The following is a 62,943-nucleotide window of genomic DNA, read 5'->3' on the forward strand; positions in this document are numbered from 1 at the left end:
CAGAGCTGCTGCCACCGAGTGGAAATAACATCTAGAAAGACTCTTTTTCAAGGACTCTTTGTGCCAGCTAGGGTCCAAGGACCAGGCAAAGGAGGTCAGAACCTCCCCGTACGTACGCCATGCGGGTGATTGTCTCCATGGCTTGGCGAAGGACGGAAACAGAGAAAGGGCCGAGTTTGAGGAAGCCTGGTCAAGTGTCTCTGGCAGCATTATTGGAAGCTTACACGTCTGAGACTCTTGGCCCTCAAATCCTTTAATCTGGCAGCCCCCTTTTCCTCCATTCAGATCCCTAGAAGCAGAAGGTCCAGTCACCGGGCAAAGAGAAGACCTTCTTGATTGTAGTCTTCAATAACTGAGACCTTCTGTAATCTTGACTTTTCAATGCTGACAAAAATTGTGTATTTCTTTATTTGTACCAATGTATCTGCAAAACCTCTATACTAATAAGAAATGTCACAACTTGAATGACTTTCTTCAAAACAAGGCTATACAGACAATCACACTTACGGTATATACAGTATGCAAAGTACAGGGAAACACCCAAAATCCTGTCTTGGTTTCCTCTCTTATCGATCCGCTCCAGGCATCACTCAAAGTCTTCCTGCAAAATCAGAAAAACAAATAAAATTAGCCATCAGTAAACATGGGAAAAACAGGAATCTGCCTAAGTCATTTGGTATACACTGTCTAGACAGGGGGGGCAACTGCCAAGAGACTGCAATCTACTCACATTGTTAAAAACTGGCATTCGGAGCTTCAGGTCAAAGTTGTTGAGCTTTTTTAGGAACGAGCTTGTGATCTACCACAGACGTCCGGTGATCACGATCTACCTGTTGTTGGATGTGCCTGAGCTACACCATAGAAATCAAATCCTAGGTATCCACAAACGCTTCCATTAACAACTACGGTATTTGCCCTTCCAATTTACCTGTACATCCCTCATGCCGCACCTAGTCTGACGTCCTCTGTTTTTTTCACTTGCTCATTCTTCTGTATGGAACATGGAAGGTATAAATTTATGTCTGAGTTTTCTCTTGTTCGGGGTTGGTCCTCCGCTGAGCAGGGACCCTGTTACAACAGATCTTTTCTTTGCAATAAACGATTAGGCTTAATAGCCACCTTGCTTTCATATTAATTGGTTTTGTCTCTGTTTGTTACTCCTGATCGGTAAGAGTCTCAAAACGCACGCTACACGGTGTTCCTTTCCTCTACAAGAATTGGACTAGATAAAAGGGAATTTCCTCTTTTAACAGTCCCAAACGGTTGACTTGACAATGCAACTCAATATAATATTTATACACAAGGGCACAATTAAAGATGAAAAAGGACCAATCTTTTTTTTTAAAAAAAAAGCATTTAACACTGGCAAATCTAACGAATGCAATTTTTAAAAATCAGTCCGAAAAATATTCAGCCAGTTGTTCAATTGGAAACCCTCCTGTGGTTTCCTGAAGTCGTATTCAGCAGCATTGCTGCTTGCAACTATGGATCTAGATTCAGGTAGGTAGCCGTGTTGGTCTGACGCAGTAGAAATATACATGTACAGTACATATATATTTGTCCAGTAGCACCTTAGAGACCAACTAAGGTTGTTCTTGGTATGAGCTTTCGTGTGCATGTGTATCTGAAGAATGTGCATGCACACGGAAGCTCATACCAAGAACAAACTTAGTTGGTCTCTATGGTGCTACTGGACAATTTTTAATATCTTTTTATATATTCCAACTATGGAGGCAGAGCAGAGCCATCAGAGCAGAGCCACTCCATGAATTTGTCCAATCTTATTTTAAAGCCATCCAAGCTAGTGGACACCTGTGCGTCTTGTGGCAGTGAGTTCCATAGCATAACTACCGGTATGGACGTGGCAGTGTTGGTGGGCCTTGGTTTGCGGCTGTGCTACACATAGTGACAAAACGTCTCAGAAGACATCTGTGCTGGAGAAGGCAAGGGCAAGCTGGGGGCTGTGGCCGGCTGATGCTGATGCCACAGATGCAGACACAGGGAGGTGAGAAGGGAGATGGTGCAGCCACATACCCTCCAAAGTTCCTCTGATGAAAATAGGGACGTCCCATTCTATAATGTGCCGTTCACACCCCAAAAAGTCCGTAACCAGATCAGCACTTCTGCGCATGTGCAAAGCGCGACAGATATATTGGTTCTGCTGCCAACGCCCCCCAACATAAATACTGCCTCACCAACTTAAATCCTGGCTACGCTCCAAGGAAGGTGATGGCTCGGCTTGTTGGTGAAGGACCCTGAGTGAGAGACAGGGAAGGGAAGACCTCCCGGGGTGGGAGAAGGAAGCGAAACTCCCAGGTGAGGGCTGGGAGGGCCTACCTCTTTCCTGTGAGACAAGGGTTAAGCAAGGAATAGTATGCAGATGACCAAAAAGAACTTTGTGTGTGTGATGAGACAAGAATCCCATACAGTCATACATCGGTTTAAGTACGCCTCGGTTTGAGTATTTTCAGTTTAAGTACTCCGCTGACCTGTCTGGAACAGATTAATCCACTTTCCATTACTTTCAATGGGAAAGTTCACTTCAGGTTAATTACGCTTCAGGTTAAGTACATACTTCTGGAACCAATTGTGTTTGTAAACCAAGGTACCACTATATCTCTATTCAGACCAGGTCTCTCAAGTTTTCAATTTAGTAATAAGTTGTAATTCAGCAATAATAAGTTTAGTACTGTAATGTTGTAATTGCAGTCGTTAGCAGTCATCAACAGGTTTACCATACCCATTGAGTCCATCGCCCATCTCCTACTACCCCTCGGAGAAGAACCCCACCCCACCCTCCCACTATATACCTAGAAGGGTCTGGTGACTTCTGCTTCAGTGTATTTCAAGAAGTGTGCATGCACATGAAAGCTGAGACCCAGAACAAACGGACTTGGCCTCTAAGGTGCTACTGGACAATTTTTAGAAGAATTTCACACAAGGAGCATTGCTCTACGTCAGGCATCCCCAAACTTCGGCCCTCCCACCATCCCTGACCACTGGTCCTGTTAGCTAGGGATCATGGGAGTTGTAGGTCAAAACATCTGGAGGGCCGCAGTTTGGGGGTGCCTGTTCTACGTGTTACAGCAGGGCTTGAAGAATCATCACGTCGCCCCGCAGATCAAGTAATGCGTAGACTGGTGCGTAGCTAAAGGCTAACGAGGGAATGAGTGCATTGAAAGGAACCCGCTCAGCAGCTGATTGCAAGAGATCCAGGAGGGAGATAAGAGAGCTAGTTCCCTTCCCGGCCCCTCCCAGCCCCTTGCCTAGACCTCAATTGTTGTCTGCAGAGGGAGACATGTGACTGGCTGATTAGATTATCTGTCTGAAAACTGTAAAAATGGGTCCCTTTCCTTTCCTATAGGAGAAGCTGCAGAACTGTGAGTTGAACCCCATAAAAACAGGATTTTTTCCCTTTGCAAGGAAACACAGCAACTTTGAGCTGATCCTAAAATGGAGCTTTCCCCTTTGCAAAAAAAGATGCACAACTCTGAGCTGATACCTCCCCCCACAAAAAAGGGGCTTTTCCCATTTGCAAAAAAAAGCTGCACAACTTTGAGCTGATCCTAAAAAAATGGAGCTTTCCCCCTTTGCAAAAGAAGCTTCCTCAAATATTGAATGAGGGGGGTGGGCAAAGGCACCTAGGCCTCTAGGAGTTGGCTACTTTGCCTAGGACAATTCAAGAAAGCATTTTTTTTCTTGTTTTCTTCCTCTAAAAAAAAACTAGGTGCGTCCTAAGGAGCGAAAAAGATGGTATTTGTTATTCGTCCAACACTTTTCTTAAGCAACAACAACAGCAAGTCATGGTTGCTCATCTGTCTTTTCGCAATCTGAGTCTTTCACCCTCAAGGGTGTGCAGGGACACAGGCATATAGCCTGATCCTCATGCGCAGGAAGAGAGCCTGCTGGAGAAAGGACCGTCCCCCGACTCCCGGGGCTCCCAGGAAGTTCTTCTGTCCTGGGCTGCCTACTGGCTGCAACCTCTGCGCTTACCCAGGGATGTAGTGTGGCTCCGGGGTCATCAGAATCTGGCTAGCCTTGGGGGCAAAAGTTGTAGGCATGACCGTGTCTGCTCTCGGGAACGTGCTGGCTGTGTGGTCTGGAAGGGCAGGAACCCAAGAGGTGGAGCCTGTGCCCAGGGAAACTTGAAGCTGGCCTGCCAGGCAGAGGGACAAAAGCAAGCAACACCTGCCCCCCTCGAGCTTGGGAGGAGGAGGAGGAGGAGGAGGAGGAGGAGGAGGAGGAGGAGGAAGCGAAGCAGGGGGGTCTCCTTGGCCCCTTGGTCTTTGTGTCATTTCAGCTCAGGCGCAGCAACTGCTGAAGGGGAACGGGTGGTGGCACACAGTGGGCAAGGTGCCAGGCAGGCATCCGAGTGCCCACCACCCCAGCCATCTGAGCCCTAGACTCCTCCTATGGCCCTGGGCAGAATGTCCTCTGTTCTCACGCTGATCTTTTTCAAGGGAAAAGTGGCCGTGCCAGGGAGCCCGCCGGCACAACCACCTCTGAACAGCAAATCGCCTGGCTTCATCCCGGCCGAGTGGCAGGATTGGAACCCTGGTCTCTCCCAGGTCCCGGGCCCCAAACTCTGTCTAACCACTACACTCTGGCTTTGTGAGTCAGAGGCAGGAGATGACCCTGTGCTCCATGGACTCCTTCCAGTTTTAGGGACCATTTCCACCCAGGACCAGTCTCAGGGTCATTCCAGGACCTTTGAGGGCACCTCCCTTGGATGCCCCCACCAGCAGACTGGGCTCAGTTGGGCAGCATGCAAACTCAACAGGGACCCTTGGGTGCTGTCTCTCTGGGAGAGCCTCATCACAGTGGATCCTCTGAAGGGCCTGGATCATCTGGAAGGAGGGGCCCACCTTCCCTCTGCAGAGGGTCCCCGGGCCTCTCTCCCTCTTCCCCATGCCCTGCTTGCCCACCTAAGACTCAGCCAGCCAGGAGCCTCAGACCAAGATCTGGGGGGGGGGGCACCACCTGCCACCTGCAATACTTCTCCTTGCCCATTGTTGGGAATAACAACAACAACAACAACAACAACAACAACAACAACAACAACAACAACATCATCATATTTATTTATTTATTTATTTATTTATTTATTTTATTTATATATACATACATACCCCACCCATCTGGCTGGGTTTCCCCAGCCACTCTAGGCAGCTCCCAACAGAATATAAAAAATATTATAAAACATCAAACATTAAAAAATGAAAGGCACAAATACAGGATGGGAGACACCTGGCTTGAGAGCAGTACATGTGAAAAGGATCTAGGAGTCTTGGTAGACCACAAACTTGACATGAGTCAGCAGTGTGATGCAGCAGCTAAAAAAGCCAATGCAATTCTGGGCTGCATCAATAGGAGTATAGCATCTAGATCTAGGGAAGTAATAGTACCACTGTATTCTGCTCTGGTCAGACCTCACCTGGAGTACTGTGTCCAGTTCTGGGCACCACAGTTCAAGAAGGATACTGACAAGCTGGAACGTGTCCAGAGGAGGGAAACCAAAATGGTCAAAGGCCTGGAAATGATGCCTTATGAGGAACTGCTTAGGGAGCTGGGTATGTTTAGCCTGGAGAAGAGAAGGTTAAGGGGTGATATGATAGCCATGTTCAAATATATAAAAGGATGAGCAGAAGGTGAGCTGAGCTTGGGAGACACTAGGTTTTGTGGCTTTGTCTTTTTGGGGCTGTGTGTGAGAAAGTTTTGTGCTTATTTGTTTTCTTACTTGTTTGTGTGTTTGTGCTGGTTTTGGGGGGCTTCTGCCTCTTGGATTTGGGTGACTGTCCAGGCTTGTGTGGGTGTTTGTTTGACCCATCTTTTTGATTTAGAGCAGCAAGTCTCACACATTTATTGGGGGAGACCTAGGTATCTTCTTCTTTCCCCCTTGACTTCAAGCTTTTCAAGATGGCCGGAGAGGGGACAACTGTAGTAACCTGCAATTCTTGTGCAATGTTTGTTTTCATGCCAAAGGATGTTGGCAGCTACACCTGCAACAATTGCAAGTTGGTTGCCCTACTAGAATACAAGGTTACCCTACTGGAAGGCAAGGTGCAGCAACTTCAGGGGCGTGTATCTACGCTCCAGAGAATTAAAGAGCAGGAGCTTTTCTTGGATGCAGCAGAGCACACTGTCTGCACCAAGGAGGAGACAGGGGGCATCCCTGAAGAGGAGGTCAGTTCTTCAACACAGGACCCAGATGTATGGAGGAACGTGACTCATAGAAGCAGAAGGCCCAGGGATCGCTCTGAGTGCTTAGAACTACACAACCGTTTTGAAGTGCTCTCCCTTAACATGGAAGATGAGGAACAGACTCCATTTGAGGATCTCTCCCTCGTCACAGTTGATGAGGAATATGAAGACGAGCAGCAAAGTCAGTCCTCCGGGAATATGCAGGTAACCTTGGAAGGGACAGCACATGGAAGAATCCCAACCAAGCCTATGAAGAGGCGTCTAGTGGTGATAGGGGATTCCCTACTGAGGGGTACAGAAGCAGTGATCTGTGGGCCTGACAAGATGTCTCGAGAGGTGTGCTGTCTACCCGGGGCCAAGATCAAAGATGTAACAGAACGGCTGCAAGGAATCATAAAACCCACCGACAAATATCCCTTCCTTATGGTGCATGTGGGAACCAATGACACTGCAAGCCATAGCTTACAGAAGATCAAAAATGATTATGAGGCTCTGGGCAGGAAGTTGAAGCAATTAGATGCACAAATTGTCATCTCTTCTGTCCTCCCAGTTGAACGACATGGCCCAGGGAGAGAGGGGAAAATAGGGGAAGTGAGCAACTGGCTTCGCAAATGGTGCAAACAGGAACGGTTTGGATTCTTAGATCACAGTCTGCAGTTTCTTGAAGATGGGCTTCTGGCAAGTGATGGGCTGCACCTCACAAAAGTTGGGAGGAATGTTTTTGCCATGAAACTCAAAAACCTCATCAGGAGGGCTTTAAACTGACTTATATGGGGGAGGGAGACAGTGGTCCTGAAGGTAGGAGTCTATCAAGTTCTGAAGATGATCATCCAAATGTCAAGGACCAAATGGAGCAAAAAGCACGCAGACCTAGTGGGGGGAGGAAAATATCCTTAAATAAGAGACATGGGGGAATAATCAATGGTCTTCAATGTCTGTATACTAATGCACAGAGCATGGGAAATAAACAAGATGAACTTCAGCTCTTGGTACAGCAAACTAAATACGACATAATAGGCATCACTGAAACCTGGTGGGATGAGTCTCATGACTGGAATGTAGTAATAGAGGGATACAATCTATTTCAGAGAAATAGACCAAACAGGAAAGGAGGAGGAGTAGCGTTATATGTCAGGGATGTGTATACCTGTGAAGAGATCCAGGATTTAAAACTTCAAAGCCAAGTTGAGAGTATCTGGGTCAAAATTAAGGGAGAGAAAAATAACTGATCTCATTGTGGGAGTTTACTATAGACCCCCAAGCCAAACTGAGGACACAGATGAAGCCTTCCTGGAACAGATGACCAGGCATTCAAAAGGAGGTGAGATAGTAGTAATGGGGGATTTCAACTATCCTGATATTTGTTGGATGTCAAACTCAGCCAAGAGCATAAGGTCGAACAGATTCCTCACTGGCCTTGCAGACACTTTCATTGTCCAGAAAGTGGGAGAAGCAACAAGAGGATCAGCCATTTTAGATCTGGTCCTAACCAATAGTGATGACTTGGTTAGTGGGGTAGATGTGGGAGGATCATTAGGTGGGAGTGATCATGCTCTTCTGGAGTTTATTGTTCAGCAGAAAGGAGCAACCAAGCATACTAAGACTCAAATCCTAGACTTTAAGAAAGCCGACTTCAGAAAACTTAGGGAAACGCTGGGTGAGATCCCATGGACAGAAATACTAAAAGGGAAGGGAGTTCACGGTGGTTGGGAGTTTGTTAAAAGAGAGATATTAAAAGCACAACTTCAGGCAATACCAATGAGACCGAAACATGAAAGGTGCCTAAAGAAGCCAGGGTGGCTATATAGAGAACTTTTAACCGAGTTAAGATTTAAAAGGGATATGTACAAAAAATGGAAAAGGGAGGAAATCACCAGAGAGGAATTCAAACATATAGCCAGCATGTTGTTGTTGTTGTTTAGTCGTTTAGTCGTGTCCGACTCTTCGTGACCCCATGGACCATAGCACGCCAGGCACTCCTGTCCTGCACTGCCTCCCGCAGTTTGGTCAAACTCATGTTCGTAGCTTCGAGAACACTGTCCAACCATCTTGTCCTCTGACGTCCCCTTCTCCTAGTGCCCTCAATCTTTCCCAACATCAGGGTCTTTTCCAAGGATTCTTCTCTTCTCATGAGGTGGCCAAAGTATTGGAGCCTCAGCTTCACGATCTGTCCTTCCAGGGAGCACTCAGGGCTGATTTCCTTAAGAATGGATAGGTTTGATCTTCTAGCAGTCCATGGGACTCTCAAGAGTCTCCTCCAGCACCATAATTCAAAAGCATCAATTCTTCGGCGATCAGCCTTCTTTATGGTCCAGCTCTCACTTCCATACATCACTACTGGGAAAACCATAGCTTTAACTATACGGACCTTTGTCGGCAAGGTGATGTCTCTGCTTTTAAAGATGCTGTCTAGGTTTGTCATTGCTTTTCTCCCAAGAAGCAGGCGTCTTTTAATTTCGTGACTGCTGTCACCATCTGCAGTGATCAAGGAGCCCAAGAAGGTAAAATCTCTCACTGCCTCCTCATAGCCAGCATGTGTAGAGACAAAGTCAGAAAAGCTAAAGCACAGAATGAACTCAGGCTCGCCAGAGAGGTTAAAAGCAACAAAAAGGGCTTTTATGGGTATGTCCGTAGCAAAAGGAAGAACAAGGAAACAGTGGGGTCACTTAGAGGAGAAGATGGTGAAATGCAAACAGGGGACAGAGAAAGGGCAGAACTCCTCAATGCCTTCTTTGCCTCAGTCTTCTCCAAGAAAGAAAACAATGCCCGACCTGAAGAATATGGAGCAGATGATTCAGCAGGGGAAACACAGCCCAGAACAAGTAAGGAGGTAGTACAAGAATACTTGGCTAGTTTAGATGTATTCAAGTCTCCAGGGCCAGATGAACTACATCCAAGAGTATTAAAAGAACTGGCAGAGGTGATTTCAGAACCACTGGCAATAATCTTTGATAATTCCTGGAGAACAGGCGAAGTTCCACCAGAATGGAGGAGGGCAAATGTTGTCCCTATTTTCAAAAAGGGGAAAAGAGAGGACCCAAACAATTACCGCCCAGTAAGCCTGACACCTATCTTGATTTCAGCAAGGCCTTTGACAAGGTGCCCCATGATATTCTTGTAAAGAAGCTGGTAAAATGTGGGCTAGACAATGCTACCATTCAGTGGATTTGTAACTGGCTGACTGACCGAACCCAAAGGGTGCTCATCAATGGCTCCACCTCATCCTGGAGAGTAGTGACTAGTGGGGTGCCACAGGGTTCTGTCTTGGGCCCAGTCTTATTCAACATCTTCATCAATGACTTGGATGATGGGCTTGAGGGCATCCTGAGCAAGTTTGCAGATGACACCAAATTGGGAGCGGTGGCTAATACCCCAGAGGACAGGATCACACTTCAAAATGACCTTAACAGATTAGACAACTGGGCCAAAGCAAACAAGATGAATTTTAACAAGGAGAAATGTAAGGTACTACACTTGGGCAAAAAAATAATGAAAAGCACAAATACAGGATGGGTGACACCTGGCTTGAGAGCTTGTTGTTGTTTAGTCGTTTAGTCGTGTCCGACTCTTCGTGACCCCATGGACCATAGCACGCCAGGCACTCCTGTCTTGCACTGCCTCCCGCAGTTTGGTCAAACTCATGTTCGTAGCTTCGAGAACACTGTCCAACCATCTTGTCCTCTGCCGTCCCCTTCTCCTAGTGCCCTCAATCTTTCCCAACATCAGGGTCTTTTCCAAGGATTCTTCTCTTCTCATGAGGTGGCCAAAGTATTGGAGCCTCAGCTTCACGATCTGTCCTTCCAGGGAGCACTCAGGGCTGATTTCCTTAAGAATGGATAGGTTTGATCTTCTTGCAGTCCATGGGACTCTCAAGAGTCTCCTCCAGCACCATAATTCAAAAGCATCAATTCTTCGGCGATCAGCCTTCTTTATGGTCCAACTCTCACTTCCATACATCACTACTGGGAAAACCATAGCTTTAACTATACGGACCTTTGTCGGCAAGGTGATGTCTCTGCTTTTTAAGATGCTGTCTAGGTTTGTCATTGCTTTTCTCCCAAGAAGCAGGCGTCTTTTAATTTCGTGACTGCTGTCACCATCTGCAGTGATCAAGGAGCCCAAGAAAGTAAAATCTCTCACTGCCTCCATTTCTTCCCCTTCCATTTGCCAGGAGGTGATGGGACCAGTGGCCATGATCTTGGTTTTTTTGATGTTGAGCTTCAGACCATATTTTGCGCTCTCCTCTTTCACCCTCATTAAAAGGTTCTTTAATTCCTCCTCGCTTTCTGCCATCAAGGTTGTGTCATCTGCATATCTGAGGTTGTTGATATTTCTTCCGGCAATCTTCATGGATCAATGCCTTGTCGTGGCGAAGGGGCTTGAATAACTCAGAGAAGCTATGAGCTATGCCATACAGGGCCACCCAAGATGGACAGGTCATAGTGGAGAGTTTTGACTAAACGTGATCCACCTGGAGAAGGAACTGGCAAGCCACTCCAGTATCCCTGCCAAGAAAACTCCATGGACAAAGACAACAGGCTTGAGAGCAGTACATGTGAAAAGGATCTAGGAGTCTTGGTAGACCACAGACTTGACATGAGTCAGCAGTGTGATGCAGCAGCTAAAAAAGCCAATGCAATTCTGGGCTGCATCAATAGGAGTATAGCATCTAGATCAAGGGAAGTAATAGTACCACTGTATTCTGCTCTGGTCAGACCTAACCTGGAGTACTGTGTCCAGTTCTGGGCACCACAGTTCAAGAAGGATACTGACAAACTGGAACGTGTCCAGAAGAGGGCAACCAAAATGGCCAAAGGCCTGGAAACGATGCCTTATGAGGAACGGCTTAGGGAGCTGGGTATGTTTAGCCTGGAGAAGAGAAGGTTAAGGGGTGATATGATAGCCATGTTCAAATATATAAAAGGATGTCATATAGAGGAGGGAGAACGGTTGTTTTCTGCTGCTCCAGAGAAGCGGACACGGAGCAACGGATTCAAACTACAAGAAAGAAAATTCCACCTAAACATTAGGAAGAACTTCCTGACAGTAAGAGCCGTTCGCCAGTGGAATTTGCTACCAAGGAGTGTGGTGGAGTCTCCTTCTTTGGAGGTCTTTAAGCAGAGGCTTGACAGCCATATGTCAAGAATGCTTTGATGGTGTTTCCTGCTTGGCAGGGGGTTGGACTGGATGGCCCTTGGGGTCTCTTCCAACTCTATGATTCTATGAAAAACGTCCCTAAACAGGGTTGCCTTCAGATGTCTACTAAAAGTGATATGGTTTTTTCTTTCCTTGAAATCTGATGGGAGGGTGTCCCACTCTCACAGGCTCTCTGCCTGCTTCCCTGTAATATCGCTTCTCGCAGTGAGGGAACCGCCAGAAGGCCCTTGGCGCTGGACCTCTATGTCTGGGCCAAACGATGGGGGTGGAGACGCTCCTTCAGGTATACTGGGCCAAGGCCATTTGGGGCTTTCAAGGTCAGCACCAACACTTTGAATTCTGCTCGGAAACATCCTGGAAGCCAATGCAGGTCTTTCAGGACCAGTGTTCTGTGGTCTCAGCGGCCGCTCCCAGTCACCAGTCTGGCTGTCGCATTCTGGATTAGTTGTAGTTTCCGGGTCACCTTCGAAGGTGATTGAAGGGTGCAGAGCAGAGAGGGCTCCCAGCTCACGGCACAATTCCTAGGCTCAATTCCTACTCTGGCCCTGGGCTGCCCTGTTATGTTCAGTGACGATTACTCTGAGGTCAGCATGCCTAGTGGTAGGATTGCTGATTTATTGCTTAGTTAACTGGTTCAAGAATCATTCTGGGAAGGGGAGAAGGGAAAGGTTCTTTTAGGGTGGAGCTTCTGCACACTCCTTTGTAGAAAGAAGGTGAGGGACAGGATCTCTCCAGGAGCATCGACCACTCAGACTCTTTCAGAAGGACTTGACTTTAAAACACAGTAATGCAATCTTTCAAAAGTGCCTCAGGTTCACAAGGCACTCTTTCAGTCAACTAAACGACTGAAAACTGCAGCTCTAGATCATGGAATCATAGAGCTGGAAGGGAGAACTAAGAGTTCTAATATATTTAAAGATACGTAATTATGGGGAAACCTGGAAAGAGATATAAAGGAATATAGAAATTTCGGGTGGTGGGCTGGCAGTCTCTGCCTCTCAGGCTGGCCAACCTCGCAGGGCTGTTGTGAGAGAGAAAAAGGGAAAGATCAGGGCGATGTGCTGGCAGTCTCTGCCTCTAAGCCTGGCCTACCTGGCAGGGCTGTTGTGATGATAAATACAGGAAAAGATCAGGGCGATGTGCTGGCAGTCTCTGCTTCTCAGCCTGGCCTACCTGGCAGGGCTGTTGTGATAATAAATATAGGAAAAGATCAGGGCGATGTGCTGGCAGTCTCTGCTTCTCAGCCTGGCCTACCTGGCAGGGCTGTTGTGATAATAAATATAGGAAAAGATCAGGGCGATGTGCTGGCAGTCTCTGCTTCTCAGCCTGGCCTACCTGGCAGGGCTGTTGTGATAATAAATATAGGAAAAGATCAGGGCGATGTGCTGGCAGTCTCTGCCTCTCAGCCTGGCCTACCTGGCAGGGCTGTTGTGATGATAAATATAGGGGAAAAATCTCTGCCTCTCAGCCTGGCCTCCCTCACAGGGCTGTTGTGATGATAAACATAGGAAAAGATCAGGGCGATGTGCTGGCAGTCTCTGCTTCTCAGCCTGGCCAAACTCGCAGGGCTGTTGTGATGATAAATATAGGAAAAGATCTCTGCTTCTCAGCCTGGCCTACCTGGCAGGGCTGATGTGATGATAAATATAGGAAAAGATCTCTGCTTCTCAGCCTGGCCTACCTGGCAGGGCTGATGTGATGATGAATATAGGAAAAGATCTCTGCTTCTCAGCTTGGCCTACCTGGCAGGGCTGTTGTGAGAGAAAAAAAGGGAAAGATCAGGGCAATGTGTTGGCAGTCTCTGCCTCTCAGCCTGGCCTCCTTTGCAGGGCTGTTGTGATGATAAATATAGGAAAAGATCAGGGCAATGTGCTGACAGTCTCTGCCTCTCAGCCTGGCCTCCCTTGCAGGGCTGTTGTGATGATAAATATAGGAAAAGATCAGGGCGATGTGCTTGCAGTCTCTGCCTCTCAGCCTGGCCAACCTTGAAGGGCTGTTGTGATGATAAATATAGGAAAAGATCTCTGCTTCTCAGCCTGGCCTACCTGGCAGGGCTGTTGTGAGAGAGAAAAAGGGAAAGATCAGGGCAATGTGCTGGCAGTCTCTGCCTCTCTGCCTCCACAACCACAACAAGCAAGTATGTCAGGCATAGGCAAACTCGGCCCTCCATATCTTTTGGGACTACAATTCCCATCATCCCTGAGAACTGGTCCTGTTTGCTAGGGATGATGGGAAGTCATAAACATCGGGAGGGCCGAGTTTGCCAATGCCTGTACTGTACCTGTACTACTTGTATTCTATAGGAGGAATGGAGAACAGGCACTACGTCTCCCAGAAGGCAATGGGAGAGCCGGCTCCTCCTCCTCCTCCCTTTCTCCCCCCGCCCGTTTCGATTCCTCCCTATTGGCCGGCTCCTACGACCCCGTATCTGGGCAAAGGCCGGGCCCTGTCGGCCAATGGGAGCCGAGAGTGGGGCGCGGGGGGCGTGGCCGGGCGGAGAGACGTTGGAGTTGGCGGTTGGCGGTTACTTCAAGATGGCGAGTAAGGCCCGTCTCTTTAGCTCAGGAGGGGATTTGAGTTCATGAACAATGTGAGTATAAGATATCCAAGAGAAATCAGCAGCAGATTGAATATAAATGCATCGTGAGGAAAAGCAGTTTGCCATAGAAGGAACAGTATCCTGTAGGCAAGTAATCTGTATCTGAAGAAGTGTGCCTTCACACCAAAGCTTAGTTGGTCTCTAAGGTGCTACTGGACAATTTATTATTATTATTTGTTATATATTTTGACTGCGTCAGACCAACACAGCTACCTACCTGAATCATGTCCTATTTTGTTTTCCATGCAGTCGTTATCTGCATATACTGTTCCTTTCTCTCATTATTCGCCTAGACTGTCCTCTTCCCTGAGAGCCATTGGAAGAAGGTAAAACGCGGATCTACACGGATCCTCATGGATCCTCCACTTTTTTAAAAACAACTCCAACAAATCCAGTGTCATATCACATCTGGAAGCCACGACTACCGACTGGACTATAAAAAACGTGGATCCAAAACTTTGCTGCCCTGCAGCACCACAAAAACGTGGTTCCGAGGCACGGATCCTCATGAATTCATATGATTTTTATATAGAAACAAAATAAAACCACCATGATACTCTAGAACACATCTTAGTCTATAGGCACCACCAAAAAAATCACGCACCCACTGTTTCGTGTGGTCTCAATGGCACAAAAACGTGGTTTTGAAGCACGGATCCTCATGGAACCCCACGCTTTTTGCATGGGACCCCCCCTAATTCACCCTCAAATCACATATCATGTCCAGGGGTATATCTTGCACCACAAAAATCAAGGATCCACAGCTTCCTGGTGACACCGTGGCCCAAAAACGTGGTTTTGAAGCACGGATCCTTGCGAATCTTCACCTATTTGCATGGAGCCCCCCCAAATTCACCCTCAAATCACATATCATGCCCAGGGGTACAGCCTGCACCACAAAAATCAAGGATCCACAACTTCCCGGCGACACCGTGGCCCAAAAACGTGGTTTTGAAGCACGGATCCTCACGGATCCTCGCGAATCTTCACCTATTTGCATGGAGCCCCCCCAAATTCACCCTCAAATCACATATCATGCCCAGGCGTACAGCCTGCACCACAGAAATCAAGGATTCACAGCGTCCTGGCGACACCGTGGCCCAAAAACCTGGCTTTGAAGCACGGATCCTCAAGAATCTTCACCTATTTGCATGGGACCCGCCCAAATTCACCCTCAAATCACATATCATGCCCAGGGGTACAGCCTGCACCACAAAAATCAAGGATCCACAACTTCCCGGTGACACCGTGGCCCAAAAACATGGTTTTGAAGCACGGATCCTCAAGAATCTTCACCTTTTTGTATGCCCCCCCCAAATCTCCCTCAAATAACATATCATGCCCAGGGGTACAGCCTGCAACTCAAAAATCAAGGATCCACAGCTTCCTGGCGACACTGTGGCCGAAAAACGTGGTTTTGAAGCACGGATCCTTGCGAATCTTCACCTATTTGCATGGGACCCGCCCAAATTCACCCTCAAATCAAATATCATGGCCAGGGGTACAGCCTGCACCACAGAAATCAAGGATCCACAACTTTCCGGCGGCACCGTGGCCCAAAAACGTGGTTTAGAAGCACGGATCCTCACGGATCCTCGCGAATCTTCACCTATTTGCATGGAGCCCCCCCAAATTCACCCTCAAATCACATATCATGCCCAGGGGTACAGCCTGCACCACAAAAAATCAGGGATTCACAGCGTCCTGGCGACACCGTGGCCCAAAAACATGGTTTTGAAGCACGGAACCTCAAGAATCTTCACCTTTTTGCATGCCCCCCCCAAATCTCCCTCAAATCACATATCATGCCCAGGGGTACAGCCTGCACCACAAAAATCAAGGATCCCCAACTTCCCGGCGACACCGTGGCCCAAAAACGTGGTCTTGAAGTATGGATCCTTGCGAATCTTCACCTATTTGCATGGGGCCCCCCCAAATTCACCCTCAAATCACATATCATGGCCAGGGGTACAGCCTGCACCACAGAAATCAAGGATTCACAGCGTCCTGGCGACACCGTGGCCCAAAAACGTGGTTTTGAAGCACGGATCCTTGCGAATCTTCACCTATTTGCATGGAGCCCCCCCAAATTCACCCTCAAATCACATATCATGCCCAGGGGTACAGCCTGCACCACAGAAATCAAGGATTCACAGCGTCCTGGCGACACCATGGCCCGAAAACGTGGCTTTGAAGCACGGATCCTCACGGATCCTCGCGAATCTTCACCTATTTGCATGGAGCCCCCCCCCCCAATTCACCCTCAAATCACATATCATGCCCAGGGGTACAGCCTGCACCACAAAAAATCAAGGATCCACAGCGTCCTGGCGACACCGTGGCCCAAAAACGTGGTTTTGAAGCACGGATCCTCAAGAATCTTCACCTATTTGCATGGAGCCCCCCCCAATTCACCCTCAAATCACATATCATGCCCAGGGGTACAGCCTGCACCACAAAAATCAAGGATCCACAGCATCCTGGCGACACCGTGGCCCAAAAACGTGGTTTTGAAGCACGGATCCTCAAGAATCTTCACCTATTTGCATGGGACCCGCCCAAATTCACCCTCAAATCACATATTATGGCCAGGGGTACAGCCTGCACCACAAAAATCAAGGATCCACAACTTCCCGGCGACACCCTGGCCCAAAAACGTGGTTTTGAAGCACGGATCCTCACGGATCCTCGCGAATCTTCACCTATTTGCATGGAGCCCCCCCAAATTCACCCTCAAATCACATATCATGCCCAGGCGTACAGCCTGCACCACAGAAATCAAGGATTCACAGCGTCCTGGCGACACCGTGGCCCAAAAACGTGGTTTTGAAGCACGGATCCTCAAGAATCTTCACCTATTTGCATGGGACCCGCCCAAATTCACCCTCAAATCACATATCATGCCCAGGGGTACAGCCTGCACCACAAAAATCAAGGTTCCACAGCGTCCTGGCGACACCGTGGCCCGAAAACGTGGCTTTGTAGCACGGATCCTCACGGATCCTCGCGAATCTTCACCTATTTGCATGGGACCCGCCCAAATTCACCCTCAAATCACATATCATGCCCAGGGGTACAGCCTGCACCACAAAAATCAAGGATCCACAGCGTCCTGGCGACACCGTGGCCCAAAAACGTGGTTTTGAAGCACGGATCCTCAAGAATCTTCACCTATTTGCATGGGACCCGCCCAAATTCACCCTCAAATCACATATCATGGCCAGGGGTACAGCCTGCACCACAAAAATCAAGGATCCACAACTTCCCGGCGACACCGTGGCCCAAAAACGTGGTTTTGAAGCACGGATCCTCACGGATCCTCGCGAATCTTCACCTATTTGCATGGAGCCCCCCCCCCATTCACCCTCAAATCACATATCATGCCCAGGCGTACAGCCTGCACCACAGAAATCAAGGATTCACAGCGTCCTGGCGACACCGTGGCCCAAAAACGTGGTTTTGAAGCACGGATCCTCAAGAATCTTCACCTATTTGCATGGGACCCGCCCTAATTCACCCTCAAATCACATATCATGCCCAGGGGTACAGCCTGCACCACAGAAATCAAGGATCCACAGCTTCCTGGTGACACCGTGGCCCAAAAACGTGGTTTTGAAGCACGGATCCTCACGAATCTTCACCTATTTGCATGGCCCCCCCCCCCAAATTCAGCCTCAAATCTCATATCATGCCCAGGGCACAGCCTGCAACACAAAAATCAAGGATCCACAGCTTCCTGGTGATACCAGGGCGCAAAAACATGAACGGCAGAAGATGAAAATATTGACAGATCAAGTATGGATGTTGGTGATCTGACACTAAGTAAAAGCGAACCGAAAGATGTGCCATGGTCAGATCACTACCTGGTGCAACTTGACTTCTCCACGACTCTTCCCCTCTCCAGGGAGGTGGGACCAATTCAGACTTGGGGGTTATGTTTCTGCGGTTTTTAGAAACAGAGGCTGGGCATTTTTGACGGAGCATACTGGGCAAGTATTTTTTGTACGTCTGCAACGCAGCTAAGAATTTGTTCGTAGGCAGATAGATTTCTCTGCTATCTTTCTTTCTCACAAAGCTGTGTTATCGATAATTAGCCAATTACGGGCTATTAATCTCAACAGCCGATTCCCTGGTGGCCCGCTGGAATGTCGAGTTGACCAGGGCTGTTGACTGTTTGGCTCCGAAGCGCCCTCTACAATTGCATGGAGCCTGGACAGCCCCGTGGTTCTCCATGGATCTGAGGGCAATGAAACAATCGTTGAGATGGCTAGAGCGCCGGTGGCGGATAACTCATTCTGAAGCTGACCAGACATGGGTTAGAGCTCAATGTCAAGCCTACCAAGTGGTGGTAGTGACCACGAAGAAGACTTTCTTCACCGCCTCTATTGCATCTGCGGAAAACAACAGCAGGAGCCTTTTTCAGGTGGTTCGCAGTTTAGTGAAACCACCTGCTCCATCGGGGCCCAGTACGGGCCCCATGATCCCTTGCAATGATTTTGCAAAGTTTTTTTGCAGATAAAGTCGCTCAGATTCGGGAAGAGGTAAACTCCACTGTGGGAGCAGGACCGGGGCGGGGGAGCGCTGGAGGTCTGTCTAGTCCAGTTGCGTGGGATCAATTCCAATCTGTTACCACCAAGGATGTGGACAGGCTGCTTGGACGAGTGAAACCAACCACCTGTCTCCTTGATCCTTGCCCATCCTGGCTTATAAAAGCTTTGCGGGTTGGTGAATGCTTCTCTCTGTGAGGCAGCCTTCCGAGACCCGCTGAAAGAGGCGGTTATTAAACCGCTTCTTTAAAAACCATCTTTAGATGCGGCCAATATGGCCAACTATCGCCCAGTCTCAAATCTTCCATTCTTGGGCAAGGCGATTGAGCGAGTGGTTGCTGAACAATTCCAGGCACACCTGGACAGGGGCGTAGCCAGGACGAAAATTAGGGGAGGCAAGGGGCGGGGGCAAGGGGCAGGGCCAAGGGGCGGGGGCGGGGCCACAGCGGGGCAAGGGAAGTTCCCTTCTCCTTTGCCAGCTTTCCCTCTGCCCGCCCCGGTGATCGCGGAGGGGGAGGAGGGGATCGGAACAGCTGCTCCGACCCCCCTCCCCCCCTCGAACGGCAGGGGCGAGGGGGCGCCGGGATCGGCCCGAAATCGGGCTGCTCCAACTCCCTCTTCCCCCTCCGCGATCAGCAGGGGCGAGAGGGTGCCGGGATCAGCCCGAAATCGGGCTGCTCCGATCCCCTCCTCCCCCTCTGTGATCGCCGGGGCGGGTGGAGGGAAAGCCCCAGAGCCGCGCAAAGCGTTTGGCTGGCTTTTCCCCCGCCCGCCCCACAGCCAGCCAGGGAGAAGGGAGATGTCCCTTCTCCCTGGCTGGCTGTGGGGCGGGCGGAGGGAAAGCCCCAGAGCCGCGCAAAGCGTTTGGCTGGCTGTCCCCCCGCCCGCCCCACAGCCAGCCAGGGAGAAAGGAGACGTCCCTTCTCCCTGGCTGGCTGTGGGGCGGGCGGAGGGAAAGCCCCAGAGCCGCGCAAAGCGTTTGGCTGGCTTTTCCCCCGCCCGCCCCACAGCCAGCCAGGGAGAAGGGAGATGTCCCTTCTCCCTGGCTGGCTGTGGGGCGGGCGGAGGGAAAGCCCCAGAGCCGCGCAAAGCGTTTGGCTGTCTGTCCCCCCGCCCGCCCCACAGCCAGCCAGGGAGAAAGGAGACGTCCCTTCTCCCTGGCTGGCTGTGGGGCGGGCGGAGGGAAAGCCCCAGAGCCGCGCAAAGCGTTTGGCTGGCTTTTCCCCCGCCCGCCCCACAGCCAGCCAGGGAGAAAGGAGACGTCCCTTCTCCCTGGCTGCCTGTGGGGCGGGCGGAGGGAAAGCCCCAGAGCTGCGCAAAGCGTTTGGCTGGCTTTCCCTCCGCCCACCCCACAGCCAGCCGGCTAGAAGGGACGTCTCCCTTCTCCCTGGCTTTCCCTCCACCCGCCCCACAGCCAGCCAGGGAGAAGGGAGACGGCACCGGGTGGGCTGCGGGCCAGGCTGGCCCGCGGCCCTGCCTCTAGGGGGGGCAACTGCCCCCTCCTGCCCCCTCCTGCCTACGCCCATGCACCTGGAAGAAGCGGACCATTTGGTTCCCTTCCAGTCGGGATTCAGGCCTCATCATGGGACTGAAACTGCCTTGGTTGCACTGGTTGATGATCTCCAGCGGGCTAGGGACAAAGGTGAGAGCTGTTTCCTAGTTCTGCTGGATCTCTCAGTGGCTTTTGACAGCATCGACCATAACATACTTCTGGACCGTCTAGAGGGGTTGGGAGCTGGGGGCACTGTCATACAGTGGTTCCGCTCCTTCCTCCTGGGCCATGTTCAGAGAGTGGGGGTGGGGAATGAGTGTTTGGACCCCTGGGCTCTCACTTGTGGGGTGCCTCAGGGCTCTGTCCTCTCCCCCATGCTTTTTAACATCTACATGCAGCTGCTGGGAGAGATCATCAGGGGGTTTGGGCTGGGTGTTCATCAGTATGCGGATGATACCCAGCTCTACTTCTCTTTCAAATCAGAACCAGTGATGGCAGTGAAGGTCCTGTGTGAGTGCCTGGAGGCGGTTGGAGGATGGATGGTGGCTAACAGATTGAGGTTGAATCCTGACAAGACAGAAGTACTGTTTGTGGGGGACAGGAGGTGGGCAGGTGTGGAGGACTCCCTGGTCCTGAATGGGGCAACTGTGCCCCTGAAGGACCAGGGGCGCAGCCTGGGAGTCATTTTGGACTCACAGCTGTCCATGGAGGCACAGGTCAATTCTGTGTCCAGGGCAGCTGTCTATCAGCTCAATCTGGTACGCAGGCTGAAACCCTACCTGCCTGCAGACTGTCTCGCCAGAGTGGTGCATGCTCTGGTTATCTCCCGCTTGGATTACTGCAATGCGCTCTACATGGGGCTACCTATGAAGGTGACCCGGAAACTACAACTAATCCAGAATGCGGCAGCTAGACTGGTGAGTGGAAGCGGCCGCTGAGACCACATAACACTGATCTTGATAGATCTACATTGGCTCCCAGTACGTTCCTGAGCACAATTCAAAGTGTTGGTGCTGACTTTTTAAGCCCTAAATTGCCTCGGTCCAGTATACCTGAAGGAGTGTCTCCACCCCCATGGTTCTGCCCAGACTTTGAGGTCCAGTACCGAGGGCCTTCTGGCAGTTCCCTTGTTGCGAGAAGCCAAGTTGCAGGGAACCAGGAAGAGGGCCTTCTCGGTGGTGGCGCCCACCCTGTGGAACGCCCTCCCATCAGATATCAAAGAGAAAAACAGCTACCAGAAGACATCTGAAGGCAGCCCTGTTTAGGGAGGCTTTTAATGTTTAATTGATTGTTTTATTTAATTTTTCTGTTGGAAGCCGCCCAGAGTGGCTGGGGAAACCCAGCCAGATGGGCGGGGTATAAATAATAAATTATTTATTATTATTATTGTCACGGTGGCCGGAGTGGGCTACTTCAGAGTAACGACTCTACACAGCTCTGCATTTTATCTTTTATTGGTGCTGAGTATTTACAGTGCTGATGGCAGTGCTATTTACAAAGACACATCTGTTCAGCTTGAATCAGAACCTCCAAGTGGCTTTTGGCGCGTCTTGCGCCAGCATAACAACTTGGGGAGACCCATCCTCTTCCCCCGACGCTTTCTGCGCAATTCCGGAGTTGGGGGGACGGGTCTGCCCCCCTTCCTTCCCCCTTCCTGTCCCACCTGGGACGATGGCTCTTCTACCCTGCCAGAGCCTTGGACACCACTTCCTGTTTCCCCACTTGAGCTGGAGCTTTCCCTCTTTTCAGCCTCACTCGGGGCTGGGCTGGAACTCAGGAGGGGAGGGGCTTCGCGATACCCCTTGTCCCTCACAATTATTATTATTATTATTATTTACAGTGGTACCTCACAAGACGAATGCCTCGCGCAACAAAAAACCCGCAAGACGAAAGCGTTTTGCTTTGCACGAGGGACTCGCAAGACAACGAGGTTTTCTATGACCGCCGCTTCATCTTGCGAAGCGCAGCCATAGAAAGACAAAGCGGCGGCGAGTGGCAACAACAGGGGAACCAGCTGTAGCGCAGAAAGATGGCAAAGGAAGATCAGCTGTCAGCGCGGGAAGCTGATCTTCCTTTGCCTTCTCTCTGCGCTACAGCTTGTTCTCCTTTGTGTTCTGCTGGTCTCTGCCAGTTGCCACAAGCGGTGAGCGGCAACCGGCGGAGACCAGCGTAACGCAAAGGGGAACCAGCTGTAGCGCGACAAAAAGGCTGACAGCTGATCTTCTTTGCCTTTTTTTTTGCCGCGCTACAGCTGTCAAATCACTTATAATGCCCAGGGGCACAGCCAATGTAGGTCTTTCAGGACCGGTGGTTTGTGGTCTCAGTGGCCACTCCCAGTCACCAGTTTAGCCAGGGCTGTCTTAAGCATATCCAGCGCTGTAGTGCAAGGATCCCTCCAGCCCCCCACCCCCTCTGTTTCCCAGAGTTGTCGACCCAGCAAGGTCAGGTGGTACCCGGTGTGGATTTTTTTGGTCACACCCCCCATTGAAATTATTAAAATAAGGAAAAATAAGATACTTACAGTTGCAAGTGTTATTTTCTTTTTCTTTTTCTTTACATTGTGAGCCTGAGCACTTAAAAACCCCTTTTCCTAAAATCAAGATGCATATATTTTTAAGTTCTACTTATTATGAACATGTAAGAAATGGTGCTGAATTTCTAAAGCGACCTCTTTCGGTTTAAGCGCACCTATACATGCCTCTCCCAAAAGCCGTTCCCTTTAAGCTCAGATGTGCAGAGGCTGGTTGTAGCCGTTCAGCACTCTGTCCATGCACAAAGAAACTCTCATTCCTCATTCCTTCACATGTCCCAGGGTCAAACCCTGACACTGAAAAAAATGGTTCTGGCTGAGTCCTGAAGTCACATTTGTCCATAGGCGAGCACGTCCATTTTGCCTTCCTCTTGATTATCAGCCAATATTTAGTGTATGAATTGAGTTACCAAAGGACTAACCTGCATGTGGATTTTCAATGATTTGTCAGGAGTTGGTGTCAGTTGAAGGAAAGCTGAACAGAGATGGAGGGGTAGGTATAAATCCCATCCATAGGGCCAGAGCTTGAGAGAGCTGCTGTCCCTTGACGATGGACATGGAAGAAGCCAGGCCATTAGGTGTACAGTGGAACCTCGGTTTACGAATTTTCAGTTTACGAATGCCGCAGACCCATCTGGAACGGATTGATTCACTTTCCATTACTTTCGATGGGAAAGTTCGCTTCAGTTTATGAACGCTTCAGTTTATGAACAGACTTCCGGAACAAATTGTGTTCATAAACCGAGGTACCACTGTAACTTCTTCCATGAGTATAGCACTCTTCTGGGAAAAGTCTCACGTATCCCAGAAAAAGAAAACTTCCTTCCAGAGAACTCTTAAAAGGGCAAGAACACTCTCAAGGACTGACAAGGTAGTCAAGGGATCAAAGAACAGCAAGCAAGAGAAAACCCCACAAGGACACCCCTTAATAAAATGATGAAATCCATCAAGAACATCCCTGAACTCAGGTATGGGGAACCTCCTCATGTTACTGCACTACAACTCCCATCATCCCGTCATCCCTGGTCGCTGGCTCTGCTTGCTGGGTGGGGCTGATGGTAGTTGTGGTTCATCAATGTCTGGCGGGCTAAAGGTTCACCACATTGGTGCTAACAAAATGGTTCCTTGACAGCCGAGCGCCAATGTCACAATAAATAAATGTTGTTATTTTGGTTTGGTGGGTGCCTTGCTGCTGAGGGCGTTGTCTTCATTATAATGACCAGATTCACACAAACAGTGCTGGCCTCCCTTCAAGTACAGCTTTCCTCAACCTCATTGCCTTCCAGATGTTTGGGATTGCAACTCCCACCATCCCTGAACTTTGGGAAGAAGATGGGAGCTGGAGTCTGGAGGGCACCAAGTTGGGGGAAACTGACATAGGTAATCAAGACTGATGGACTGCCAGCTCCAAAATTACAGCCTCTGTTGCTGGATAGCTCAGTTGGTAGAGCATGAGACCCTTAATCTCAGGGTCATGGGTTCGAGCCTCAGGTTGGGCAAGATTCCGGGTTGGATTAGATGACTCTAATAGTCCCCTCCAATTCTACAATTCTATGTTTCGAAACAGAGACCACCGTGCCTTCCGACTCATCTCTGCTCAATGGCCCAGTTGGGCAACCCTTGAAAATGGCGGCCCCCATAGGCAAAGTTAGGGAAGTGAAGGATGCGGGCAGGTTGTGCTTTGCACAGTGGATATTTCTCCCCCATATTTTTCTATATCACATGATTCATTTTCTTGCATACAAGGGCTGCGGGTGGATGGGTATGTCCTCGACACCCAGGCAAACCAATGGCATATGACACTGGCTCTGACAGGCGGGCCCTGACCAGAACATGCTGTGGTCCATAGTCTTGGTTTTCCCAGGCTGGTGGGTGGGTGGGTGGGTGGTTGTCCCTGCCTCACAGGGGCATTTGGAAAAGTGGAGCCTCACTTTGAGAGAACGGTTTAAAATGAAAATGCTGCAATTGACGTGTCCTTGCGAATCAAGTGGCATTCCGACAGAGCGTTACCAAATAAACCTTTTGCTATTTCACCTTCCAAAGCCTGCCTCGTGTGGAGTTGCTTCTCTGTTTATGGTACTTTCTCTTTAAACAACAGCCTTACTGCGTCTGCCAAAGTTGATCGATCAGGCCTGAGACACGCAGTGCAGGATCTTTTCTTTGCATGAGCGATGTACCAGAATTTTAAAAAAACAGACCAAAAACTATGGTTCCAGGTGCCCCTCCCCGCCTTCGAGGTGGCTTTGTCGGAGGCACGGCAATCTGCACCCCAAGGAGCGCGCAGCGTCGGGCGGCTGGGCTGGGCTGAGCAGGTGGGGGCACAGCCCCTTGACGGAGGCAGCTCCGCCACCGGGAAAGGAGTGAAGCGGGGGAAGCGGACACGCGGGTGGTTCCGTGTGCCTCCTCAATGCGCCCCGGCTGGGCAGGCAACATGGCCCAGGGTTCCACTCAGCCCAAGGGGAAAGACGCCCCTGAGTCTAGCTGCCACATTCTGGATTAGTTGTAGTTTCCGGGTCACCCTCAAAGGTAGCCCCACATAGAGTGCATTGCAGTATTCCAAGCGAGAGATAACTAGAGCATGCACCACTCTGGTGAGGCAGTCTGCAGGCAGGTAGGGTCTCAGCCTGCGTACCAGATGGAGCTGGTAGACAGCTGCCCTGGACACAGAATTAACCTGAGCCTCCATGGACAGCTGTGGGTCCAAAATGATTCCCAGACTGCGCCCCTGGTCCTTCAGGGGCACAGTTGCCCCATTCAGGACCAGGGAGTCCTCCACACCTGCCCGCCTCCTGTCCCCCCAACACAGTACTTCTGTCTTGTCAGGATTCAACCTCAATCTGTTAGCCACCATCCATCCTCCAACCGCCTCCAAGCACTCACACAGGACCTTCACCGCCTTCACTGGTTCTGATTTGAAAGAGAGGTAGAGCTGGGTATCATCCGCATACTGATGAACACCCAGCCCAAACCCCCTGATGATCTCTCCCAGCGGCTGCATGTAGATGTTAAAAAGCATGGGGGAGAGGACAGAGCCCTGAGGGACCCCACAAGTGAGAGCCCAGGGGTCCAAACACTCATCCCCCACCACCACTCTCTGAACACGGCCCAGGAGGAAGGAGCGGAACCACTGTATGACAGTGCCCCCAGCTCCCAACCCCTCTAGACAGTCCAGAAGGATGTTATGGTTGATGGTGTCAAAAGCCACTGAGAGATCCAGCAGAACTAGGAAACAGCTCTCACCTTTGTCCCCAGCCCGCTGGAGATCATCAACCAGTGCAACCAAGGCAGTTTCAGTCCCATGATGAGGCCTGAATCCCGACTGGAAGGGATCCAAATGGTCCGCTTCTTCCAGGTGTGCCTGGAATTGTTCAGCAACCACTCGCTCAATCACCTTGCCCAAGAATGGAAGATTTGAGACTGGGCGATAGTTGGCCATATTGGCCGCATCTAAAGATGGTCTTTAAAGAAGCGGTTTAATAACCGCCTCTTTCAGCGGGTCTGGGAAGGCTGCCTCACAAAGAAAAACATTCACCAACCCGCAAAGCCCATCGCCCAGCCCTTCCCGGCTAGCTTTTATAAGCCAGGATGGGCAAGGATCCCGACTGGAAGGGAACCAAATGGTCCGCTTCTTCCAGGTGCATGGGCGTAGGCAGGAGGGGGCAGGAGGGGGCAGTTGCCCCCCTCTAGAGGCAGGGCCGCGGGCCAGCCTGGCCTGCAGCCCACCCGGTGCCGTCTCCCTTCTCCCTGGCTGGCTGTGGGGCGGGTGGAGGGAAAGCCAGGGAGAAGGGAGACGTCCCTTCTAGCCGGCTGGCTGTGGGGTGTGCGGAGCGAAAGCCAGCCAAACGCTTTGCGCAGCTCTGGGGCTTTCCCTCCGCCCGCCCCACAGCCAGTCAGGGAGAAGGGACGTCTCCTTTCTCCCTGGCTGGCTGTGGGGCGGGCGGGGGGACAGCCAGCCAAACGCTTTGCGCGGCTCTGGGGCTTTCCCTCCGCCCGCCCCACAGCCAGCCAGGGAGAAGGGACATCTCCCTTCTCCCTGGCTGGCTGTGGGGCGGGCGGGGGAAAAGCCAGCCAAACGCTTTGCGCGGCTCTGGGGCTTTCCCTCCACCCGCCCCGGCGATCGCAGAGGGGGAGGAGGGGATCGGAGCAGCCCGATTTCGGGCTGATCCCGGCGCCCTCTCGCCCCTGCTGATCGCGGAGGGGGAGGAGGGAGTTGGAGCAGCCCGATTTCGGGCCGATCCCGGCGCCCCCTCGCCCCTGCCGTTCGAGGGGGGGAGGGGGGTCGGAGCAGCTGTTCCGATCCCCTCCTCCCCCTCCGCGATCACCGGGGCGGGCAGAGGGAAAGCTGGCAAGGGAGAAGGGAACTTCCTTTGCCCCGCTGTGGCCCCGCCCCCGCCCCTTGGCCCTGCCCCTTGCCCCCGCCCCTTGCCCCCCCCAATTTTCGTCCTGGCTACGCCCCTGTCCAGGTGTGCCTGGAATTGTTCAGCAACCACTCGCTCAATCGCCTTGCCCAAGAATGGAAGATTTGAGACTGGGCGATAGTTGGCCATATTGGCCGCATCTAAAGATGGTTTTTAAAGAAGCGGTTTAATAACCGCCTCTTTCAGCGGGTCTCGGAAGGCTGCCTCACAGAGAGAAGCATTCACCAACCAGCAAAGCTTTTATAAGCCAGGATGGGCAAGGATCAAGGAGACAGGTGGTTGGTTTCACTCGTCCAAGCAGCCTGTCCACATCCTCGGAGGTAACAGAATGGAATTGATCCCACGCAACTGGACTAGACAGTCCAGTGCAGGAGATCATGGGGCCCGTACTGGGCCCCGATGGAGCAGGTGGTTCCACTAAACTGCGAACCACCTGAAAAAGTCTCCTGCTGCTGTTTTCTGCAGTTGTAATAGAGGCGGTGAAGAAAGTCTTCTTCGCCGTCGCTACCGCCACTTGGTAGGCTCGACATTGAGCTCTAACCTGTGTCCGGTCAGCTTCAGAATGAGTTATCCGCCACCGGCGCTCTAACCGTCTCAACGATTGTTTCATTGCCCTCAGATCCATGGAGAAGCACGGGGCTGTCCAGGCTCCATGCAATTGGAGAGGGCGCTTCGGAGAATAGCCCTACATTCCATCGGGCCACCAGGGAATCGGCTGAAAGGCCATCAACATGGGATAAAACATCCCCTACCGTGTTTCTCATATTATAAGACACGTCTTATATTTATTTTTTTCCTCAAAAAACACACTATGGCTTATTCTCAAGGGATGTCTTATTTTTTTCCTCCTCCTCCTGCCGCGGCCGGCATTGCTGCTGCGCCTATCACTATGTCTTATTTTCGGGGTATGGCTTATATTCCTTGAATGCTTAAAAATCCTGCTATGGCTTATTTTATGGGTATGTCTTAAAATATGAGAAACAGGGTACCACTCTCTGGAAACCATTTGGATCCATTAAGTGGCGGGGGCGGACCATCCAAATTGGTCCACCTCCATAGAGAGGGGAAGAGCTGTGGAGAAGTCCAGTTGCACCAGGTAGTGATCTGACTGTGATGTATGTGACTTTAAGTGTGGAATCTTATTATGTGCACCTGAATCCTATTAACTGGGATACAGGTATTTTAGTGGTAACCTGTTCCCCACCCATTCACTCGTCTTGTGCTTTTCCTCCCTTGCCGGGTGGATGTTGTCGCTGTGTGTTATTCTTCAATAAACCATGTCTACAGCTCAGTAAAGACTGTCTTAGCAGCGGTGCCTCCTCATTGCTGAGGTCCAAGGTTTCCCGGAGACATTACATGTGACCAATGACCATGGCACTTCTTTAGTTTCGCTTTTACTTAGTGTCAGATCACCAACATCCATACCGTGTTTCTCACATTTTAAGACGTGCCTATAAAATAAGCCATGGCACGATTTTCTCAAGGCAATAAAATATAAGGCATCCCCCCAAAATAAGACATGCTGGGGTACCGGTACTATACTGTGCTGGGAGCAGGTCCAGGTGGCACTTCCGTAAGGAACAGGAAAAGGAAGATGCCAGTCCTTGCCGGAAGCGGATGCGCAACGTGCGGTGCGTGCTCAGATGCAGCGGGAGCCGGCAGAAGCTGCAGCACGCCCCGCGCTGAGCCCCGACCCAGCAGGACCCTGCGTGACCCGCAGCGTGCCCCACGCCAAATCCTGACCCAGCGGGACCTGGCAAGAGCAGCAGCACGCGCTTTGCCGAGCCCCGACTGAGTGGGAGCCGGCAAAGCGCGTGCTGCTGTTTCTGCCGGCTCCTGCTGGGTCGGGGCGCGGCGCTGCGCGTGCTGCTACCCTTGCCAGGTCCCGCTGGGTCGGGAGCCGATGGAGCGGGAGCCAGCAAAGGCAGCAGCGAGCGCTTTGCCGAGCCCCGACGGAGCGGGAGCCTGCAAAGGCAGCAGTGCGTGCTTTGCCGAGCTCCAACCCGGCGGCGGGACGTGGCAAGAGCTGCAGCACGCGCCGCGCCCCGACCCCGGGGGCGGGACCTGGCAAAAGCCACAGCGTGCACCACTTGGAGCCCCGACCCAGCAGGACCCAGCAGCGTGCCCTGCTGAAGCGCCAACAAAGCACCCAGCAGTGCAGCTGCAGCAGCAACAGCAGCAAGTTCTGGGCGCCAAGCCGCAGCAGGAAGAGGAGGTATTTTTTTAAAATAAGACACCCCAAAAAATAAGCCATAGGCTTATTTTCTTCAGTAAAATAAATTTAAGGCAGTGTCTTAAAATGTGAGAAACACGGTACTTAATCTGTCAACATTTTCATCTTCTGCCGTTCACATTTTTTAACCTTGGTGTCGCCAGGAAGCTGTGGATCCTTGATTTTTGTGGTGCAGGCTGTGCCCCTGGGCATGATATGTGATTTGAGGGTGAATTTGGGGGGGGCTCCATGCAAATAGGTGAAGTTTCGCGAGGATCCGTGAGGATCCATGCTTCAAAACCATGTTTTTGGGCCACGGTGTCGCCAGGAAGCTGTGGAACCTTGATTTTTGTGGTGCAGGCTGTACCCCTGGGCATGATATGAGATTTGAGGGTGAATTTGGGCGGGTCCCATGCAAATAGGTGAAGATTCGCAAGGATCCGTGCTTCAAAACCATGTTTTTGGGCCACGGTGTCGCCAGGAAGCTGTGGATCCTTAATTTTTGTGGTGCAGGCTGTACCCCTGGCCATGATATGTGATTTGAGGGTGAATTTGGGGGGGTCCCATGCAAATAGGTGAAGATCCGTGAGGATCCGTGAGGATCCGTGAGGATCCGTGCTTCAAAACCACGTTTTTGGGCCACGGTGTCGCCAGGAAGCTGTGGAACCTTGATTTTTGTGGTGCAGGCTGTGCCCCTGGGCATGATATGTGATTTGAGGGTGAATTTGGGGGGGTCCCATGCAAATAGGTGAAGATTCGTGAGGATCCGTGCTTCAAAACCACGTTTTTGGGCCACGGTGTCGCCAGGACGCTGTGGATCCTTGATTTTTGTGGTGCAGGCTGTACCCCTGGGCATGATATGTGATTTGAGGGTGAATTTGGGGGGGGTCCCATGCAAATAGGTGAAGATTCGTGAGGATCCGTGAGGATCCGTGAGGATCCGTGAGGATCCGTGCTTCAAAACCACGTTTTTGGGCCACGGTGTCGCCAGGAAGCTGTGGATCATTGATTTTTGTGGTGCAGGCTGTACCCCTGGGCATGATATGTGATTTGAGGGTGAATTTGGGGGGGGCCCCATGCAAATAGGTGAAGATTTGCAAGGATCCGTGCTTCAAAACCACGTTTTTGGGCCACGGTGTCGCCAGGACGCTGTGGAACCTTGATTTTTGTGGTGCAGGCTGTACCCCTGGCCATGATATGTGATTTGAGGGTGAATTTGGGGGGGTCCCATGCAAATAGGTGAAGATTCGTGAGGATCCGTGAGGATCCGTGAGGATCCGTGCTTCAAAACCACGTTTTTGGGCCACGGTGTCGCCAGGAAGCTGTGGATCATTGATTTTTGTGGTGCAGGCTGTACCCCTGGGCATGATATGTGATTTGAGGGTGAATTTGGGGGGGCCCATGCAAATAGGTGAAGATTTGCAAGGATCCGTGCTTCAAAACCACGTTTTTGGGCCACGGTGTCGCCAGGAAGCTGTGGAACCTTGATTTTTGTGGTGCAGGCTGTGCCCCTGGGCATGATATGTGATTTGAGGCTGAATTTGGGGGGCCCCATGCAAAAAGGTGAAGATTCGTGAGGATCCGTGCTTCAAAACCACGTTTTTGGGCCACGGTGTCGCCAGGACGCTGTGGATCCTTGATTTTTGTGGTGCAGGCTGTACCCCTGGGCATGATATGTGATTTGAGGGTGAATTTGGGGGGGGTCCCATGCAAATAGGTGAAGATTCGTGAGGATCCGTGAGGATCCGTGAGGATCCGTGCTTCAAAACCACGTTTTTGGGCCACGGTGTCGCCAGGAAGCTGTGGAACCTTGATTTTTGTGGTGCAGGCTGTGCCCCTGGGCATGATATGTGATTTGAGGGTGAATTTGGGGGGGTCCCATGCAAATAGGTGAAGATTCGTGAGGATCCGTGCTTCAAAACCACGTTTTTGGGCCACGGTGTCGCCAGGACGCTGTGGATCCTTGATTTTTGTGGTGCAGGCTGTACCCCTGGGCATGATATGTGATTTGAGGGTGAATTTGGGGGGGGGTCCCATGCAAAAAGGTGAAGATTCGTGAGGATCCGTGAGGATCCGTGAGGATCCGTGCTTCAAAACCACATTTTTGGGCCACGGTGTCGCCAGGAAGCTGTGGATCATTGATTTTTGTGGTGCAGGCTGTACCCCTGGGCATGATATGTGATTTGAGGGTGAATTTGGGGGGGCCCATGCAAATAGGTGAAGATTTGCAAGGATCCGTGCTTCAAAACCACGTTTTTGGGCCACGGTGTCGCCAGGAAGCTGTGGAACCTTGATTTTTGTGGTGCAGGCTGTGCCCCTGGGCATGATATGTGATTTGAGGCTGAATTTGGGGGGCCCCATGCAAAAAGGTGAAGATTCGTGAGGATCCGTGCTTCAAAACCACGTTTTTGGGCCACGGTGTCGCCAGGAGGCTGTGGATCCTTGATTTTTGTGGTGCAGGCTGTACCCCTGGGCATGATATGTGATTTGAGGGTGAATTTGGGGGGCCCCATGCAAAAAGGTGAAGATTCGTGAGGATCCGTGCTTCAAAACCACGTTTTTGGGCCACGGTGTCGCCAGGAGGCTGTGGATCCTTGATTTTTGTGGTGCAGGCTGTACCCATGGGCATGATATGTGATTTGAGGGTGAATTTGGGGGCCCCCCATGCAAATAGGTGAAGATTCGCGAGGATCCGTGCTTCAAAACCACGTTTTTGGGCCACGGTGTCGCCAGGACGCTGTGGATCCTTAATTTTTGTGGTGCAGGCTGTGCCCCTGGGCATGATATGTGATTTGAGGGTGAATTTGGGGGGGCCATGCAAAAAGGTGAAGATCTGTGAGGATCCATGCTTCAAAACCACGTTTTTGGGCCACGGTGTCGCCAGGAAGCTGTGGAACCTTTATTTTTGTGGTGCAGGCTGTACCCCTGGGCATGATATGTGATTTGAGGGTGAATTTGGGGGGCCCCATGCAAAAAGGTGAAGATTCGTGAGGATCCGTGCTTCAAAACCACGTTTTTGGGCCACGGTGTCGCCAGGAGGCTGTGGATCCTTGATTTTTGTGGTGCAGGCTGTACCCCTGGCCATGATATCTGATTTGAGGGTGAATTTGGGGGGCCCCCATGCAAATAGGTGAAGATTCGCGAGGATCCGTGCTTCAAAACCACGTTTTTGGGCCACGGTGTCGCCAGGAGGCTGTGGATCCTTTATTTTTGTGGTGCAGGCTGTACCCCTGGGCATGATATGTGATTTGAGGGTGAATTTGGGGGGTCCCATGCAAATAGGTGAAGATTTGCAAGGATCCGTGCATCAAAACCACGTTTTTGGGCCACGGTGTCGCCAGGAGGCTGTGGATCCTTTATTTTTGTGGTGCAGGCTGTACCCCTGGGCATGATATGTGATTTGAGGGTGAATTTGGGGCCCTACATGTAAATAGGTGAAGATTTGCGAGGATCCGTGCTTCAAAACCACGTTTTTGGGTCACGGTGTTGCCAGGAGGCTGTGGATCCTTGATTTTTGTGGTGCAGGCTGTACCCATGGGCATGATATCTGATTTGAGGGTGAATTTGGGGGCCCCCCATGCAAATAGGTGAAGATTCGCGAGGATCTGTGGTTCAAAACCACGTTTTTGGGCCACGGTGTCGCCAGGACGCTGTGGATCCTTAATTTTTGTGGTGCAGGCTGTGCCCCTGGGCATGATATGTGATTTGAGGGTGAATTTGGGGGCCCTACATGTAAATAGGTGAAGATTTGCGAGGATCCGTGCTTCAAAACCACGTTTTTGGGTCACGGTGTTGCCAGGAGGCTGTGGATCCTTGATTTTTGTGGTGCAGGCTGTACCCATGGGCATGATATCTGATTTGAGGCTGAATTTGGGGGGCCCCCATGCAAAAAGGTGAAGATTCGTGAGGATCCGTGCTTCAAAACCACGTTTTTGGGCCACGGTGTCGCCAGGAGGCTGTGGATCCTTGATTTTTGTGGTGCAGGCTGTACCCCTGGGCATGATATGTGATTTGAGGGTGAGTTTGCGGTGGCCCAATGCAGAAATCATGAGGATCCATGAGGATCCGTGGTTTTTAACCACGTTTTTGTGTCATTGCGGCCACACGAAATAGTGGATGCGTGATTATTTTGGTGCTGTCTACAGACTAAGACATACTCTACAGTATCATGGTGTTATTTTTTTATTTGAATGAAAAAATCATATGAATTCATGAGGATCCGTTTAAAATCATCTGGATCCGCGTTTTACCCTGTCCCAGAGCCATTTACTGTATATATAATTTTTGTTGATTTCTCTTTGGTATTATTATGCTCACATCTTTTAGGAACTAAAAGAGGGCTGGTGTTGATCGGCTGTCGCTACAGCAATTGGGTGGGCGATTGGTGGCTTCTGCCAGTGAGGGGACAGACAGACAATAGGTGGGCTTTGTGATGCGGACGAGTGGCAGCGTAGGTCCGGCGGGTGAGCGATTTTTGGAACCCCCCCCCTAAAAAAGCTGAATAATTGTGGGTACCCCCCCCCCAAAGCTCAGCAACTCTGGGCAATTTCCCTCCGTTTTCTTAATTTGGAGTTCCCCATCTTATACACAGAAAAATCCAGCACATCCTGCCTTTCTCCTGTCATAGGACTCCAGGAGGTGTGGAACTGTTTCCCAATCCCAAATGGTCCCCATCCACCTCCTGAGCTCTGTCAGGGTCCTAGCACCACATGCCTCCAGACTGTGCCCTAGGGCAGAGTCTCTGGCTTCATCCACCGAAGGGTTGGAGCCTGGGGGGTATACTGACTCCACACCTAGGACCAAATTGGGTATTAGAGTGGTACCTTGCTTCTCAAACTTAATCCGTTCCGGAAGTCCGTTCTAAAAGCAAAGCGTTCCAAGACCAAGGCACGCTTTCCCATAGAAAGTAATGCAAAATGGATTAATCTGTTCCAGACTTTTAAACACAACCCCTAAAACAGCAATTTTACGTGGATTTTATTATCTAACAAGACCATTTCTGGGTTAGGCTTAGGGTTAATTTTAGGATTGGGTTAGTGTAAGGGTAAGGATTAGAATTAGAATTAGGGTTCGGGTCAGTGTGACTTTATGTTTCCTTGTGATTTTGATTCAGTATCAATTTTATAAAACCCCTTTTCCTTTTAGGACGAGGCTCTGAAAAAGAGCCTCCTGAAGACAGCAATTCAGATGACCAAGGCACTTGTGCAGACGAATGGTGAATTGGTCATCTTCCCACACAACGCGGAGCTCACTATCTGCATTATTGTGAGTAAAAAAGAAAAAGAGGGGGATATCCTGGGGTTTTTCTTTAGAGCGTTTTTAAAATAGGTGTTTAGGTAGAATGTGTCTGGTAGAATGTGACATGAGTAGAATGGGTCCTTTGATTTAAAATGCATCTCTGGGCTGCTTGTGGGCCCTGTCTGGTGTTTTGACACAAGTAGAATGGGTCCTTTTATTCAAACAAATATCCTTTATTAGGCATATCAAACCACACATTATCACATGAAATTTATATACAAATTATACAAAATACAGACTCAGTTGAGTAAGCCTTATCCCAGTCAGTTCCTTAACTCCAGGAAGAGTACAGATATATATAAATCCTTCAGCCGAACACTGCTGCATCACCTGCCGATTCAGGAGCACTAACTCTCTTTGTAATGGCCCAGCCTTTCTGCATGGACAGCACTCAGAAATTCAGCTACGGCTGTAGTAATTTGATCATCCCTGTCCGATAGTTGGACCTGAACAGTTGGTAGCTTGGAAATCAGCCTATTGAGTTGCAAGGCCTCTAATAGTTGTCTTCTGGCATGAATTCCAAATTCACAAGAAAAGAAAATATGCCCCAAAGTATCAGGTTCCTGTTTACTACATTTGCAGAGGCGCTCTGATTCTGGGAGAGCCAAATATCTTCCTCTCACCATCATCGAGGGAAACATCTTAAATCTGGCCAACATAAACAGCCTACACCAGGGGTTCCCAACAAAATTTTCTCGAAGACCCCTCATCGAGCCGCTATTGTGACAAGGACCCCCATTAATTCCTAATCCTAAAATTAAAAAGTGAGAGCCAAATTAAGAGTCTTTTTAATACTTTTTTACAGTTACAACAGAGTACTCCATCAGTATACAGTTAGTTTTAATTTTCAGTTCTTAATGAGATGAGTTAAATCTGTCCTTTGAGTTCATTATTTCTGAAATATTAGGTTCCAAACTTGAAACTTTCACTCTGAAATCCGACTGCATGTCGAGCCGATTCCTATATTTGTTTTTCATGAAATACATGGAAGAAAATGCTTGCTCACACCGATATGTGGTTGCAAATGGAAGGATCTTTTTCATTGCCTTATCTCCAAGTTCTTTGTAGTCCTTGCGTGCTGATGCCCAGAAGTCTGTAATTTTATCACTGATTAAAATGTTTTTCATCGTACCACAGCTGGACAGATCCACAAGTTGATCTTGCTCTTCAGTGAGGCCTTGGATTTTGTGTATTTCTTCACAGCTGAAGGGATTTCGAATCCATCTGTCGTCAGGGTCAGGTTCAGGGAAATACTCTCTAAAAGTGGTGGCTAGGCTGCGTAGATGCTCGGCTACATTGATCTTGATCTGCTCAGGCAAACTCTCCTCTGATGACTCCAAGAATTGTTTTAAAGTAGAAAAGTTAGTTAGTGACTTGTTTTCTATCCTTGACGCCCAGATCTGACACTTTTTGACCATAGCACTAATCTTATCCTCAACTTTGAACATGTCTACATTTTTTCCTTGTAAACTCAAGTTTAACACATTCAAGTGTTCAAACACATCAGCTAAGTACGCAACTGAGCAAAGCCAAGAGAAGTTAGTGAGAAAATCCGCGTACTTTGTGTCCAGAAGGAAGAGACGAACCTCGTCTCTAAGTTCAAAAAATCTTGACAAGTTCCTACCTCGAGAAAGCCATCTTACTTCCGTATGAATAAGAAGTTGCTCATGCTCACTGCCGATCTCTTTACACAACAAAGAAAATAATCTGGATTGCAGAGGTCGAGTTTTAATGTAGTTGATGATTTGAACTACTTCTTTCAGAATCTTTTGCAAAGGTTCAGGCAATCTTTTGGCTACTAAGGCTTCACGATGGATACAACAGTGAGTCCATTTCACCTCGGGAGCTACTGCTTTGACACGAGTTTGAAGTCCTGTTTTATTGCCAGCCATTGCCTTTGCTCCATCCATAGACAAGCCTACACATTTTTCCAGGTGACATCGTGTTCATTGAGATAATTATTTAATGCAGTAAAAATATCGTCTGCTTTTGTATGCAGTAGTTCGCATGAAAAAAGAAAATCTTCGAACACTTGGTCCTCCCATAAGAATCGTGCGAAAACCAACATTATAGCTTTGTTTGATATGTCTGTGCTTTCATCCAATTGTAGAGCGTACATGTCACTCATGCGAAGTCTAGCCAGCAATGTTTCTTCGATGTTAACTCCCATATCAGTAATTCGTCTTTGAACGGTATTATTTGAGAGCGCGACAGTTCCTATTATCTTAACAGCTGCATCACCTAACATTCTCTTGCAAAGTATTATTGCTGATGGCAGTATAAGTTCCTCAGCAATTGTGTGGTTTTCCCCACATTTAGCAACAAGCTGAGCCACCTCGTAAGACGCAAGGGTTGCATTTTCATTTACATTTGCACCACAGTGTTTGGCAATTGTTTTATGAGATGTTTTCAACTCTCCTAATTTATTTTTGAAAAAATCTAATGACTTACTTTTGTACTCTGGGTGCTTTGTTTCAAGATGGCGCCGGAGTTTTGCTGGTTTCATACATTCATTAGAAAGGCTTTCATAGCAAATTACACATTGAGGTTTAGGCTGTTCCTCAGGTCCAGTGGCCGTAAAACCGAATTTCAAGTAATCAGAGTGATATTTTCTATTTTTTCCAGTAAGCTTAACACTGGTCTTGGAAGGGTTAGACTTGCTTGCTTGAACATCAAATGCATTATCTTCCTCTTCATCTGTAGGCCTTTGTCGTTTTAACGAACTACTTTTTAACCAACAGTCCATTTTTAACTACGCGAACTGGGTCCCAGCCCGTTGAGAATTCCAAAAGCAATGTCCTTTCCAGTGAGCCTCGTTGGTGTGGTGAGAGGTGGGCTTGGGCCTGGACCACTGGGCTCCCACGCAAAAGCGGCTGCGGTTTGGTAAATCGAACCAAAAGTAATTGAATGTAAATTAGATCACAGGTATAAATTCATAAATGCTCACCTTTCCTTCTCTTTAATGACATCCTTATCTAATTATTATTTATTTATCTATCCTCTAAGGAAATTTTATTTAATCGTTTATCTTATTTAATTCTTATTGTATTCAATTTTATTTTAATTTTATTTTTTCCTTCCTAAAATGACCGTCGTCGTAAGGCCGAAGCCACGCACAAATCGGCGCCGAGCACGTGGGCAGATTTAAAATGGTGGCCCCCACGTTTCCCCGGCAACCAAACAATTAGACCCTAGCTTGTAGATAAAACACAGGGCCACCGGCAGATAGAACAAGGGACACACGAACCCGCCCCCCCACACCGTTCTGAGCTGATGGAAGGGGGAGAGGCAGATGCTCGCAACCGCGGCAAAACTCACGTGGAAGCCAAGGAGATCCCGGGCGGAGCGCGGTATACTGGGGAATGGTCCTGGCCAACCGCTCTTCTGTTTCCAGGCTCAGCTGGCCCCCAGCGTGGACTGGGATCGCGAGGCAGTAGGTAGTACGTTGGGGAGAGGCAGCCGCCTCGATCCTGCAACGTATGCGGGCTCCCAAAGCCCTGGTCCTGCAGACGATGGCAATGCTGCAGACGCCCCAGGAACCCTGGTAGACTCCTTCTGTAGGGTCCTTCGGGCTACCGCTGCAGCCTGAACTCCCTGCCGGAAGAAGCGGGGCGCGCACGATATAGAGGCGAAACACGGCAAGGCGCCCGGCAGCTTGAGAGTGCTCCCGGGAGCACCGACCTGTAGGGAAAGAAAGCAGGCAAGCCAAGTAACGAACTGGGGCGAGTGCAATCTGCTGCGCTGCAGCAACCTCGAGCCCTAAACCGCCTCCTTCGCCGATGCCTTGGGCCGCGCGCGCACACCCTCCGCCTCCCAGCTAGTTTAAAAGTGGGGAAGCCCCGCTTCCCGGCTGACCCGATTGGTCAGCCTGGTTATGACGGAGGCGGGAACTCCCCCCTCGCGAGGGGGCTGAGATCTCAGCCCCCATCGCGAGAGTTCAGTCGGCCCAGCGAGAGTTCAGTCGGGCTGATTTGGCGGCGCTGGCACGTTGGTCGACTTTAGGAGCTCCGCGCCAGCGTGCCCGCCGCCATGGGGAGGTGATCTTGCGGACCCCTCTGGCATAGCTCGCAGACCACTTGTTGGGAACCACAGGCCTACACAGTTCATGTATCCCTTTTGAAAATCTCTGGACAGAGGGAGATTTAAATGGAGAGGAGAACAGGTGCTGTGCTTTGCAACCTCACACCTTCCAGGTTATCAAAGATGTACAAAAATATAGCAAATGTTTGCTGGAGGTGTGTGGTAATGATGGAAACTTATTTCACATGTGGTGGACTTGAGAAATCATTAAGAAGTTTTGGAATAAAATTCATGATGAGATACAAAAAAAATTGGGGAGAAATATCCCAAAAAGACCAGAGATTTTCCTATTAAGTATAACATTTCAAAAAGAGATACCATCACAATCAAAAGAAATCCTACTGTATGCTTTAGCAGCGGCTCGTTTGGTTATTGCCAAAAATTGGAAAGAAAGAGAGGCCCCAAAAATTACAGAGTGGCAAAAAAAATTGCAGGAAATGGCCGAAATGGCACAGCTAACAAATAGTTTGAGAGGAAAAGTTAAGGAAGATCTTGTTAAAAGATGGGATAGATACAAGAAATACGTTTAAAAAATATACTGAAGATAAAATTACTATGATAGCGTATGAGTGAACTGGTAAGGATATAGGTTGATTTAATAGATTTGTGGAAGCTTAAAGAATTAGAATGTGAAAACATACTGAAAGTAGAAACAGTATTGATTGTATATACATTCGATAATGAACGAACAAAAGACAAGCTGCTGGAGATAACAGGAAGTCCAGAGTCCCTTTTTTCCCCTTTTTTCTTTTAGTCAATTGTTTATTCAATATGTTCTATGTCAATATAAGTATTTCTTTTCTTTTGTTTTTCTTTAAATGAATAACTTTCATCTTGAGTTTATATTTTCATGCCAAGCTTACATATACCTGGGTTTCTTTTTTCTTTTACTTTTTCTCTTTACTGTATAAAAATGTATATAATATTGTTGTTTGATTGGAAAATAAATAAATATTATTGCAAAAAAAGAGAAAGTTATCCAGCATCTTAAGGTCACCTGAAATCCACAGTGGGGTGCCATATAAAAGTTGGGCACAAAATTTCATGTCAATTACTTGCAGTACCGCTGAAATATATCTGTTTCCTTCAGGGGGAAAGAAAAAAAAAGATTTGATGTGGTGGGCTGTCCCTTTAACCTTAGCTATTGCCGCACAGATGTGTGTGTTCCAGTTCATATTATTTTTAAATACAATCCCCAGATAATTAAAATGCTTCACTTCCTGTATTAGATGTTGTCAGAGATGCTGATGCGGCTACTCTAGAGTAACGACTCCTCACAGCATAGTCCTTTTAGGCTTTTATTAAGTGCTGATTATTTACAGTGCTCAGAGCGATCTATATACATGTTGTCGGTCAGGTGTCAGTACCTCCGAATGGAGGTTGGAGTGTTTTCCTCAAGCAAAGAAGCTTGGGGAGACCCAGCCTCTTCCCCCGACGTTTCTTGCGCAATTCCGGGGTCGGCGGGACTGGCCTTCCCCCCTTGCTCCCCCCTTCCTGTCCCACCTTGGTCAATGGCTCCGCTACCTTGCCTGAGCCTCGGACACCACTTCCTGATTCTCCGCTGGAGGCAGAACTCTCCCTGCTCTCCCCAGCGCTCGGGGATGGGCTGGAACTTAAGATGGGAGGGACCTCCCGGTATCCCCTGTCCCTCACAGATGTCCATTGGTTATATAGTTTTTTGGGTTCCCTCTCTTTGTAAACTGCAGAATTTTGGTCTTATCATAATTGATTTTTAAATTATTAAGGGAGCAGAAGTTTGAAAAGCTCTTAAGTAATTTTTTTAATACCCAAAGAAGAGAGTGAGATAATTGCTGCATCATCTGCGTATAGTAATAAAAAAACTGGGATATTGTTTAAATAAGGAATACTGTATGAAAGGTTACATTCTGAAGAAATAATGGTAAATCAGATAAGAATAGATTGAATAGAGTAGGTGCCAGGACACACACAGCCTTGCCTAACTCCTTGATTGTTCAAGATTGGACCTGCAAGTCTACCATCTTTTGAAACTTTAACATATATTTGGTTATTAGAGTGTAAACTTTGTATCAGTGTCAGTAGATGTGGGTCTATACCAAGGTGTTCCAGTTTGGTCCACAGTTTGTTACGGTCGACCGAATCGAAAGCACTTTTTAAATCTACAAATGCCACAAAGAGTCTTCGCTTGTTTCTCATGACATATTTATCTACAAGAGGACTTAACACTAAACATTGATCAAGAGTTGAGGAGCCTGCCTTGAAACCAGCTTGTTCCTTACCAGGCAGACCTTTGGTTAGCATCCATTGTTCCAGTTTAATAAGCAGGGATTTGGCATAGATTTTGCTTATGCGTGGTAACAAACTTAATAGGCCTATAGTTCTCTTGGCAGTTCCTATCGCCTTTTTTCAAGATCGGGACCACTATTGAGTTATTCCACGATTTGGGTACAAGGCCTGAATGATAAATAGAATTAAAAAGCGGGACAAGATTAATGGCCCACCATTCCACATTTAGTCTCAGCAGGTCTATTGAGATGCCATCCATACCCGGGGATTTCCCCTGTTTAAACAAAAAAAATATCCTTTTCATCTCCTCTTCAGTAATTTGAAATTGTGTGGTTCTTGCCGCAGGAGATTTAAAATTCTTCTTTGTAAAAGCTTGATGTTCATAAAAAACAGAGGTAAAATACGTAATCCAAGCTTCATCCCTTATATTGGGGAGATCAGTGGTAGTTTTTATTGAGAGAAGTGACCAGAAGTTTTTAGAATCTTTAATTTCTAATGCAGCCACAATTTTGGACCATTTGGGGTCCTTTGATTTAAAATGCATCTCTGGGCTGTTTGTGGGGCCTGCCTGGTGTTTTGACATGAGAAGCTGTTGCACTGGGTTTTAGGACTTCAGACATAGAGGAGATGAAAAAACGTCAGGCAGCACAATTCCAAAGTTCTAAGAACTATTTTATTGTTTCTGTCAGACAGGAGCAATATGGTGAGTGAGAAGAATGCTTCTCTACTGCACCAAAAACCTTGTGCATGTACAGAGTATAAATACAATCTTATACAATAAAGGTCTGCCCCTTACCCCACCCCTATGCAGTATGTCTTTAGCCAATCAGAATGTTGTCTGACTTATTAATTTCAAACTACAAAGCCCTTTGCCTTCTCCACTAGGTGGTGCTGAACAAGAACTATTATTGCATCTAAGGAGCTGGACATCACTTTGCATATCTCTATACTTTGGTATCTTTGCGGTCAAGCTCCTCTAGTTTCGGGTCGGTGTAACAGGTGTTCTTGGCTTATGCGTGACGGAGCACTCAAGCGTGAGGGACATACTATTTTCGAACTAAGCTGAGAGATGTATCTAAGCTGCATATGTGAAATGGAGGTTTGCACTAGAATGGAGTTTTACAGTTAAGATGGAGTTTGACCAAACTTTGGTCAAGCCTAGCACTGGTCAGGATGGCTCAGATGCCACATCGCGGACACGGAGCAATGGATTCAAGCTACAAGAAAGAAGATTCCGCCCAAACATTAGGAAGAACTGACAGTAAGAGCTGTCCGGCAGTGGAACTTGCTGCCAAGGAGTGTGGTGGAGTCTCCTTCTTTGTAGGTCTTTAAGCAGAGGCTTGACAGCCATATGTCAAGAATGCTTTGATGGTGTTTCCTGCTTGGCAGGGGGTTGGACTGGATGGCCCTTGCGGTCTCTTCCAACTCATGATGGGAGTTAAACTTAGCTTAAGTAAGATTTTGAAGATAAATATTCAACAAATTGATCTTTATGCCATATTACCATTAGTACAACAAAATAGTTTGTATGAAGTTATTTGGGCATTTCCGTCTCCAGTGATCCCCTCTAAAATGCTAAGACAGAAACAGAACCTAATCAGGAGGAAAATCATACCTACTAGAGTTTTTACTGATAATATGATAAAACCCTTATTCTTAAAAACGAGGGAGGTAATATCACCAAATGTAAACAATCTATTTTTTAAAAAAATATTTTTTATTAATTTTACAGAAAGGAAAACACAACACTTTAACACAACAAATACAAACAAAAAGAACAAAAGAAAACATTATAAGAATAACAAAACAAAGAAAAAACACCAAAGTCCAAATACCATAATCCTTTTCCCTTCCTCGAGTTCCCTCTACCTGCGGTTCATTTCTCATTCATCTTTAGCAATTTCCAATTCATTATTTAAAACTCTTTACAGTTTCAATTCTCTCATACATCAATTTGCATAACATAATACTTAAACCCGCAGTTTCTATAAACTTCTAAATTTAATCTTAATATACAATTTTACCATACTTTTTAAGATAAACTTTGAAATCTTTCCACTCTTCTTCAGTCGCTTCTTCTCCCCGGTCGCGTATTCTCCCGGTCATCTCAGCCAGCTCCATGTACTCCATCATTTTCATTTGCCAATCATCCACTGTTGGTAATTCTTGGGTCTTCCAGTTCTTAGCTAATAATACCCTTGCCGCCATTGTAGCATACATAAAGAAATTAACATTTTTCTTGGGAATCTCTTTTCCAACTATACCCAATAGAAAGGATTCTGGTTTCTTAATAAATGTTTTTTTCAACACTCTCTTTAGTTCATTATAAATCTTCTCCCAGAAATCCCTTACTAGTGGGCAAGTCCACCACCTATGATAAAAGGATCCTTCCTCTTTCTTACATTTCCAACATTTATTATCTTGATTATGATAAATCTTAGCTAATTTTACTGGTGTAAGATACCATCTGTACATAATTTTCATTATATTTTCTCTTAAAAGATTACACGCAGTAAATTTCACATTCTGTTTCCATAATTTTTCCCAATCTTCCATCAAGATATTATGTCCCACATCCTTTGCCCACAGTATCATGACATTCTTTGTTTGCTCATCTATCGTATGCCACTCAAGCAATAACTTATACATTCTGGAAAGTATTTTTGTTTTTGGTTCTAACAATTCTGTTTCCAACTTTGACTTCTCTGATTGAAAGCCAAGTTTCCTATCCAATTTAAATACTTCATTAATCTGATGATATTGGAGCCAATCATCAAGCTTATTCTTCAACTGTTCATATGTTTTTAACTTAAATTGGTCTCCTTCTTCTATCAGCATGTCCCTATATTTTAGCCAACTGGTTTCCATATTCAATCTTTTATGTGCTTTGGCCTCCATCGGTGAAATCCATTTAGGTGTTTTTCTTTCTAACAGATCTTTATCCCTAATCCAAACATTATACAATGATTTTCTAATTATATGATTCTTAATGCCTTTGTGAACCTTCACCTTGTCATACCACAGATATGCATGCCAACCAAATGCATTATCAAAGCCTTCCAAATCTAATACATCAGTATTTTCCAACATAAACCATTCTTTCATCCAGCAAAATGTAGCCGCTTCATAATAAATCTTTAGATCCGGCAGGGAAAAAACCCCTCTTTCTTTGCTATCAGTTAAAATCTTCTATTTGATCCTGGGTTTTTTCCCCTGCCATATAAATTTTGAGAGCACCTTTTGCCAATCTTTAAAGCAATCCATCTTATCAATTATTGGCAATGATTGAAACAAAAATAACATCTTTGGCAATACATTCATCTTAACAGCTGCAATACGGCCCAACAAAGACAACTTCAAATTCAACCATATTCCTAAATCTCTCTTAATTTCATTCCATAACTTATCATAATTATCTTTAAATAAATTCAAATTTTTTGCTATCATATTTACACCAAGGTATTTCACCTTTTTAACAAATAACAAACCAGTTGCTTCCTGTAGCTCCTTTCTTTCATTACTATTTAGAGTTTTATCTAAAACTTTGGTTTTACTCTTATTCAATTTAAATCCTGCTACGCTTCCGAATTCATATATCAAATCCAGTGCTTTGATTGCACTGGATTCAGGATCTTGTAAGGTCAATACCACGTCATATGCAACGGCTTTGAGTTTAAATTGCTTTCTCCCTACTCTCACACCTTTAATTTCTTCTTCTTTCCTAATCATAGAGAGTAAAACCTCCAGGACAGATATAAACAACAAAGGGGAGAGGGGGCACCCTTGCCTTGTTTCTTTTTCAATTCTAATTTCCTCCGATACCACATTATTAACAATTATCTTTGCTTTCTACTCAGAATAAATCGCATTTACTCCATTCAAGAAAATTTGGCCGATCTCCATCTTTTCTAAATTCTTCTTTAAAAACATCCAAGAAACATTATCAAAGGCTTTCTCCGCATCTATAAACATTAATATGGCTTTTGTATTTGTTCAAGTATCTCTAAAATGTCCACTACATTCCTAATATTATCTTTCATATGTCTTCTGGGTAAAAAACCCGCGTGATCATGGTGTATATAATCCTTTAAGACTTTTTTCAATCTTGAAGCCAAAATGTTCGAAAATATTTTGTAATCCTCATTCAATAAGGAAATCGGACGATAATTCTTCACTTGAGCTCTGTCTGTATCAGGTTTCGGTATCAAGAGTAATGTAGGCCTCTCTCCAGGTCTCCGGCGCCTCCCCTCTTTCCAATATTTGGTTGCAATCAGCCAGTCTTTCAATGTTTTGTAGTATTTAGCTGTCAGTCCATCAGGTCCTGGTGCTTTACCCAGTTGCATTTGCATAATTGCATATTCCACTTCCTGTCTTGAGATTTGTTGACCGAGTAGGGATTTTTTATCTTCAGGGATTTTACACAAGCCATTTTTGTCCAAAAACTGCTCAATTTTATCTTTATCTTCTTTTTCTTTCATATACAGCTGTTTATAATATTTTTGGAAGCATTTTCTAATCTCAGCTGGGTGCTCCAGATTCTTTCCTTCTTCAAATGTAAACAATCTAACGCTATCAAGGAAAGAGTTTCCCCCTCAACAACAAGAACTAGACATGGCTTCCTCTAGTCCACAGATGGAGGACAGACCTGGAAATCCTAATGCATCTATCGAAGAAGGTGCCGGAATTACCTCTTTCGATGATTTACAACCACAAGAACAGACTGAAATAATAGGCAAACTTGACAAACTTGGAGCACAATTGATCCAGACAAAGAGCCGGATAGACAATAAGGCTATGCCAGCCCCCAGGTGCTCTGAGGAGCAGCAGACCTGCTTCAGTTCAGCCCATTGCCCCAAACTGCGACCAATAGGCTGATTTCAGAGATTCAGCAAATACCTGATCTGTCGAAGGTTAGCCAGGCGGTACCCCGATTACCTCCATTAATAAATCTTGATTCTTTACGACCTCGAGGGAGCATCACAGTCTAAATAATATATCGACACCTTCATCAATGCCTGAGCTCGAGTCCTCGCCCTAACCAACATCTTAGATCTCCAGCAGGGCCCCACTCCTATGCATTGAAGCCAGCCAAGAGACTCTAGGTCCTCATGTCATCTCAAGGAGGGACCCACCGGGGCAAGAACTGACTTGGGATTAGATATGACAGAAGATCCATTGGGACGCATAAATAAAATTTTGCGCCCAGTGCAGGAGAAATTGCCTATGACCATCGCCAATACTGATTTAATTCCTTTTTCTTTGAGTAACCACCCGGCCAGTAAGTCTAGTGACTGTGGGGAAACAAACAAGCCGAGACAAAAACCTACCTCTAGTGTAATGAGCGGTCATGCTATTACTGCAAACCACCTAGAAAATTTGTCCTTCCTGAACAGAGGTGTAACATCACTTTTGCCCCAGAGGAAAATTACCGAACTTTTTAGAACTGGAAATTCATTAAATCCCGACCCCCCCCCTCTCTGACCATTAAACTCCCAGTCAGACCACCCGTTGCTTTCATTCCTATGTTGGAATATTGCAGGGTGGAGGGGGAAGAAATCAGACCCTGAATTCCTAAAATTTATGAACCTATTCCAGGTAAGCCTTTTACAGGAAACTTGGGAAGATGAGTTAATAAAAATCAATGGATACGAAATTATTTTACTGCCTGCATGCCCGTCCTCTAAAGGAGGCCTGGCTATAGCAATCTCTTTAAAATGACATGCCAAACTTACCCTCTCCACCCTTATTAATGGTTGTTAAGCTGGTATTGCCTAAATTGTAAAATTGGTATTGGTTTGGCTGTTTTATGTTGAATTGCTGTTTGATATGGGCCAATGGCCGAAATCAATTGACTTCCTTCCTTCCTTCCTTCTTTGGCAGGGGGTTGGACTAGATGGCCCTTGTGGTCTCTTCCAACTCTAGGATTCTATGAGCCCAATTCCTGTGCCAACTTGAGAGCCCTGGCAGAGGGATAGGACTTGCAGCACCAGCTGGGAGAGCAGTTCAGCATCTAGTGCGGGCCGTTTCCTTTCTTTATTGCAGAATGGCGTACTTTCTTATATAAAAAAAATAGAGTGCAGCCAGCGGAGGTGGGATGGCGGCAGCAGCAGCAGCAGCAGGCGGCGGCGGCGCAGGAGCAGGAGGGGGCAGCACCTGCCCATGCTGGTGCTCCCTTCTGTGGAGGCCCACAGAAGGAGGCAGGCCGCCCCGGTGGTCTTGCCACCCTTGGTGCAGCGGCCCTTGTTGCCTTCTGCACCAGCAATCCCAGGTGAGTAGGCAGGAGCAGGTCCCTTTTGGGTTCCTCTTGGCAAGGCTTGCCTCCTACGAGGCCAGAATCTCTCCCCCCTCACCCACCTTTGGAACACTCCCTGGGTTCCATCCACACAGACTTGGAGTCAAAGGACACAGGTTAGACCGGGTTCAAACGCCTCCTGAAATGGCCTAGATTTCAATGTCTAACTTCAGGCCATTTCCTTGCAGGATGGCATACGTTCTGGAAAAAAAAAAAAGAGTGCAGCCAGCGGAGGTGGGATGGCAGCAGCAGCAGCAGGCGGCGGCGGCGCAGGAGCAGGAGGGGCAGCACCTGCCCATGCTGGTGCTCCCTTCTGTGGAGGCCCACAGAAGGAGGCAGGCCGCCCCGGTGGTCTTGCCACCCTTGGTGCAGCGGCCCTTGTTGCCTTCTGCACCAGCAATCCCAGGTGAGTAGGCAGGAGCAGGTCCCTTTTGGGTTCCTCTTGGCAAGGCCTGCCTCCTACGAGGCCAGAATCTCCCCCACCCCACCCCACCCCACCTTTGGAACCCTCCCTGGGTTCCATCCACACAGACTTGGAGTCAAAGGACACAGGTTAGACCGGGTTCAAACGCCTCCTGAAATGGCCTAGATTTCAATGTCTAACTTCAGGCCTTTTCCTTGCAGGATGGCATACTTTCTGAAAAAATTAAAAAAAAAGAGTGCAGCCAGCGGAGGTGGGATGGCAGCAGCAGCAGCAGGCGGTGGCGGCGCAGGAGCAGGAGGGGCAGCACCTGCCCATGCTGGTGCTCCCTTCTGTGGAGGCCCACAGAAGGAGGCAGGCCGCCCCGGTGGTCTTGCCACCCTTGGTGCAGCGGCCCTTGTTGCCTTCTGCGCCATTGTTCCCAGGTGAGTAGGCAGGAGCAGGTCCCTTTGGGGTTCCTCTTGGCAAGGCCTGCCTCCTACGAGGCCAGAATCTCCCCCACCCCACCCCACCCCACCTTTGGAACCCTCCCTGGGTTCCATCCACACAGACTTGGAGTCAAAGGACACAGGTTAGACCGGGTTCAAACGCCTCCTGAAATGGCCTAGATTTCAATGTCTAACTTCAGGCCTTTTCCTTGCAGGATGGCATACTTTCTGAAAAAATTAAAAAAAAAGAGTGCAGCCAGCGGAGGTGGGATGGCAGCAGCAGCAGCAGGCGGCGGCGGCGCAGGAGCAGGAGGGGCAGCACCTGCCCATGCTGGTGCTCCCTTCTGTGGAGGCCCACAGAAGGAGGCAGGCCGCCCCGGTGGTCTTGCCACCCTTGGTGCAGCGGCCCTTGTTGCCTTCTGCACCAGCAATCCCAGGTGAGTAGGCAGGAGCAGGTCCCTTTTGGGTTCCTCTTGGCAAGGCCTGCCTCCTACAAGGCCAGAATCTCCCCCACCCCACCCCACCTTTGGAACCCTCCCTGGGTTCCATCCACACAGACTTGGAGTCAAAGGACACAGGTTAGACCGGGTTCAAACGCCTCCTGAAATGGCCTAGATTTCAATGTCTAACTTCAGGCCTTTTCCTTGCAGGATGACATACTTTCTGAATTTTTTTTAAAAAAATAGAGTGGAGCCAGCGGAGGTGGGATGGCAGTAGCAGGAGCAGGCGGCGCAGGTGCCTTCTGCACCAGGCTTCCCAGGTGAGTAGACAGGAGCAGGTCCCTTGTGGGTCCCCCTTGGCAAGGCCTGCCTCCTACAAGGCCAGGGTCTCTCCCCCCCCACCTTTGGAAGAGGTGTGTCCAATGGAGCAGGGACTTCTGGGTGGCTGCCCCTGGGGGGGTTATACATGGCAAAATCCGCTGCCTTTCCCTCTCGTCCGCCTCCCTTACTCACCTCTCTCTCTCTCTCTTTCTCAAGAGCTCTCCGATGAGAACTTTAAGTACTTGTGGGCGGGTAAGAACATGCCACAAGGAAGACCACTGGGAGAAGCTTTGGAGATGATGGAGGAGAGGGACATCCTCGATACCATCCTGCAACACCTCCGGTCCCCTCCCCAGGTGTGTGTGAGATGCAGGGGGGATTTAACTGAAATCCAATGGATTCTAATTTATTTAACAATTTATTTAACGAAAACAATAAGCTTATAGCATATGTATTCATGTTTGTTAACTGATGTGGTTAAACATTATAAAAAATCTTTGACTGAATTTTAGTGCATATGAAAAACTTAAAACAAATCCTTATTTTCCAGTGAATAGGCTTTGGGCTATAATGCAACTTAAATAGAAAACTATCTTTCAAAAGATTTTTCCTCCAAAAGCATGTTATTATAGACATCCATTTTTTTAAAAAAAAAAATTAAAATCCGATTGAAATCAAAGAAATCCGATTATTGGTTTTTATCCACCCTGGTCTGATGTTACACAGCATGAAGCAGGATTCCCCAACCTGGCGCCCTCCAAATGTTCTGGACCATATGCTGGCTGGGGCTGGTGAGAACATGCATGTAGAAGGGTTCAAGTTGAGGGGAACTGCCCTCCAGCTGTTTGGAGACTACAATTCCCAGTGGTCAGGGGTGATGGGCATTGTAGTCCCCAAACAGCTGGAGGGCCGAGTTTGCCTCTGCCTGAAGTGTCAGGAGCCCAGCTTGGAGGAAGGTCCGGTTTGCAGATGCAAAAGATGATTTCCCCCTGGTGAGAAGGAGTGGGGCTGAAAAAGAGGACCCGGCCACCTTGGGGAAGCAGAGAATGCGATCAGTGCAGGATCCGTAGACTGGAAGAAGATATTTGGTGGGGTAACTTGGACCCCAGCAGGGAATGTGGCGTGTTTTTCCTTTAACTTCTGCAGCTGATCATTCCCGATATCTGGGAACATTTCAGAACCCGATATTGTGCACTAAAAGTTTTTGTCATTGTATTGGGCCAAATATGGCCAATATTCCTCTTTGCTCTCAAGAGCAGTTTCTTTGCCAGGCCTGTGCATTTGGCAGAGCAGGCAAGCAAATACTTTAGGCTGCAACAGAAATATTAATAAATTTAATAAATCAGAATACTGGGGGTGGTATTGTTTCTGTTTGTTATTATGGTATGCATTTTTGTGTTTTTATATTGTAAGCTGCCCTGTGATCTTCGGATGAAGGGCAGAACAGAAATTTAATAAATAATAATAAAAACAATAGCCAGAATGCCTAGGTCCTGTTGATTCATGGCAGGAAACAAAGTGCTTTAAAGGAATGGTGTGTCTCCCAGTCCAGAGGCTTTCTTGAATCTTGTTTGGAGTGTTACTTAAAAAGAAAGAAAGGATTGATTGCAATAGATTTTACTCCAAATGATTTTAGCAAGAAGTCTATTTCTAGGCATGCAGGGTTTTTTGTTTTTGGAGAGAAGACAAGGGGCAAATCAATGGCAACTGTTCTCTAGACCAGAAACAGGACACTTTTCTTTCTTTCCTTCTCGTCTGCCTTGTCCCAGGTTGCACCTGTCTCCAGCCTGCGAGCCCCTGTACCACCTGCCCAGCCAAAGCCATCCAAGGCTGGGTATAATAGGGTAAGTCCTGAGTCTGGTGGATGACACTTAGCATACTGTTGTGTATTGAGTCAAAGGATTTTATCTCTGCACTTATGTGCTTTAGGGTAAGGTAACTGCCTTTTGGTTCCAGAAGGTACAGCTACTATTGGTTCATTTAAGCTGCTGTATTTGGATCCTCTGTCTTATTGGTTTCCTCCAAAAGGCAGCACTGGGATTGCCTGATATTGTTCCCTCCAAAATCTATCCCTTTCTAGCTAGTTCCCTGTCCCTATAAATGTGGCCTTCCTGCCCTCAGAGTCAGTCCTGTTTTGCCCTAAATAAAGAACTGTTCTCTTGAAGATGTGTATCTGGACTTCTTAAGCCACGACACAACACCTCTCACTTAGAATCCTAGAATCATAGAGTTGGAAGAGACCCCAAGGGCCATCCAGTCCAACCCCCTGCCAAGCAGGAAACACCATCAAAGCATTCTTGACATATGGCTGTTAAGCCTCTGCTTAAAGACCTCTAAAGAAGGAGACTCCACCACACTCCTGGGCAGCAAATTCCACTGCCGAACAGCTCTCACTGTCAGGAAGTTCTTCCTAATGTTTAGGTGGAATCTTCTTTCTTGTAGTTTGAATCCATTGCTCCGTGTCCGCTTCTCTGGAGCAGCAGAAAACAACCTTTCTCCCTCCTTTATATGACATCCTTTTATATATTTGAACATGACTATCATATCACCTCTTAACCTTCTCTTCTCCAGGCTAAACATACCCAGCTCCCTAAGCCGTTCCTCATAAGGCATTGTTTCCAGGCCTTTGACCATTTTGGTTGCCCTCCTCTGGACATGTTCCAGCTTGTCAGTATCCTCCTTGAACTGTGGTGCCCAGAACTGGACACAGTATTCCAGGTGAGGTCTGACCAGAGCGGAATACAGTGGTACTATTACTTCCCTTGATCTAGATGCTATACTCCTATTGATGCAGCCCAGAATCGCATTGGCTTTTTTAGCTGCTGCATCACACTGTTGACTCATGTCAAGTTTGTGGTCTACCAAGACTCCTAGATCCTTTTCACATGCACTGCTCTCAAGCCAGGTGTCTCTCATCCTGTATTTGTGCCTTTCATATTTTTTTTTGCCCAAGTGTAGTAATTTACATTTCTCCTTGTTAAAATTCATCTTGTTTGCTTTGGCCCATTTGTCTAATCTGTTAAGGTCATTCTGAAGTGTGATCCTGTCCTCTGGAAAATAAAAAAATTCCTTCAGTAGCACCTTAAAGACCAACTAAGTTTTTATTTTGGTATGAGCTTTCGTGTGCATGCACACTTCTTCAGATACAGTGAAATGGAAGTTTCCAGGCACTTATGTAGGTTGATGGACTTCCATTTCATGCGGCCTCGATAACATCCTGTTCTTCCTACGAGGCCAGGGTCTCCCCACCCCACCTTTGGAAGAGGTGTGTCCCATGGAGCAGGGACTTCCGGGTGGCTGCCCCTGGGGGGGGTAATACAAGGCAAAATCCACTACCTTTCCCTCTCGTCCGCCTCCCTTACTCACACCTCTCTCTCTCTCTCTCTCTCTCTCTCTCTCTCTCTCTCTCTCTCTCTCTCGAAGATTTGGAGATGATGGAGGAGAGGGACATCCTGGATACCATCATACAACACCTCCGGTCCCCTCCCCAGGTGTGTGTGAGATGCAGGGTGGATTTAACTGAAATCCAATGGATTCAAATCACTAGTCAGGAAGACTTGATTTAAATCACATTTTCTGCAACAGAAAAATTAATAAATTTAATAAATCAGAATACTGGGGGTGGTATTGTTTCTGTTTGTTATTATGGTATGCATTTTTGTGTTTTTATATTGTAAACCGCCCTGTGATCTTCGGATGAAGGGCAGTACAGAAATTTAATAAACAATAATAAAAACAATAGCCAGAATACCTAGGTCCTGTTGGTTCATGGCAGGAAACAAAGTGCTTTAAAGGAATGGTGTGTCTCCCATTCCAGAGGCTTTCTTGAATCTTGTTTGGAGTGTTACTTAAAAAAAAGAAAGAAAGGATTGATTGCAATAGATTTTACTCCAAATGATTTTTTGCAAGAAGTCTATTTCTAGGCATGCAGGGTTTTTTGGTTTTTTTGAGTGACAAAAACTTTTAGTGCACAATATCTGGTTCTGGCGTTGCTTCTGGACGAGGAAAAAGACAGAGAGGTGAGTGAATGTGTGGGGTGTCCGGGGGGAGGAGAAACAGCAGGACGGGGACTCTGCTCCCACTGAGACTCTCAACCTCCAGCCTTGTCCTGGAAGAGCCTTCTCCTTCTGAACCCTCCCTGAAGGCTCCAACCTCCTGCTTCAAGCGCCTCCCAGCTTGTCCCTCCCCCAGGCTGCTCCCCAGAGTCCCGCCACCACCACCCAGGGTCTAGGGGTCACCCCCAAAGTACACTGACTCCTGTTTTTAGGTTGGTTGGCATTTCTTCAATAGTGGAAGCTAATTTTGGTGGGAGGGGGGTTGTCTCCTGGTTACCGTAGAAGATAGAGTCACAGAGTTGTAGAGTTGGAAGGAAGGGATCCCAAGGGTCATCTAGTCCAACCCCCTGCAATGCAGGGATCTCAGCTCAAGCATCCCTGACAGATGGTCCTCCAACCTCCAATGAAGGAGAGTCCACAACCTCCCGAGGGAGAGTGTTCCCTTGTCAGAAAGAAAGTTTGGAATGAAGAACCTCCTAGAGTTTGGAAGAGGGGGGGCACAACCCAAGAGAGAAGGCAGCCAGCAGGTTGGGAGAGGCAGAGAGAAAGAGAGAGGGGGGGGTTCAGCTGTAACCAGCTTTATAAAATGGATGGGGGGCATCCCGGGGCAGGGCGGCTGCCCAACTTGCTCTCGTGCAAGGGTTCTTCTGCCTTCTAGGAGTGCCTGCTGGCCACATTCAAGTGTGCTTTAGAGTAGACCCATTGAATTGAATGAACATGACTAAGTTAGGCCCATTCCTTTCAATAGGTCTACTTGGAGCAAAGCAAAGTTGAGTCTCACTCTCTGTGTTCACCTCCGTATATTTGTAAATGAAGTGAATTAATGATTACAAAGGCATAGTAACTGCGTGCGGATCTAACAGTTCCGTAACCTGAGGGGGCCTTGGGGTCATTTGCCCCTGACTTGTGGCGATCACACAGGGATCCCCTGTAACTTCCTGACAGGGGTTTTAAAGTGAACGCAAAACCTACGTTTATTTCTTACAGAGTAACAAGCGTATGGTTTCAAAGATGTTGTTCAGTCAATATATTAACGTAGGTCCTATACCTTCCTATACCTTCCACCCAACCAGAACTGCCTAGGTTCTGATCGGATCCTTTCAGATGCTGACTGTCACTGACTCAGATTTACTTTCTCACACAGCTTAAAGTTTAAACCAACCCACAGACTCCCCTCAGCTCAACAACCACAACACGCTCCCCTCCCCTCCCCTCTCCCCTCCCCTCCTCATCTCCCCTCTCCTCCCCATCTCCCCTCCCCTCTCCCCTCCCATCTCCCCTCCCCTCTCCCCTCCCATCTCCCCTCCCCTCTCCATCTCCCCTCTCCCCTCCATCTCCCCTCCCCTCCCCTCTCCATCTCCCCTCCCCTCTCCATCTCCCCTCCCCTCTCCATCTTCCCTCCCCTCCCCTCTCCATCTCCCCTCCCCTCTCCATCTCCCCTCCTTTCCCCTCTCCCCTCCCCTCTCCCCTCTCCTCTCCATCTCCATCTCCCCTCCCCTCTCCATCTCCCCTCCCCTCTCCATCTCCCCTCCCCTCTCCATCTCCCCTCCCCTCTCCATCTTCCCTCCCCTCCCCTCTCCATCTCCCCTCCCCTCTCCATCTCCCCTCCCCTCTCCATCTTCCCTCCCCTCTCCATCTCCCCTCCTTTCCCCTCTCCCCTCCCCTCTCCCCTCTCCTCTCCATCTCCATCTCCCCTCCCCTCTCCATCTCCCCTCTCCTCTCCATCTCCCCTCCCCCTCTCCATCTCCCCTCCCCTCCCTTCTCCCCTCCATCTCCCCTAAACTCCCCCCCCCCCGCACCAAGACTTGTCTTATACTCTTGTTGACTCCGCCCCTGGGTTCTCATTGGCTATACATTTATCCCTTTCACACACATACTGGGGAATACATCACTCTCTTCATAGGCAAATGCCACACCTTCCATTTAACATCCATCAAGTGTTACTTCAGACGCCCCAGACAATGGTTAATATTCACTGTGATTTGTTCAAAGGAGCCAGTTTCCTAATCCATGGTTAGAAGTTGGCTTGTTTCAGTTAGCCTTTGTTAGGATTAACCGCAGTGTGTCCTGGTATGGGCATCACTAAACTGTGGTTAGTTAAACATGGAGGAAAAAGCTTCCCGTCTCCTTTTTGCAACTGTGCTAGTGGAGAAAGGAGCAGGAGCCGATGAGACCAAGGCTCATTCGCACAATCCTCAACCATCGTTTATCACGGAGGTGACCCAAATGGTGCCCTCCAGATGCTACAGGCTGCAGCTCCCATCCCTCCTGACCAGTGGCCGTGCTGGCTGAGGCCAATGGGAGCTAGAGGCCAAAACATATGACCTCTGGACTTTATTGTTCCATCGGAATGCAGCCCTGAACTCTCTTGTGCTCTGCCATCCAAGAGAAATGAAACCCAGGAGTGTCTTGCCCCTGGATTTTTTCTGTGAGTTGGGAAATGACAAATGACATTTCTCAACCCTCACTATGGAGAAGAGGTGCAGATCCACCTGGTTCATTTTAATTTTTAAAAAGCAGCTCCCGTGGAAAAGAGCACCGGTGGTCAGTCTACACTTCTCACTGGTTGACTGACCGAACCCAAAGAGAACTCCTTCATGGTTCCTCATCATCCTGGGGGGGAAAGGGACCAGTGGGGTGTCACAGGGTTCTGTCCTGGGCCCGTTGTTGTCCAACGTTTTTTTAACAAATGACCTGGACAAAGGAATTGAGGGGATGCTCAACAAATTTGCAGACGACACCAAACTGGGAAGGGTAGCCAGTGCTGCAGAAGACAGAATCGGGATACAAGATAACCTTCACAGATTGGATTACTGGGCCCAAACTCACAAAATGAAATTCAAGAGGGTCAAATGTCAGGATCCACATTTAGGCAGGAAGAAGCCGATGCACAGCAACTTACTGACTACTCAGATTTTCCCAGCTGCTAAGAGGTCCCAACTAAGTGGTGGTTTGCCTCCTATTGCGATGAAGGTTTCCAAACTCACTTTCGCCACCCTTTCCCTCCAGATGGCAGAGGAGAGGAATGGCAGTCTCACCGTCATGTTTTGCTATGGCCAGGTGGCTCTCTGTTCTGCTAGGAATGCTTGTGCAAAGCACACATTTGTTTCCTTTCAAAGATATGTCTCTCTCTCCACTTTCTCCTTGCCATACATTGCATCTCCTCTTCCTCGCCGTTTTTCTAAACGGAACCCCCCCCCCCATGCTGCGACCATAGAGCTCCATAACCACCCCAGTCCTTTTCGTTGCCCCCTTCTGAACTTTTCCCAGTTCTGAATTATAATTTTTGAGGTGAAATAATATCTTGGTTGGTCCCAGTGGAAAACTGGAGGTTTTGAGCAGGGAGCACTAATGCTGTGTTCTTTTGCATGACCCTTCTTAGGCAAGGAAGTACAGATGAGGGAACAAAAGAGGAAGGGCCACGTGGTCAAGTGGGCCAGGGATGATTATTTTAACTCTGGCCCCTCCATCTACCTCCAGGACATCTCGAAAGTGGCCCAGGTAGGTGTGTCTTTTTGGACTCTTTTCTTGCTAAGACCGCAGCCAGCTCCCAGATAGCAGAGGTTCGTCCATTCGGGCAAATGGGGCCCTGCCCCGCCAGCCTTGCACACCATCAAGTGTTTTCTTTCTCAGCTCCTTTTTCACCCAGAGATCGGCCGCCTGTTCAGTCTGGAGGGCCCGCTGGCAGTAAGAGATTGGGGACGGGGGGTACATATTCTTATTCTTACATTTTAATTTATACCCCGCCCTCCCTGGCCAGGCCTGGGCTCCGGGCAGCTAACACCAAATATAAATTACAATAAAAAGTAATGGAAAACAACAACAAACAATGCAGTGTTCTTTGGCATGCATATCGCCAAACCCGACCCCGCTTAGGTAACAAAAGTGCAGATGAGGGAGAACATTTGGAAGGGCCACGTGGGGAAATGGGCCAGAGAGGATTTCTTCATCCCTGGGCCCTCAATTTACTACAATAATATTTTTATTGGTCCCAGTGGGAAACTGGAGGTTTTGAGCAGGGAGCACTAATGCTGTGTTCTTTTGTATGACCCTCTTCTTAGGCAAGGAAGTGAAGAGGAGGGAAGAACAACGGAAGGGCCACATAGTGAAATGGGCCAGGGATGATTATTTTAACTCTGGCCCCTCCATCTACCTCCAGGACATCGGGAAAGTGGCCCAGGTAGGTGTGGCTTTTGGGACTCTCTCTTGCTAAGACCGCAGCCAGCTCCCAGATAGCAGAGGTTCGTCCATTTGGGCAAATGGGGTCCTGCCCCACCAGCCTCCTCAGGCAGCCCCCACCACCTAGGGCAGGCTTCCCCCAACTCGGCCCTCCAGGTGTTTTGAGACGACAATTCCCACCATCCCTGACCACTGATCCTGCTAGCTAGGGATCATGGGAGTTGTAGGCCAAAAACATTCTTTGACATGAATATCCCCAAACCCGACCCTACTTAGGTAACAAAGTGCAGATGAGGACACTTGGAGGGTATAGGGTAGTGAACTTTGCTTTTCGCGGCACTTTCTTTGGCCTTGCACACCATCAAGTGTTTTCTTTCTCAGCTCCTTTTTCACCCGGAGATCGGGCGCCTGTTCAGCTTGCAATTTATTACGGACATCTTAATAGTGTAGATGGTGGCCCCCAGCCCCCTCATGCAGATGGGCAGCATGAGGGGGCTGGGCTACCTGCTGGAGGACCCGCTGGCGGTAAGAGATTGGGGGCGGGGGGCACATATTCTTATTCTTACCTTTTTATTTATACCCCGCCCTCCCTGGCCAGGTGTAATGCCAAACTCTAGGTGTAATGCCAAATGAACACCTAGAGCTTTGAGTTGATGTTTCTATCTTTGCAAGCCTAACTGGGGTGAAATAAGGGACGTAACCCGGGAACCTTGTCTATGGACATTGGCTTGCCACGCCTGTTTGCCAATTGGAGAGATTGTTGTCACCTCTACACCTGATGTACACCTCCTCTTGTGGAATTCTAATATTATTTCTGCTTTGAAAGTACTTTTGAATTGACTTATCTCCACAAGAATTACTTCATGAACACTTCATTCATTTTGGACTGAATCCTTGTTGATATTTTGAACATGGGGGTGTGCCTTTTTTGTTATGTTGATCTTGTTAGTTTGATAAATCTTTGAACCAAGTTTTGAATATGTTTTTGTATATTCTGTTATAACAGCCAGTTGCGCATGTTTACGTAGCTAAATTTTGTTCGTAACGGAGGTTTTTGTTGTATGCATGTATACGATTCACATGGACTGCGGCTGATACTCGGCAGAGGGGGCTCCTCTTTTTATTTAATAGTTTATAAATTATATTTAATTTAATAGTTTATAAATTATATGTTATCTTTTATATTTTATATATTAAATTGTCCTTTTTTGGCATGTTCTTTTGTTTGTGTGTTTCTTTCTCTCTTGGGGGTGGGTGGGTGTTGGGTTGTGCACAGGTAGAGTTTTGTATCGTTCTGTTCTTAAGGGGAGAGGGTCAGGGCTGCCCAGGAGTTGGCTCCACCAACAGAATGGCTGGGGCATGTTCCACGGGGTGTGTGTGCGTGTGTGTGTCCTGGGACATCCGATCTCAGTGATCACGGGCAGCAGCAGGAGTTACGCTAAGTCCAGACCATGTCATTACCAAGGAGGCAGGTTTGGTCGTTGTTTGAAGACTATTCCTGCCTCCGGGTCTGGTCTTGACCAGAGGGATACTGGAATAAGCAAGGGGGGGGGGCCCACAGGGCTTTGAGGTGCTGCTGTGCAATGTCAGGAAGACCTTGTTTGGCTCCAGCTTCTTCACGAAGGAATCGGCCTCCTCAGAGAGCTGCTCCGTGTTGACAGTGGACGGTCTTGTACATGTTGAACCTTTGCTGGAAAAGGAGAAGGGAAAGTGAGGAGCAGCAAATGGCACTCCCTGCAGGGCAGGCTTGTGGTTCTGGCTGCCTCGTCTCGAAAAGGATGTTGGAAAAAGTTCAGAAAAGGGCAACCAAAATTATCAAGGGTGTTAGGGCAAAATTCTGGGTGTGAGAATGCTCAGCCACCCAGCTCAAGAGGCAAGGGCCTGTGGTCGTTGCGGAGTATAAAAGGAAGGAGTCCAGCCACGATCCGGAGCAAACAGCAAGGTTTATTACTGCGCAGCAGGTTCAATGCCAGACTGAACACCGTGAACAGGGCTGCAGGAACTTTTAAAAGTTCCCACCACCATCCCATAATGCACATTGAAAGCATCATACATACATCACTTGTGACAGGGTAAAACGTCAGAAAAGGGGAAGGTGCAAGGGGCATTAGCATACAGCTAAACATAAGGTAACAATGCACGATGTCCCAGGACATTGATAAGCAAGTACCAGTAAGTATCTGGGAGGGGATCCTTGAGTACCTGGTGGGGAAAAACAATGGGTCCAGGTGTGTGTATTGCCTCTGGCTTCGGAGGGTCGGGAGTGGCAGGAGATGGTACCTGAATGGATTATGGATATGCAGAGGAGCACCACGCTGGCTACCTGACCTCTCGCTTAAAGGATTATCGCTGTTCCCTGCATCCCTGAGAGCCCTTGGCCAGAGTAGCAAAAGGGGGTTTCATTCAGAAATACAGATACACGGTATTCATTCATAAAGAAATATGGTTACATAGAGTCTCAGGCAACAGAGAAAGGGTAGGAAAAGGGGGCCTTTATTACACAGGGCTTGATCTTGAGGGGTTCGATCAAGGTGTTCGTGTTGGTGCAATACTAGAGTGGTGGTGTGGGATCAGACGGGGTCCCTTGAGGGCATTTGTGCCAATCTTGATTCCCAAATCAAGGTGGCTATCTAAAGAACTTTTAACTGAGTTAAGATTTAAAAGGGATATGTACAAAAAATGGAAAAGGGGGGAAATCACCAGAGAGGAATTCAAACATATAGCCAGCACATGTAGAGACAAGTCAGAAAAGCTAAAGCACAGAATGAACTCAGGCTCGCTAGAGAGGTTAAAAGCAACAAAAAGGGCTTTTATGGGTATGTCCGTAGCAAAAGGAAAAACAAGGAAACAGTGGGGTCACTCAGAGGAGAAGATGGTGAAATGCAAACAGGGGACAGAGAAAGGGCAGAACTCCTCAATGCCTTCTTTGCCTCAGTCTTCTCCAAAAAAGAAAACAATGCCCGACCTGAAGAATATGGAGCAGATGATTCAGCAGGGGAAACACAGCCCAGAATAAGTAAGGAGGTAGTACAAGAATACTTGGCTAGTTTAGATGTATTCAAGTCTCCAGGGCCAGATGAACTACATCCAAGAGTATTAAAAGAACTGGCAGAGGTGATTTCAGAACCACTGGCAATAATCTTTGAAAATTCCTGGAGAACAGGCGAAGTTCCAGCAGATTGGAGGAGGGCAAATGTTGTCCCTATTTTCAAAAATGGGAAAAGAGAGGACCCAAACAATTACCGCCCAGTCAGCCTGACATCAATACCAGGGAAGATTCTAAAGCAGATCATTAACCAAACAGTCTGTGAGCACCTAGAAAGGAACTCTGTGATCACTAAAAGTCAGCATGGGTTTCTGAATCATAGAATCATAGAGTTGGAAGAGACCCCAAGGGCCATCCAGTCCAACCCCCTGCCAAGAAGGAAACACCATCAAAGCATTCTTGACATATGGCTGAGAAGCCTCTGCTTAAAGACCTCTAAAGAAGGAGACTCCACCACACTCCTTGGTAGCAAATTCCACTGCCGAACAGCTCTTACTGTCAGGAAGTTCTTCCTAATGTTTAGGTGGAATCTTCTTTCTTGAAGTTTGAATCCATTGCTCCGTGTCCACTTCTCTGGAGCGGCAGAAAACAATCTTTCTTTCTGAAAAATAAGTCATGTCAGACTAATCTGATCTCATTTTTTGACAGAATTACAAGCCTGGTAGATGAAGGGAACGCTGTGGATGTAACGCTGTGGAAGGACATTAAGAGACAGTAAGAGCAGTGGAATTTGCTACCAAGGAGTGTGGTGGAGTCTCCTTCTTTGGAGGTCTTTAAGCAGAGGCTTGACAGCCATATGTCAAGAATGCTTTGATGGTTTTTCCTGCTTGGCAGGGGGTTGGACTGGATGGCCCTTGTGGTCTCTTCCAACTCTATGATTCTATGATTCTATGATTCAAATGAAGCCTCATTTGGGTGCCCCCCCTATAAAATCCCTAACAGTCCCCCATTCGGATATAGATTCGTGACCCAGTTCTGAAAGAACAACTAATCTTTTCTCCGCTCCTCCTGCCCTTCCCTGGGGTCCTGGGTGTCAAAGCTCTGTGATCTGGTATTCTCTTTCCCCAAGTGTCGCATCTGAACATATTCTGGGAAGAGGGTACGGTGCTGAGAATAAGTTCTTAAGGGAAATAGATTTGAGTGGTTTGTGGGGGGGGGGGAGTGGCGGAACAGGGAACAACAAGGGTTAATACAATACATGGCACAACAAAACACAGGTACACATAAACTAAAACAATTCCTTTAAATAACCATCCTAGGTTGGGGGGGCCAGCCCCATATGCCAAAGTCCGAAAGTCCTTCGTGTTGAATAGCTTCCAGTTGTCCAGCCAACTTATGGATATTGTTCAAATGTCCCGGAATATTTAGAGTCTGGTCTGTGACAAACGTGCAACACTCAGAGCTGATCAGGGCACAAGTCCCGCCCTCACTGGACAATAAAAAGTCCGTAGCAATTTGGTTCTGATCTGTTCTGCCTTCTGCATGAATTTTAAAAGTATGCCTGTAAGTTTTAAGATGTCTACATGGTTGGAGCCAGCTCCATACGCAGGGAATAGTGCCCTGCCTCATGTTTCCCTATTGGCAGCCACGTCAGAGAGTTCGGAGAGGGATTTTGATTCTCCCTTATTCCTTTGCCTTCCCGCCGGTAAGTCGCGAGTGATAAAGCAAATCAGGTTGCAGGAAAGTTGGATCTGCTCCGAGCTGGCATGGGGCTGTACCGGTAGGATGCAGGGGGTTAGGAGTTTAAGAGGGTTATGTCCTTTGCAATCCCCCCACAGCGCTGTGGTCCGGTGTGGTCCCATACTGGAGAGGTGGGTGAAGGGCCTATGGGGTGGTACCAACCCTCAAGGTACTCTCCCCCTTTCCAGCCCTCCATGTGTCCAAGATTCCACAGGCAGCAAAATCACCTCAAACAAATCCCTTGTAGTTGGGGCTTTGAAGGTTTTGGGGTCAAGAGGAGGCACTGGAACCCAAACATTAGGTTTTCCGTTTGGTGGTGCTTGTCAGTATAAACATGTGCAGCCCCTCCCCGCTCTATTTCTGTCCAATTTGGGTGGCGGAGGGTCTCACCTTGTCCATAGAGGAGGTACGATCCATTAGCACAGTTCAGACGGTAGTATTGTTGTTCCATGGAAAGGTTGGCTTATAAAGAGTTCCCAATACTGAGTCCCAGTGATTTTAGGCACCAGTGAGTGACGTAGTAAGGTTCGGGATTCCGGGAGACAGAAGTTGAAATCCCCCATTCGGTCAGGGTTCTGGTCGCCCCCTAGGTCTACAGTGTGGTAGTCGAGGAAGTGGCAGTCAGCTTGCAGTCTGGAGCATTGGTCCGACAGGACCAAGGCAGGTTGAGAGCAGAAGAACAGGGTAAGGATGTAAAGGATGGGACCCATGTTCAGTTCAACGTGGAGCAATAAACAACTGACAGCTGTCAAAGCAGGAGCTGTCAAACGAAGTGATGAGCGAGCGGCTGAAGCAAAGCGCAGACTGTAGATCGACGGCAGGAACTATTCACGTATTAGGCGCAATTTGATGGTGTTGGGGTCTGGAACTATCTCCGAGGTAGTAGAGAGGAGATCCTGGTCTGGTCCGGTCTGTTGGGCCCGATCTTGGTCCAGATTCAGGTCCGGTACTGTTTTCTTACACCTAGTGTGATGCAGCCAAGAGTTCTTCTCCCCTATTTTAGAGCAGTGGGTGAGGTGAGGAGAACTTGAGATGGTCCCTCCCAAGGTGGTCAAAGTGGCTGCTTCTGGTACACTTTAACTGAAATCCAGTCTCCAGACTTCATTTATCTGGAGTTTCATGGATCCTGAAGCCTCTTTTTTGGTCAAATGAGTTAAAATAATTAAAAAAATGTGTAAAGAAGGTTGGCACACTGCAGAGTGCCAGGTGGGACAAGAAAATGTGGTGGTAAATTGGTCTAATTTAATAAATTGGTCTTAACAATAATCTGATCTACTAGAAA

General features: G+C 48.2%; 1 protein-coding gene across 1 annotated transcript; it reads left to right on the forward strand.

Annotated features, from left to right (window-relative positions):
• Positions 1–13,856: 13,856 nt before the first annotated feature.
• Positions 13,857–58,149, forward strand: LOC148684506 (uncharacterized). The gene is made up of 10 exons (XM_088652804.1): positions 13,857–13,899; positions 34,302–34,421; positions 47,716–47,937; positions 48,156–48,377; positions 48,627–48,700; positions 48,918–49,057; positions 50,471–50,545; positions 52,125–52,192; positions 56,139–56,257; positions 56,818–58,149. The coding sequence occupies exons 2-6, from the start codon at positions 34,344–34,346 to the stop codon at positions 48,928–48,930; spliced, it is 609 nt and encodes a 202-aa protein (XP_088508930.1). The 5' UTR covers positions 13,857–13,899; positions 34,302–34,343; the 3' UTR covers positions 48,931–49,057; positions 50,471–50,545; positions 52,125–52,192; positions 56,139–56,257; positions 56,818–58,149.
• The last annotated feature ends 4,794 nt before the right edge of the window (positions 58,150–62,943 follow it).

The sequence above is a fragment of the Zootoca vivipara genome, chromosome 10 (assembly GCF_965207765.1).
Source record: "Zootoca vivipara chromosome 10, rZooViv2.hap1.1, whole genome shotgun sequence".
NCBI lineage: Eukaryota > Metazoa > Chordata > Lepidosauria > Squamata > Lacertidae > Zootoca > Zootoca vivipara.

Bases quoted from the DNA above. Each gene is read 5' to 3' on its own strand.
- LOC148684506 (XM_088652804.1), top strand. From the start codon at position 34,344: ATGACCAAGGCACTTGTGCAGACGAATGGTGAATTGGTCATCTTCCCA. The intron at 34,422-47,715 runs GTGAGTAAAAAA...TTTTCCTTGCAG, and splicing joins AGCTCACTATCTGCATTATT to GATGGCATACTTTCTGAAAA. The intron at 48,378-48,626 runs GTGAGTAGGCAG...TTAAAAAAATAG, and splicing joins TTCTGCACCAGCAATCCCAG to AGTGGAGCCAGCGGAGGTGG.